A 72,089-nucleotide genomic window follows, 5' to 3' on the forward strand; every position below is an offset into this window, starting at 1 on the left:
TAAAAATAAGACAGGAACAAGCCTTGGGAATAGCCATAATCCCGTTCTGGCCAAAAAGGGCTTGGTTTGCTCAGCTCATACAAATGAGTCAGGGCATATATTGGAGGCTTCTCCCACTCCCAGACCTGGTAACCCAAGGAGAGCTGAGATGCCAGGATCTGAGGAGACTCAACCTGACAGCCTGGAGGTTGACCAGTCCCTATGGAGAAATAGAGGACTGTCACAAGCCGTCTTGAAGACCCTATCCAGCGCCAGAGCAGATTCGACTAACAGGAACTACTGTCGAATAGGTAACATCTTTAATGCCTTGTGTCTGCAGCATCAAGTGGACTCCACCGATCCCCCTACGGAGGCGATCCTGGACTTCCTTCAAGACGGACTAGACAGAGGTCTTGCTGCGGCCACACTCAAGGTACACGTAGCGGCCCTGTCCGCCTATCTGGGGAGGCGTTTGTCTCAGGATTCCTTAGTGAGCACCTTTATTAAAGGGGCAACTAGGCTGAGACCGGTGGTAAACACTCCTGTCCACCAATGGGACCTTATTCCGGTCCTGAACACCCTATGTGGCCAGCCATTTGAACCTCTGGAAGAGGTCTCCCTCAAGTCGCTAACCGGCAAAATGGCGCTGCTATTGGCAGTCACAACTGCTAAACGCGTTAGTGAACTACAAGCTTTGTCCGCTGAGGAGCCATATACCACCTTTTTCTCTGACTATGTAGAGCTTAGGTTCCTCCCTGGGTTTCGTCCCAAGGTGCCATCTGCTGTAAACAGGAACCAACTGATTTCCCTTCCAGTATTTTTTCCATTCCCTTCTTCTGCTGAAGAAGAAAGATGGCACAAGCTGGATGTGGTTAGATGCCTGCAGATCTACTTGCAGCGCACGCGCCCCTTTAGGTGGACTGAAAACCTGTTGGTCAGCTACACGGGGAAAAACAAGGGCGCCAAAGCCGCCAAAGCTACAATATCCCGGTGGGTTACCGAGACTATTAGAGTCGCCTATACCGCCCAAGGGCTGTCGGCTCCATCTTTCCTTCATGCCCATTCAACCAGGGCAGTGTCCACTTCACGGGCAGAAAGAAGTACTTTGTCTGTGGACCAAATATGCGCAGCTGCCTCGTGGGCATCTGAATCCACCTTCATTCGGCATTACCGCCTGAAGGACCAAGTGGCAGATTCCACTGCCTTTGCCCAGACCATTTTAAGTTCGGTCATGGGTTTGTCCCACCCATCTTGGGGACCTGCTTGCTATATCCCCACATTGTGCCGCTGGTACGGACGACAGGGAACAAGTGATTATGAAGATAATCTTGTTTCCCTTAGTCCTAACAGCGGCACAAGATTTCCCACCCTGGGAATCATATCTTATGTATAAAACTGTATATAAATGTTATGGAGGTACTTTTGTATTTACACGCAGAGGGGAGGTTCTTGTGCCCTCTTATAGGGCCTGCCACGCATTTGATTGGCTAATTAAATATCCGCCTGTCCTACCAGCACACAGGGGCAGAAATACCCCCCACATTGTGCCGCTGTTAGGACTAAGGGAAACAAGATTATCTTCATAATCACTTGTTACTCTTGGTCAATGACCTATATTAAAGAGGACCTTTCATCAGATTGGGCACAGGCAGTTCTATATACTGCTGGAAAGCCGAACTGAATTCAGCGCACTGTCGGCTTTCCCGATCTGTGAAAGCGCTATCGGTCCCGGTACCGTAGCGCTTTACAGTCAGAAGGGCGTTTCTGACAGTTAGCCAGGGACGCCCTTCTGCCCAGCAGCGCCTATCATGCTGTACAGTGTGAGCGGGGAGGAACGCCCCCTCCCCTCCTGATAATACTCGACTATGAACGAGCTGTGTGAGCAGAGGGAGGCGGCGCTGTTGGCTTTCCAGCAGTATATAGAACTGCCTATGTCGAATCTGATGAAAGGTCCTCTTTGAGTGATCAAGACTAGGGTTGAGCGATCGGGATAGGAAAAGATCGGATTCCGATCGGCAATTGAGAAAATTTCACGATCAAAATCGAAAATCTGATCCCGATCTTTTTGGGAGGGATCAAGTTCGGGGCTTATTTCCCACAATGCTTGGCTACTGGCCAAGCATTGTGGGAAAAGCTTAGCACCCATAGGAATGAATGAAAGCGGCCGGCCGCTTAACCCCCTGCGTGCCAGCTTCATCCATTCATTCCTATGGATTTACTACAGCCTGCCACTCTTCTGCTTTGTCGTTGTTTTACCGTATACTCAGCTGAATATACGGTAAAACAGGGACAAAGCACAGTGTACCTACTCGATCGAATACTACACACTCATCTCTACCAAAGACCTTAAGTGACCACATTATGCCCAGTTAAATGATGGCAAGCATGGTCATGATAGAGAAATACAAACTGGGGACAAGGATTGTTGGGCACCAGGAATGAGAGGAGGTGCCATGCTGATGATTATAGTAAAGGGGGTAGACATAATGGGGACCAACTTTTAGAGGGATGCCATTTTGGGACCAAAAATTAAAGAGACTTTTTGAACAAGAAAAAGATGGGGTCACCATGGAGATAAATACAGAATCTGAGAATTTTTTTTTTATCATTTTTTAATTCAATTCCACTTCATTTATCCTTAAATTAGATAGTTTATTCTTTGAGAAGACCAGAACAATAACAGATGATTTTTCTGTGCAAAGTTGAGTGTTCGGCTCAAAGAGATTTCACTTGAAACACAATAATTTGGAGGAATTTCTCAGCACATCCTCTAGTCAGCTTATGCTCCTGCACTGAAATCTAAGACAACTGATAGCTAGCATAGATCATAGAGCATCATTTATAGCAGTAATCTAAAGGGGTCAGTGTCCATGACCAAACCACACTACCTTTTAGGGCCCAAAGGTCTCTTAGTATTATAGATAGCATATCATAATTTTTGGCCCCATTACAAATTTTTGTATTGGTGTCCATAAACTTCAAGTCATGCCTTATATTTCCTTTTAAAATAGCTAAGTTTTTATCACCCCTTAGCCATGTGTCTTCTAATAACTAGAGATAAGCAAACAGTAAAATACTCGATATTCGATATTCGTTTCGAGTAGCCCCTCAATATTCGACTACTCGAATTGAATATCGAATCCTGTTATAGTCTATGTGGGGGGGGGGGGGGGGAATGCTCGTTTCAGGGGTAGGCAACGTTAAATCAAATTATACTTACCAAGTCCATGAGTGAGGGTCGGGCTGGATCCTCCGTGCAGTCTTCTCCGTGCAGGGTCCCCGCGGCATCTTCCGGCTCTGAATTCACTCTGCCAGGCATCGGGCCTGGGCAGAGCCGACTGCGCATGCCCGCACTACAAGAAAATGTAGTGTAGGCATGCGCAGTCAGCTCTGCCCAGGCCCGATGCCTGGCAGAGTGAATGAAGAGCCGGAAGACGCCGCAGGGAAGCTGCATGGAGAAGACTTCTAAAGGTAGGAGAAGAACCAGCGTTGATTGGCCGACTGTATAGCATTCGACCAATCAATGCTGGTTCTGCATTGAACTTTTCCATTTGAATAGCGTGTGGTACTCGATCGAGTACGAGTATTTCAAATACCGTTATATTCGATCGAATACCTACTCAATCGAGTACTACTCGCTCATCTCTACTAATAACCTTAATTTTGAATATCTATTTTGGTATGGTTCATAGATTCTATTTATTACTATAGCTGTTCCTCTCCAACTCTACTATGTCTATCTTGTGTTCTGGTGTCAGAAACTGTACCAACTATTCCATGTGCGGTCTTACAAGTGATTTGTTAAGTAGTAGAACTATGTTCTTATCAAGTGCATCCATGCCTTGTTTGATGCCCTCTACAATCTTACCTGCTTTAGCGGCAGCTGCCTGACACTACTTACTACTCTTTAATTTCAAAGTTCTAATTCATAGTAAAAGAATAAAGAATTGAAAATATGTTTTGTCGATCGATAAAACAGTTAACAATATATACATAATCATGCTAGAAAATCTAAAACATAGTCTTAAACATATTTTTAAAGGATTTTCTAACTTCTTTATTCCTTAGGGTGTAAATGATAGGATTTAATGATGGAGTGATGACTGTAGCTAATATAGCTGCGACTTTATCACTTTCAATGGAAGTTTCGGAGTCAGGGCCGAGATAGGTAAACATGGCTGTTCCATAGAACAACATGACTACGGTTAGGTGGGCAGAACAGGTGGAGAAAGCTTTGGTTCTCCCCTTGGAGGACTGATGAGTAAGAAGGTAACTGATGATGTAGAAGTAGGATAATACCGTCAGGATAAAGGTTCCCGTGCAAATGAATCCACTGAAGTAAGTAAGAGTCATTTGGTTGACGCTGATATCATTACAAGCCAGTTTTATGACCGGTTTCACATCACAATAGAAATGATGAACCCTGTTGGCATTACAAAATGGCAGCCGTGATGTCATCAGTGCGTTCACCAGTGATGTGGTGAGACCTGCAGCCCACGATATAAGGACAAGGTTGGTGCAAACAGGTGTTCTCATAATAATCTTATATCGAAGAGGGTGGCATATAGCAACATATCGGTCATAACCCATGGCAGAAAGTAGGACTCCTTCCGAAAAACCCAAAGAGTGGAAGAAATATATCTGCGCAATACAAGCTTCTATGGAAATCACATTCTGTGTCCAGAAACCCACCATCATTTTAGGTACTGCCACCGAAGAAAAGCAGATATCCAGAAATGAAAGATTGGCCAAAAAGAAATACATTGGGGAATAAAGGGAAGGATCTCGGATGGCCAAAATGATGATAAGGACATTGCCCATAATGTCAAGCTGATAGAAGAGGAGAACAAAAAGGAAGAGCATCTTCTGGAGCCAAGGCAGGTCTGTGAGGCCAACGAGGATGAAGTCAGATACTGATGTCCCGTTACTAGTATCCATCTTTTCAAGTATTGCATATTAATTTGTCTTATCTACTGTAAAGACCAAAGAACATCTTACTTGAGTTTATATCATAATTGCCCCCCCCAAAAAAAATTATATACATATCTATTTACAAACTTAAATAGACACTCACTGTATGAGAATATATGAAATTGTGAGAAGTATACAATGAGACAAAAAAGCCTCTTTCTAGACTTATAAGGCTAATTTCCTTTGTTCTCTCTTCTGAACTGACTTTCACTCTGAAGCCTCTGCTGAGTTAGGGCTCGTTCACATCTGCGTTGTGAACTCCGTAGTTCAGGTTTCCGTTTCCTGCCTAAAACAGAGGCAGGAGATGGAGACCTGCAGGGGTCTCTCTTACCCATTCATTTGAATGGGTGAGAGAGATGTCCGGCCGTGAGCGGCGGTGAGCTTTTTAGGCTCTCCGCCGCGAAACCAGGTTTTATAATCCGGACACAGAGTCGGACATGCAGTACTCTGTGTCCGGATAAAAAAATATGGTTTCGCAGCGGAGAGCATTTAAACGCTCACTGCCGCTCACGGCCGGACCCGGTCTGAGCTTTCCGACTTCTGGCATGCAGAAGACGGAAAGCTCAGAACGGACAGATGAACGCAGGTGTGAACCTAGCGTCACAGATACTGTAGAGAAAACTGCTAAAAAATGAAGAATAATAGTCATTGTCCAAATAGTGTTATTTGTCATGTACACAAATATGAACGCTTACCCTTAAATCTGAGTGGTTAGGTATAGAAGTATAACTTGGCAGATTTGGGTGGGGGGTACCTATTTTTTTGTTGGGGCACAACATCTGCTTAGGTATGATTTAAATCTCTGTTCATTCTATGTTTAGAAGTCCATCAACTGGATCTGCTCAGTAATGGTGGCCTTCCCGATATCAATGTTACGGACACATACTGAGAACAATGTGGATCCATTTTTGACTGAAGCCACATGGAAATTCCAAGTTTTGTATTTTTATGAACAAAGCCAATAGGAGGGATGGTTGGAGGATAAAAAGCACAGTATAGAATGTGCTCCTACTGGGACAGTAGAATTGAACATGCGGTTACCAGTCGAACCCTCCAATTTAGGGTGGAAATAACCACTTCCCAAAGTCCTGGGATATCCAAAACAATATGTGGATGTTGTTGTGTTGGTTAGGGTCGTAGACAACACTCGGTGTACCAACTGGCAAGCAAAGGCCGTATGGTGTTGGTAAATGGACACTGGTGCAGACACTGAAGATCAGTGATCACAAAAAAACAAGATAATGTGTCTTTACATCTGAGGAGTGCGCCACCCTGTTTTTTTTGTGATCACTGTTCTTCAGTGTCTGCACCAAGCCAATAGGAAGTCTTAAGGGATCTCTAATACTTCTCCCTTCTGCAAAATATACTCTTGCCACTGGTTCAAAATCTTAAACGTTGAACGCAGCCAAACTTGACTTTGCATGGAAATCATCAAAAAAATATAAAAAAATACATAAATAATATACTTTGCAGTTTCTATGTTATTATGCAGCACAGGCCATGCTGTCACCTGCAGTTACATCATTATGGCCATATATGTTTGGGTTTAGAAGCAGTTCCTCGCACATGCTGAACATAGTGAGAAAGAGATGTAGCAGAGTCTTATTACCTTATCCATAGACCCTATAGAAAACCAGCAGCACATGTGTCTACACGTGAAATTAGGAGAGGCTTAATCTATTCTTACCCAGTGGAGTGATCTGCGGAATTCATCTATCTGTACATGACTGTGTGAGTGTTGAATACAATAGGTTATATATATACAAGTCTTCCCCATGTTATGTAGAGTTCACTTGGGGAATTGGAGTGTGGGGACCGATTTACAATCCCAAAGTCACTAATTAAAACATGTCTTAAAATGCTTCAAAGTAATTAATTTACTGCACATTCTTATGAATACAATTATCTTATTTTAACCCCTTTCCGTAAACTTATAATGAGGGGAGGGGGGTTAGGCCTGGTTCACATATGCGTTTGGGTCATTCTGTTCCTGCAAGCATCACTTTTCTCTCTGCATGTTTCATGCAGAGACCGAGCGAAAACCACACGGACCCCATTATAATGATTATAGTTTATGGGGTCCACTGGTTTCATCAGGTAACCACATTTTTATGCCTATTCGGCTTCCATTTGGGGGGATCCCAAGCAGACTTCCTGAACGGAAACCCATGCGCAGATGTGAACTGGGCCGTAGAGGGAAAGAACACTTGATGGAACGCTTGTGATGCCATGATTGGTAAAAAGTAGAGATGAGCGAGTAGTACACGATCGAGTAGGTAATTCAATCGAATACTACGGTCTTCTAAATACTCGTACTTGATCGAGTACCACTCGCTGTTCGAATGTAAAAGTTCGATGCAGAACCAGCATTGATTGGCCGAATGCTATACAGTCGGCCAATCAACGCTGGTTCTTCTCCTACCTTTAGAAGTCTTCTCCGTGCAGCTTCCCCGCGGCGTCTTCCGGCTCTTCATTCACTCTGCCAGGCATCAGGCTTCTAGTGCGGGCATGCGCAGTAGGCTCTGCCCAGGCCCGATGCCTGGCAGAGTGAATGAACAGCCGGAAGACGCTGCGGGGACGCTGCAAGGAGAAGACTGCACGGAGGATCCAGCCCGACCCTCACTCGTGGACTTGGTAAGTATAATTTGATCGAACGTTGCCTACCCCTGAAACGAGCATTTTCCCCCCATAGACTATAATAGGGTTCGATATTCGATTTGAGTAGTCAAATATTGAGGGGCTACTCGAAACGAATATCGAACCTCGGACATTTTACTGTTCGCTCATCTCTAGTAAAAAGTTAAGGTTGAGTCCTCAACCAAAGTTTCTTTGTTGCACATTTTTTGAGCCAAAGCCAATGGCTACAAAAGGAATAAGAAATTCTTATACTTGTTATATCTTCTACTCAATCCACTTCTGACATTGGCTAAAAAAAAAAAATGCACAACGTGGGGGCCTCAGCTTTGAATCCAGATGGCGAAACACGTGTCAAGGCATATATAGTCTCGTGTTGTGGCCCCTGGGTTGGACTCCCTCTCTCCTCTTGTGACTATCATGGTTCATGATATGTAATCATTGGATATATCTCGACATTGTAACATTGTGATTCGAATGTGATTTGGTTTGGTTTGGGGGTTACCTCTAGATTGATATATTGTTAATCTTTATATATAGGGTTATTAGAGAGATGTATTGAATTTCTTAGATATCCATTCAATTTTAGGTTATTTGGTCATATATAGCATTGAGGAATTGAGCTGGGACTTCCCATGGGGTTCACATACAAGAGGGTTTGGTGCCATCTTTTGGGGTGTATTTTTAATCTTACACTTTTGATGCCTCTCACTATATGTATTTATATATTTTTATTGGTTGATATATGACATATTGTATAATAAAAAATGACTTTTATACATTTATATTTTGGATTACATCTCCTTATTTTTTGGTTTACTGTTATGTAAACTATATCAATGGGCTTGTAGTGGCTTTTGTTCCATTTTCTGATAAGATATCAAGCTTTACCAAGTTGTTGTGCTGAAGAAAGTCAAGTTAAACACTGCTATCTCTGTATTCCTATCTTCCACACAAATTTGATGTATCCAGTTAGCCCATATTTCTTTGTCCCTTTGCCCTCTACAAACATAAGGCAGTATATCAAGATGGACTAATTTATTTACTCCTTTTTCCATACTCCCACTCCTGATCAAATTTTCATTGAAGATTAAACCTTAGGATAGGTCATCACTAGGGTTGAGCCAATCTTGAGATTTTAGGATCGTTTTTAAAATCCGATTTCCGATCATTTTCCATTTGAACCCGATCCCATTTCTGATCTTAATGCAAGTCAATGGGATTTTTTAATGATTGAAGATCGGATTTTAAAAACAATCTTATTCACTACACAGCATGGAGTCAAAAAATTCAATGCTTCAATTTTTGGACTCCATGCTGTGTAGTGATTTAAAAATCCACTGGCTACTTAGTCCCCCCACTTACCTGCACAGAATCTCTGCCGCTCCTCGTTGTTCTTGGTCCACTTCTCTGTACTTCACATGCCTGCAGAGCGCTGTGGGCACCACCGCCTCCCAGGCTAGGGTTACTGATGCTGGGAGTAGGTGGGGCTTGTTGTGGCTTAGGAGAGTGTGGGAAGGTACAGGGCGGGGAGACGTGAGTGCACCCACAGTCTCCTAAGCCACAAGCCCCACCTTCTCCCGGCATCCATAACACTAACCTGGGAGGCGAGGGCAAGCACGGCGCTCTGCAGGCATGTGAAGTACAGAGAAGAGGACCGAGAACAACGGGGAGCAGCAGTGGCAGTGATTCTGTGCAGGTAAGTTGAGCAATCGGGATCGGAATTCTGTTCCCGATCTTTTTTTAGACGGGTTCAGTACCTGATCGCGATTGTGACATTTACTCGATCCTGATCGCTCAACCCTAGTCATCACCACTAATATGAGGGTATCGGACTCCACCATTCTGAGCAGCTGTGTTAAGTGGCAGTGGAGCTTTTTTGACTGCAGCTTTCAGTTCACAGGCCAGTGATGTCATATTTATTGGTCACATGGCCAGTTTTTAGCTTATTCAAGTGAATAAGACTGAGCTTTGATATCAAGAATATCCACTATACAATGCTGTTAGGGAGCCTTCACACAGAGTATATGCTCGCTCATTAGGAATGTAAAGCCCGTTCACAGTGAGCGGCGTAAAAAGCAGATCCAATTGACTGGAATGGGTTCCGGCATACGCACATATTACATTGAAAGCAATAGGTAAAAAAAAAAAAACAACCTCCCATTGATTTCAATGGGTAGCGCGCGTATGCCGGCACCCATTCAAGTCAATGGGATCTGTTTTTTACGCCGCTCACTCTGAACGAGTTTTACGTTCAGAATGAGCGAGCGTAAACTCCGTGTGAAGGTTCCCTTACAATGTTGCTGTTTTTTATGCTGAGAAGAGACCACAACACTCATTTGAGCACTGTTGGGGTTTTGGGCATCAGATCCCCTGTGATTTGTTACTGACGTCCCATTCTAGGGTAGTACCTGACTATCACACACACCATTTTATCACTCACTTATTATATGGTATCAAGCCATTCATTGAAAATACTTTATTTTTTTATTATCACGATATGGAATAGTCTGGTCCACTACACTATTCCATACCATTTCTTTTTGTGTACAGGCTAATAGTTTATTAGCCGCATGGGACCAGAAGAATACTCTTATTTCTGGTCATAGAAGGCTATGGACACATGTAGCATGTCTATCAGAAGATAAGGAGATATATCAGATCTATAAGGAACACACTTCCATGAAAGAGTTTGCTTTTCCATCAAGGAAAAATTATTTGCATGTTCCTTTACCAAAATTCCCAGCACACCATGCATGGTTGTGACCGGTAAGGGACATCTCTGTAAGGAGGCATAGTGCCCCTCCTGACCCATCTATGACCTTTCACCTAACCAACCAGTACCCTGCTTCACACTGATGACCCTAAATAACCCTAAAGCAGCTGTTTGTAGATGGGGTTCTCTTTCTTTTAGAGGAAATATTAGTTGTTGCCTTGAGAACGTCAGTAGGTTTCCTGAATGCCACTGATCTATAGGGAGATACCTTCCAATAGGTGATGTTAGGGTCCATTCACATGTTGGAAAATGGTGAGGAACTTGGTGTGGAATTTCAGCACTGAAAAAAGCCTCCCATTGATTTCAATGGGTTCCTTTTAAAGGAAGTCATTGAAGTCAATGGGAGGCTTTTTTTCAGCGCTGAAATTCCACACCAAATTCCTCACCATTTTTTTCCATGTGAATGGACCCTTAGAGGAAACCTTTTTGTTTTTTATTGTGGAAAACTTGCTTAGCTGCTAGTGGCGAAAGGTAAGATTTATTTCAGCCATGGATACTGGGTTACATACGGATAGGCAGTGGAAATCTTCTCTCTGGATGAAAGATTACTGTGTTCTCTCTCAAAGACATCTGTGCTCCTCTGCAGCTATGTAGAATATCGACTTGCATAGTGGCTGGAATAGTGGCAAAAATACTGGCTAAGGGATTGCTATAATACCGGCTAAGCTCCTGCCATCTTGTAGAATGCAGGGGACATTCAACACTTCTATTTACATCGATGATTTGGCGCAGTGTAAAACCAGAATAACAGAAGACTCATCAAAACACTGAAAAAATAGTACACACTTAAGTAAACACATGACTACAAGGAGTGTCTTATATTCTATACAGAGAAGGAGTCACATTCTAGTGAGTATGTTCTGTTACATTAGGCTGTGTGTCCTTATTCAGATGTTCAGATACATTGTTTAGGACTATGGGAAGAGTATGCAAATCTGTCTTCCATGATGTAATTAGGAAGTCAGATGCTGCCTCAGTATTGCAAACCAATAGAGGGCGCTCACTGGAATGTGCAAGCCTATCTTCCCTGATGTAGTTGGGAACACAGAATTCCAGTGAAATAACCCGATAAAGGTTGCTCCCTTTAGCATCATGCCCGACCTTCCAAGAGGCCTTTGTTTTGCAATGACGCTGGGATTATTACCAGGTATAGTCTCTCAATTGAGGACAGCTGTTTCAATGTCCTTGCATCTCTTCAGCCCGATGTAGAGAGGACTATAACCTGGTAGAGGTGAGAGGCTTAGACAGGGTTAAGGGGATATTGTCACTCCTTAGGGAGAGACCACCATATAGGTGTGTGGAGACTCATTAAGCCTTTAGCACTCCACTTGCAAAGGACTATGGGAAGAGTATGCAAATCTGTCTTCCATGATGTATTTAGGAAGTCAGATGCTTGCCTCAGTATTGCAAACCAATAGAGGGCGCTCACTGGAATGTGCAAGCCTATCTTCCCTGATGTAGTTGGGAAGACAGAATTCCAGTGAAATATCCCAATAAAGGTTGCTCCCTTTTGCGTCATGCCCGACCTTCCAAGAGGCCTTTGTTTTGCAATGACACTGGGATTATTACCAGGTATAGTCTCTCAATCGAGGACATTGTTTAGTAATAGCCACACAAGAGTCTTTGCAACCACTGTGCCTGTTGCCTCATGTAGACTGCTTAGAACTGCTAAGCTGTTTGTTCCTATTGATTAAAAATTGTTGGTTCAGTTCATCTACAGCAGTGATTCCCTAAGTGGTCCAGGTGGACTCCCAGGAGTCTCAGCTGTGACGCAAATTTTCTTAGTTAGATCTAATCTTCACATTTTTTGGCAAGTTTTGGGAATATGGTAGAAATGTAGCAGCAGGGAGTTCACCGAAACTAGTAAAATTTTGAAAGTGGTCTACGAGAAAAAAAGTTTGGGAACCTCTAATCTACAGCATCCAAGTCAGTTATTGCTCCCTCATTAAACCTGGGACCTCCAATCTGCCACTTAACAGCCCTGGTCGTTCTTAGAGATGAGAGAATTATTCAAAAATTCAATTCGGCAGCTTCACCAAATTTTCTGATACGATTCCATATGATTTAATTCATGGCGAATCGCGTTAAAAAACCCCAGCTATTTCATGGCTGCAAAGAGTCATGTTTGACCATGGCATCCAAGGGGTTACCCCCGACAATCAGAGCTGTGCTCCCGATGCTGTGGGCGGTCACAAAGGGGTTAAAGGGCTGTGACATCATGTGTTCCCAGAATTCCTTGCCCCATGTCCTAACATGCAGCAGACACTCTTAGAAAAAATGCGATTCGTTACCACGAAGCGTGAGGAAGTCTGGATTCGTCGTGAATCGAATATTTCCTGAAGTTTGGATCGAATTCTATTTTGGCAGCTTTGATTCGCTCATCTCTAGTCATTATAAAGGGGAAGATTTATGAAGTCTGGCATTATTAACGCCAGTCTTCAAGACCACATCAATGGAAGCGTGTGCGCCTCCTTAAAGACGAAGTGTACACCTTTTCATAAAAATGACGCACTCTCTGCCAAGCTATGCCGGTGTAGATTTCTTACATCATTTACGCCAGATTTCTTCTTGCCCTCGCCATGCCCTTATCTTTGGGAAAGTGACAAGGGTACTGCAAAAATGTAGAAGTCACATCCCAAATATTTGGTGCAATACTACAATTAGCACAAAAAATTTGCAAATTTCTATGCCTTCTACACCATAAACCTGGCATAACTGGGGTAATACATTTGCCACAAGTCATCATGATATAATTTTGTTTATTAGAACATTTATAGGTTTTGATTTGCTGCAATATAACTTTATTGCATTGCTGAAATTCTTAAAATAAAAAAAATGTTTTCAGAAATATTAAAACATTTAGTTGTTTTTTTTTTGTAATCAGTGACCGTGGGAATACAACAATCCCCAAGTAAAATCTTGGAGAACTCATGCACATGTCTCCATATGTATAGCCTGGAGTAAAGATACCTGGGTAGATACCTCATATCAAAATGATATACTTGCCAACTGATGCCAAATATTTTACAAGTCCAGGCATACCAAACATGAAAATGAAATCACAATCCATTCAACAGAAGTGTAGTTTGTGATGGTTTGGATGGTTGACATACATTCCTTTGAAGTCATGTTTTCCTTTATTCCATATAAATTTTAACCTGGCCGGCTTCCTGTCCCCCGCACATGATCATTTGGCTTCTTGATATTTAACTTCTAATAAGTCATCAACTTGGATCTAAGTCGGGGGTCTTCAAACTTTTTAAACAGTGGGCCGGAGGCAGAGCAGGTCGCACAGACATCAGGAGCGGTGCCCTCCAATAGGTAAAGTGAATTGCGCTCCATGGCCTGGCCCGAGCTCCCCAGGAGCTTCATTATAAATGCACGCCTGTCGGCGGGGCCAGACAGAAGTGCTTGGCGGGCCACATGTGGCCCGCGGGCCGCAGTTTGAGGACCCCTGATCTAAGTAATTATATAGTATATACTCGAGTATAAGCCAAATTTTTAAGCACAGTTTTTGTGCTGAAAAGGTCCCCCTCGGCTTATACTCGAGTCAAGCAAAAAAAAAAAATATATTTTTTTTTTGAAATTTTCCAGTAGCTGCTGCATTTCCCCCCCTAAGCTTATACTCGAGTCAATAAGTTTTCCCATTTTTTTGTGGTAAAATTAGGGGGGTCGGCTTATACTCGGGTCAGCTTATACTTGAGTGTATACGGTACCTGCATTTTAAAATGTGTAGTTCATATAATATAGGGATAGCTTGAATCCATCAGAGACTGAGCTAGTTATTCAGAGTTAGGCCGGGGTCACAGGGGGTTTTTTGGTCCAGAAACTGAGGCGACCTCTGTAGTGCACGGCATCCAGTCGCGCACTCCGCTTCGGATTAGGCCCAATGAATGAATTTTCCAGAAAAACAAACTGACTGGTTCCATTGATTTTGGCCTCAAAATCCTGACCAAAAAAACTACTTGTGAACTCGGCCTTGCTCTTCTTACTGCAAAGCTGATTAAATCTAGCCAAGGGGGTGTGACAATAAAACATCAAGACACACCATGTGTAGGCTGCACATTGAGAAGCGAGAAAAGACACTACCCGCTGCAGAGCCATGCTGGATATTGTGTCCACTGCTCCATAATAACTGAGGTGACCCTGACATTGACCCCTTCCTTTCACCACTATTACTGTATATGGTGTATTGTATAATTAATGACTGTATTATAGTAAATAGCTCATTATCCTTCAAAGTCTGGTTCGCCACAGAGCGTATGGCTTTAAGGGAACGCAGCATAGTCCTTAGGTAATAATATTCCCAGAGAATCCTATTAATTGGCTTACCAGGATATACAGAGCCCTATATATTACAGCTTCTAATGAGGTTGTGTCTGTGCCCCTCCTGCCATCGTATCTTCATGTTACTGGCATGCTGTATTCGTCATATGTATCTGGAGACATGGAATGTAATTTAAGATGCATTTGTAATGAGATACAATTCATTCCAGCTAGTTCTTCTAGGTATGGTAATACCCTGGTCTTTATTTGATATCAGTGCATGTGACATACACAACTATCCAACATATAAAGATGTATGTATATGTAATGTTTTAATTATTTTATATCGTATTCCTACTAAATGTACTATACCTACTGTACACATGTTTTATTAGTAAATGGACCCCTATACTATACAATGCAACCCCTTCCCCCGGGCCTAAGCCTTTAAAATGTTCTAGGATAGGTAGATAGAGTAATTTTATGAGTAAAAACAGACTTGGACGTGTGGGGAAGCACACAACCAAGATGGAGGCAGCAGGTTAAAGAGCTGGTAGAGCTGAACAGAGTGATATATAATTTTGGGGGTAAAGATTAAGTATAACCTGTCATCTGTCCAGTGAAATATCCGTTCTTCTATGTTGAAGCCAAGATGGTCCCATCAATGACTGACAGTGTTCTCTGTATGTATAGTGATAGAGGTGAGGCTACCACCAGACGGCACTGCATTGTCCATGTGGCAAGTTGCCTTTAAGCTTTTCTCTATCTGTATGTTTGTGGTATCTTGTTTCTTGCTTATAGTGGTTTTGCTTCTTGTTAGCTTAGGGCGGGTTCACACCTGCGCCCGGTTTCCGCTTTACAGGTTTCCATCTTCTGCCCGAGAAACTGGACAGAAGACGGAAAACGGCAGTCAGTTTTCAAACCCATTCATTTGAATGGTTTTGAAAAGTGTCCGCCTGTGAGCGCCTGTGAGCATCTTCTGGTCTCCACGGTGAAACAGTTTTTTTTAACCGGACACAAAGTCGGACATGCAGGACTTTGAATGTGGTAAAAAATAAAAATACTTTTACCGCGGAGACCAGAAGACGTTCATGAGTGCTCACGGGCGGATACTGACTGCTGGGTTTCCGTCTCCTCCTGTCCAGTTTCTCGGACAGAAGACGGAAACCCACAAAGTGGAAACCAGGCGCAGATGTGAACCCGCCCTTAGCATTGTTTTATGTGAATCCAATAAAGCCTTGTAGTTGGCCTTCTCCAGGTTTGTATTTTTCTTGCTTTGCTTCTAGCTCTTCTTTGCTTAGTTGGTTTTCTTGGTCTGGGTCCTAGTTCTGATTGTGTACGTGATAGGGCCAGTTGTCTGTTCATTTTCTTCCTGACTGTTACTGCCATCATCTGTGCCATCCATTGGCATCACCATGAGGTTCCAGCTATCTATTGGTGAGTACCCGTTTTTCTGCATTTTTTACCTACTATGTTGTTACATACTTCGATTCTGCTATCTATTGGCCAGCTGGACAATCTATCTATCTATCTATCTATCTATCTATCTATCTATCTATCTATCTATCTCCTATCTATCTATCTATCTATCTATCTATCTATCTATCTATCTATCTATCTATCTATCTACTGTATCTATCTATCTATCTACTGTATCTATCTATCTATCTATCTATCTACTGTATCTATCTATCTACTGTATCTATCTATCTATCTATCTATCTATCTATCTATCTATCTATCTATCTATAAACCATTGAAATGAATGGGGGACAGAAAAAAAATTGGAATCTAGAATACTCTGGTATATATAGGAATTCATAGACAAACTCAGTGACTACAAGTTGCCCATGTTCTGTGGCTGCAAAGGCTCAAATCCACCAAATATGGTGCTGTCCATCATGACTAAATTGTGCTATCATATGATTTGCAGAACTTTTACAAATAAGCCATACTTGTCCCAATATTTTTTCTACACGGTCATGAACTCGAACATTAAACATGCTATATGTGGAGTTGCTGAGGGTCTTGTTTTTTCCCACTATCTCTGAGCTTTGGAGTGAGATTGCTGGGACATCCACTCCTGTCCTCTTGTGAATAATCTATCTCACTGTGGAATGATGGACTTTGCATTGTTTGGAATTGGCCAGATTGATGGGAAGCAATGATTGCTTCTCTAAGATCATTGCTGATGTCTTTCTTCCATCGCTATTTGTTGAAGGAGTTTTAAAAATTTGAAGCTCTATACTTAAGAGAATCTGTTCTCAAGTGACATTTGGGTGACTAATATCTATTATATTTATTGTGTCTTTTAGCTTTGTTCTGCTTGTGAAGTAATGGCTGGGTGGAATGGCACATCACTTAACATGTTCATCTTGGTTGGTATAACCGATTTGCCTTGGCTTCAGAAGTTACTCTTCGTTCTAGTCCTCTTCTTTTATATCCTTGACGTTTTGGGAAACATCATTATTGTGTCCCTTGTGATGCGGGATATTTCTCTACATTCCCCAATGTACTTTCTACTGGCTAACCTTTCGTTCGTAGATATTTGCTTTTCGTCTATCACAGTTCCCAAGATGATGGTTGGATTCTTCATCAAGAACACTATAACTCTTCAAGGATGCCTTGCTCAAATGTATTTCTTTCACTTCTTGGGATGTACAGAAGGTATTCTGTTGGCAGCCATGGGGTATGACCGATATGTTGCCATCTGTCAACCACTACGATACGGTACCCTAATGCGAAACACTGTATGTATTCAGTTGGTGTTGGCTTCATGGTTGATCGGCCTCACCACCTCTCTCGTTCACGCGATAATGACATCGTATCTTCCTTTCTGCAACTCAAACAGGATCAAACACTTTTTCTGTGACGTGAAACCTGTGATAAAGTTGGCCTGTGCAGATATTCACCTCAATGAGGCCTTGCTGACTAATGTACTTGGCTTTCTAAGCACTAGCACCTTCTCCCTTACTATAGTATCTTACGTATATATTATTCTTAAACTTATGAAAATACGCTCTTCACAAGGAAGGTCGAAAGCCTTCTCAACATGTTCTTCACATCTGACTGTGGTCAGTCTGTTTTATGGTACAGCTATGTGCACATATCTTGGGCCTTCCTCGGAGAATTCCATAGAAAAAGACAGGATAGCCGCTGTTTTATTCACCGTTATTACTCCAGCAATGAATCCAGTAATCTACACATTGAGGAACCAGGAGGTTAAAAAATCATTGAAAAAACTCATAAAACATGAACATTTGTAAATTGTCATAACATTTATTACATGTAAAATGGTGGAAGTTGGTACTAAGCTGAGCATCTTCATAAATATGGATAAAGCCACTCTTAAAGGGGTTGTCTAGGGTCAGCTGGGATGAGTGTAAACCAAAGGCAAACTCCCCTATCCTTGGTGCTCTGTTGTCTGTTTCTGGTCCTCTTTCCCTCACATTTTGGGGAGTCGTTGAGGCCAAAAACCGCTGAAGCCACTGGGTTTACCAGTCATGTGAGCCTTTCAGCTTCTGGTGCAACAAGCCCTGGTATGTGATTTGAAAGGCAACTTGGAGCACCATGGATAGGTGAGTATGAATTTTTTTTTTGGTTTGTCTTACACCATCCCAGGCTTCCCCTGATGACCCCTTTAGCTTTACTTCAAAGTACTCAAGGACTCCAGTTCCTCGTAATTAGTAGAGATGAGCGAACAGTGTTCTATCGAACACATGTTCGATCGGATATCAGGGTGTTCGCCATGTTCGAATCGAATCGAACACCACGTGGTAAAGTGCGCCAAAATTCGATTCCCCTCCCACCTTCCCTGGCGCCTTTTTTGCACCAATAACAGCGCAGGGGAGGTGGGACAGGAACTACGACACTGGGGGCATTGAAAAAAATTGGAAAAAGTCATTGGCTGCCGAAATCAGGTGACCTCCATTTTAGACGAATAGTGGATTTCAAATCCGGGTCATATGAGAATGTGAACTTTGTGACTATGAGACAGGGATAGCTGTACAGGCAGGGATAGCTAGGGATAACCTTTATTTAGGGGGGAATGTTATTAAAAATAACTTTTTGGGGCTCTATCGGGTGTGTAATTGTGATTTTTGTGAGATAAACTTTTTCCCATAGGGATGCATTGGCCAGCGCTGATTGGCCGAATTCCGTACTCTGGCCAATCAGTGCTGGCCAATGCATTCTATTAGCTTGATGAAGCAGAGTGTGCACAAGGGTTCAAGCGCACCCTCGGCTCTGATGTAGCAGAGCCGAGGCTGCACAAGGGTTCAAGCGCACCCTCGGCTCTGATGTAGGAGAGCCGAGGGTGCACTTGAACCCTTGTGCACCCTCAGCTCTGCTACATCAGAGCCGAGGGTGCGCTTGAACCCTTGTGCACACTCTGCTTCATCAAGCTAATAGAATGCATTGGCCAGCGCTGATTGGCCAATGTATTCTATTAGCCTGATGAAGTAGAGCTGAATGTGTGTGCTAAGCACACACATTCAGCTCTACTTCATCGGGCTAATAGAATGCATTGGCCAGCGCTGATTGGCCAGAGTACGGAACTCGACCAATCAGCGCTGGCTCTGCTGGAGGAGGCGGAGTCTAAGATCGCTCCACACCAGTCTCCATTCAGGTCCGACCTTAGACTCCGCCTCCTCCGGCAGAGCCAGCGCTGATTGGCCGAAGGCTGGCCAATGCATTCCTATGCGAATGCAGAGACTTAGCAGTGCTGAGTCAGTTTTGCTCAACTACACATCTGATGCACACTCGGCACTGCTACATCAGATGTAGCAATCTGATGTAGCAGAGCCGAGGGTGCACTAGAACCCCTGTGCAAACTCAGTTCACGCTAATAGAATGCATTGGCCAGCGCTGATTGGCCAATGCATTCTATTAGCCCGATGAAGTAGAGCTGAATGTGTGTGCTAAGCACACACATTCAGCACTGCTTCATCACGCCAATACAATGCATTAGCCAGTGCTGATTGGCCAGAGTACGGAATTCGGCCAATCAGCGCTGGCTCTGCTGGAGGAGGCGGAGTCTAAGATCGCTCCACACCAGTCTCCATTCAGGTCCGACCTTAGACTCCGCCTCCTCCAGCAGAGCCAGCGCTGATTGGCCGAATTCCGTACTCTGGCCAATCAGCACTGGCTAATGCATTGTATTGGCTTGATGAAGCAGTGCTGAATGTGTGTGCTTAGCACACACATTCAGCTCTACTTCATCGGGCTAATAGAATGCATTGGCCAGCGCTGATTGGCCGAATTCCGTACTCTGGCCAATCAGCACTGGCTAATGCATTGTATTGGCTTGATGAAGCAGTGCTGAATGTGTGTGCTTAGCACACACATTCAGCTCTACTTCATCGGGCTAATAGAATGCATTGGCCAATCAGCGCTGGCCAATGCATTCTATTAGCGTGAACTGAGTTTGCACAGGGGTTCTAGTGCACCCTCGGCTCTGCTACATCAGATTGCTACATCTGATGTAGCAGTGCCGAGTGTGCATCAGATGTGTAGTTGAGCAAAACTGACTCAGCACTGCTAAGTCTGCATTCGCATAGGAATGCATTGGCCAGCCTTCGGCCAATCAGCGCTGGCTCTGCCGGAGGAGGCGGAGTCTAAGGTCGGACCTGAATGGAGACTGGTGTGGAGCTATCTTAGACTCCGCCTCCTCCAGTAGAGCCAGCGCTGATTGGTCGAGTTCCGTACTCTGGCCAATCAGCACTGGCCAATGCATTTCTATGGGGAAAAGTTAGCTTGCGAAAATCGCAAACTGACAGGGATTTCCATGAAATAAAGTGACTTTTATGCCCCCAGACATGCTTCCCCTGCTGTCCCAGTGTCATTCCAGGGTGTTGGTATCATTTCCTGGGGTGTCATAGTGGACTTGGTGACCCTCCAGACACGAATTTGGGTTTCCCCCTTAACGAGTTTATGTTCCCCATAGACTATAATGGGGTTCGAAACCCATTCGAACACTCGAACAGTGAGCGGCTGTTCGAATCGAATTTCGAACCTCGAACATTTTAGTGTTCGCTCATCTCTAGTAATTAGATATGGGCAAACTGATTCGATTCTGAGCCAGGGTCAACCCGAATATTTCAAATTGTTGGAATATTTGACAAATAATTGGCATTTCGTCGAACTAAAACTAAAATGGCTGCTGCAACATGCATTGCAGTAAAATAGTATACTCTCTTTATACCACAGAGTATCATAGGTGGAGACCCAGTGAAGATGTAAAAAATAAAAAAAACATGTATACTCACCTTCGCTCAGCGTGACCTTGGGCGTATGATGATGCCTCAAGGAGGCCCAAAAGAGATGAAGGGATAGGCTATAACTCAGATCACAACTATTGGGTTGCCAGACATAACCAAATATAAAATATACAGAAATGCTATTCCAACTTACGTTCATGGCTGGATATGCCCTTATAGACCCAAATAAGGGAAACCCATACACTAATGTGAACCTAACATAAGAATGGCTCTTTTTCTGGGGCTAATGTAACAGTATATTACTGGAACTCAAGATATGTATATTCCACCATCAGGAAATTTAAAAAACTATTTAGTTACAGACAGGGGGCGCGGAGTGCTTAGGTGCATAATGCATACAAGTCACCCTGCTCTGCTGCCTCAGTACCTGCACAGTCCAAACCTTCTCTGGCATTAACATCAGCATAAAAATGTTGCCCCTCCAAGAGTGTCATGCAGTGGCGTAACTAAAGTCTTGTGGGTCCCGATGAAATCTTAGTGTGGTTAGGGCAATTTGTGGGTCTTCTTGGCTTTTGGGCCAGATGGAATATCAATACTGATGCCGATGCTTATGGGCCCCCTTAGACTTCTGGGCCCCAGTGCGACTGCACCTTTGGCACCCATTTAAGTTGCACCCCTGGTGCTATGGCATGGGTTTCCATGGTCAAGCAGCAGCATGCACGCCTTACATCACCAAGCACAATGCCAAGTGCTGGAAGAAGTAAAAAACACAATGTCACCAATGGACTTGGGAACAGTGGAAACATGTTTGGTCGGGTAACAGTTTACGCTTCTCTATCTGGTAATCTGATATGTTTGGGTTTGGTGAATTCGAGGGGAATGGATTATTACCTACCTGACTGTATTGCATCTACTTTGAAGTTTGGTGGAGGAGGGATACTGAGATGTGGTTGTTCTTCAGAGACCCCTTAGATATAGTAAAGGGCAATCTTAATACTTCAGTGTAAGCCATTTTGGACAATTGTATGCTTCCAATTTAGCCATAACAGTTTGGGGAAGGCTCCTCTGGGGTGAGGTGGGGTGAATGGTCATAAACGGAGAACTGTCACACAATAATCAACTGTAAATGGGGATTCTTCATCAGAAATTCAACATGTCTGTGTAACAATCTCTAGAAAGTAGTCTGGAAATATTGGCAGAGGTACAGTAGCTGCATCCAAAAGATATACGTCACAAATGTCACGTAAAATTTTGACACCAATCTAACACGTCGCTCAGATATTATATACTTGTTATATACATACATTGCATACCTGCTTATAACATCACTTAACATCACTTATATGTTATAAAGTTATAGACTGTGTGTTACACACATCACTTTGACATTACATGTGTACTGAAGCTGATGGGTCAGAAAGGGTAAAGTCCACCTCAAATTCCTGATTACATTCCGCTAGGTGAACTTACCCCCTACACTAGCTAAGACTAAGAGGACAAGTTCCTCGAAACGCGCCAGGTGTTCTACTTCCTCCCATACTTCATTCTATTATTTTAATGGCATTCTCGTTGTTCGGACACAAGATGGAATAAAATCTAAGTTTTATTTACAAGACCTGGGATGCTGGATCGTTTACTTTTTTTGCCTGTGGATTGTTTGCCCTGACCGGAGGGGTTGACCCGTTACATCCATTGCAATGTCTTCACAAGAGCGACTAATAGCTATTGAAGATTGAGAACGTCAAAACATGAGTGGGCTGTATACAGTCCGTTGTATTTTGTCAGGTCTGATAGGCCTGACGCAGTGTTCACACCAGCGTCTGGACTCCATTATCAGGTTTCCGTCTTCTGCATGCAGAAGACGGAAACCTGTCATGCCGAGTCCGTCCGTGAGCGGATGGGTTTGAAAGATGTCGGCAGGTTTCCGTCTCCTGCCCTGTTTTGTGCAGGGAACAGAATCATGCAGAACGGAATCCCGGGTGCAGATTGTGAACGAGCCCTTAGATGCAATGTAATAAGTATGTTGTGTGGATCAGTGATTTTCAACCAGTGTGCCGCGGCACACTAGTGTGCCGTGACACATGGTCGGGTGTGCCGCGGGGAAAGTTCCCCAAACGCGTGCCAAGATTGGCACGGGAGACCTATTTTGCTGGCACAGCAGTCAGTCCCCGACGTTCGTGTACTTGTAAATGTAGACGGAGCGTCCCTTCAGTGCTCTGCTAGAGCTCAGGTGTAGGACACGCCCCCTTCTCTCCCTGTCCATCAATCAGAGATGAGCCTCTCACTCCACAGGATAAGGGCTCCTTGGACCTGCTGCTACACGTGAGGAGCTCCTGCCGTCTGCAGCCCTGAGGAGAGGAGGAGAGGAAGCTGAACAAAGTGAAAGTAAAAAAAACCCACCAGGTTAGTAACTATTCTTATGAATGTCAGCCATTTGGGGTTATTACTTTAGTTTTAGTAACTCCATGTGCCTCACATTAATAGCAATTAACCCCATAATGTCCCTCATATTAACCCCTGTGTGGCTCACATAAGAGTTAATAACATGTGTGACATATGGGGGTACTATATAATGAAGATATTTACTTAATTATTACCTCCATATGTCTCACATATCAGTGTCCCTTATGTAAAGCACACAGGGGGTTAATGTGAGGGATATGATGGGGTTAACTGCTATTAATATGAGGCACATTGAGTTGTAACCTGTAATATACATGACCAGACTTTTTATACACAACTGTGGATAAAAGTACAGACCTATACATTTCTAAGGACCCATATATACAGCCATTCTTTTTGTGGCTGTGTATCTGGGCCAAATTGAAGAGCTGAAAATTATAGAGCATGTCCTATATCTGTCCTATACGTACCCTATATCTGTCCTATACCTACCCTATATCTGTCCTATACCTACCCTATATCTGTCCTATACGTACCCTATATCTGTCCTATACGTACGCTATATCTGTCCTATACCTACCCTATATCTGTCCTATACGTACCCTATATCTGTCCTATACCTACCTTATATCTGTCCTATACCTACCCTATATCTGTCCTATACCTACCCTATATCTGTCCTATACGTACCCTATATCTGTCCTATACGTACGCTATATCTGTCCTATACCTACCCTATATCTGTCCTATACCTACCCTATATCTGTCCTATACGTACCCTATATCTGTCCTATACGTACGCTATATCTGTCCTATACCTACCCTATATCTGTCCTATATATACCCTATATCTGTCTGCATTTGTGGCCCTGTCAATTAATTTTTAATGTATATGTCAGTGAAAACCACATGCGTGGCACTTGTATGCAGGAGGCGTAAGGCTGAGGCCCCACGTTGCATAAACGCAGCGTTTTTGTTGTAGATTTTGCTGCAGTTTATTTCAACCAAAGAATCAACCATTTAGAATCTACAGTATATTATTAACTATATGTATAATATGTACTGTTTTAGTGTCATTTTGTGCCATTTTGGTTGGTGGTGTGCCCCTGGATTTTTTAAGTGTAAAAAGTGTGCCGCGGCTCAAAAAAGGTTGAAAATCACTGGTGTGGATGATCAAACAATCACGAGTTCTAGTCCACTTGTGGAACTAAAACAGTTTTAAAAATATAAAAATGAATAAATGATAAAAGTAAAAAAACAAAAAACTTTTTCCCATTTCCCATATAAATCAAATAACCCAAAAGCTATTTGATACTAAGTTGTTAAACTATAATGCTATTTAAAAAAGTGATCAAAAAGTCATAATCCTATTAATATTATAAATGTGAAAGTTTGTGAGTTTGGATGTTTGTGGGTTTGTGTGTATGGATGTTTGGATGTTTGTTCCTCAATCACACAAAACCCGCTCGACCGATTTGGCTGAAAGTTTCCACAAACATAGTTAATACACCCGATTGCGCAATAGGCTACTTTTCGTCACAATAGCACACATACGTTTGTGCCAGGACCCCCACAAAACCCAAACTCACACCACCATCTCTGCAATCTCACACACTTTGGACCATAGCAAGCCACAAAATTCATATTGCCCTCTACAGCCTCGCCCCTAACCCCACACAATCACATATACATATACTTTACCACTTTGCCCCTCACCTTAACGATACTCTAGGGGGCTCTCTTTAACGCTCCGGAGCAGTCATGTTTGCCGACCCGCACCGCTCTGACAATCCACGACACCGCCCATCCATGTCAATACCCCTATGCGGTCTAATAAATGCAAAAAAAAAAGTTTAAAAAAAAGTAAAAAAAAAAAAATAAAAACAAATAAAAAGGATTAAAAATTCAAATCACCCCCCTTTCCCTAGAACACATATAAAAGTAGTTAAAAACTGTGAAACACATACATGTAAGGTATCCCCGCATCCGAAATCGCTGGCTCTACAAAGCTATACAAATATTTTTCCTGTTCGGTAAACGCCGTAGCGGGAAAAATGGTCAAAAGTGCCAAACCGCCATTTTTTCACTGTTTTGATTCTGATAAAAATTTGAATAAAAAGTGATCAAAACAATAACATTTCCCAAAAATGGTAGAACTACAAAGTAAACCCGGTCCCGCAAAAAAAGACGCCCTATACATCCCCGTACACGGACATATAAAAAAGTTACGGCTGTCGGAATATGACAACTTTTCAAAAAAAAAAAAATTTTTAACACAGTTTTGGATTTTTTTAAGGGGTCAAAATGTAAATAAAACCATATAAATTTGGTATCCCCGGAATCGTAACGAAACACAGAATACAGGGGACATGTCATTTTGGTTGCACAGTGAACACTGTAAAAACAAAGCCCGTAAGAAAGTCGCAGAAATGCATTTTTTCTTCAAATCCACCCCATTCAGAATTTTTTCCTGCTTCCCAGTACATTATATACAATAAATAATGGCGGCATCATGAAGAAAAATTTGTCCCAGGAAAACTTAAGACCTCATATGGCTCTGGGAGCGGAGAAATAAAAAAGTTATGGGGTTTAGAAGGAGGGGCGTCAAAAACGAAAAACGAAAATCAAAAAATGCCATCGGCGGGAAAGGGCTACCTTCAAATACTTCTGTCCCAAAGTCACTATGTACAGTTTCTCACAACACCGTATAGCAGCTCAAATACAAATTAACTTCAACACAAAAGTCTCACGTATTCTCTGAATTACAGAAACAACAAGATACAAAGTTACATTTCATATCCCATCCCTTATACACAGTACGAAAACCTTACCCGCGCCTGTATATACCCACTTCTACAATCACCGCAGATGAAGTCGCGGGTACCAGCTAGTTTGTATATACCGAGAAGTAGCATGAATATTAAATATTGCTCTACACACAAAAGTCATGCCAGTTCTGTCATCCAAAAAATAAGAAAAAGTCATGGCTGTCACAATATGGTGAATTATGACTCATTTTTGTTTGTTAGGGTTTTATTTTGAAAACTAGTAAAAAAAATCACAAAACCACATAAAGTTAATAACATGTGAAACAATAATGTTATTTTTAATGCTGAGTGAACATCAAGCAGAACAATTGCATTTTTGAAACCTCCAAATTTTAATATTCTTTTCCATATGTATGATATATTTTAATGAATAAACAGAAAACATAATAATCAACAAGGGGACATCCTCTACGTCTGGAGAAGAGGACATTTCACCAGCAACATAGATGGGGATTCTTCACAGTAAGAACAGCGAGGCTTTGGAGCTCTCTGCCCCAGGAAGTGGTGATGGCGGATTCATTAAACAAGTTCAAAGAGGGCCTGGATGCCTTTATTAAAGAGAAAAATATAACAATAGTATGATTTCATGATGTTTTGTCACAAGATGTATATGCTTATTTAAAATTCCTTAAAGGGGTTTCTTGGAACTGTACAAATCCCAGAGGAATGTAGCGTAAAAATAAATCATAGTCATGTGTCTTCTGTGCTACGATATCTGGTTGTCCATATGGTCCATTCCATTCCTGCAGTGCAGGTGACCAGTGGCTATTCTGCTATAATCACCGTAACTCACTCACTTATGGCTTTGTCCTGTGTTAAGGTTCTTGCTCTAGAGGCTGTCATGAACAGATAATTTGTGCTTGGTCCATTGGTGCTTGGATCTACACTGATCTGACACTGATGACTAGAGATGAGCGAGTAGTATTCGATCGAGTAGGTATTCGATCAAATACTACAGTATTCAAAATACTCGTACTCGATCGAGTACCACTCGCAATTCGAATGGAAAAATTAGATGCAGAATCAACGTTGATTGGCCGAATGCTATACAGTCGGCCAATCAACGCTGGTTCTTCTCCTACCTTTAGAAGTCTTCTCCGCGCAGCGTCCCCACTGCGTCTTCTGGCTCTGAATTCACTCTGCTAGACATCGGGCCTGGGCAGAGCCGACTGCACATGCCCACGCTACAAGAAAATGGCCGCTTTGACTGTAAGCGGCCGTTTTCTTGTAGTGCGGGCATGCGCAGTCGGCTCTGCCCAGGCCCGATGCCTGGCAGAGTGAATTCAGAGCCGGAAGATGTCGCAGGGACGCTGCACGGAGAAGACTTTTTGGAGAATCCAGCCCGACTCTCACTCGTGGACTTGGTAAGTTCAATTTGATTGAATGTTGCCTACCCCTGAAACGAGCATTTTTCCCCCATAGACTATAATAGGATTCAATATTCGATTCGAGTAGTCGAATATTGAGGGGCTACTTGGAACGAATATCAAATATCGAATATTTAACTACTCGCTCATCTGTACTGATGACAAATCACAAGTATAGGTTATCACTAGCAAAACATCTCCCAGCCCAGAAAACTCTTTAAGGCTAACGCCCTGCAGCAATAAAGTGCTGTGGAAAAAAACGCAGCGGCAACACATTGCGGTTCTTCCCGTAGCGCTTTAAACAAAAAGATAGTGGGGCTTTCCTCTGTGTACTGTCTGTTACAATTATATCTATGGGAAACCGCCAGCATTTCCGTAGGTATAATTGACATGCTGCGATTTCCAAAACCACGCCAGTTTTGTAAATCGCGGCATGTCTGCACAGTGGTTTTTACCGCAAAGTGGACATGGGATTCACTTGAATCCTATCCACTTTGCCTGTACTGTAAAATGCCACTATTTTCCCGTGACGTTTCTGCCACGGGCAAATTGCATCGTTTCTGGTCCATGGGTCCCTGGCCTATGGCCAAGGCCAGTGGCGTAACTATGAATGGTGGGGCCACGTGGCAAACTTTTGACATGCCCCCCCCAACTAACACCAACGTCGAAGACCTCGACCAACCCCCTCCTACGCATTCCTGCGCTCTCTATTATCCCCCATAGTGGGCCCTGCACACAGTATTATCCCCCATAGTGGCCCCTGCACATAGTATTATTCCCCATAGTGGCCCCTGCACACAGTATTATCCCCCATAGTGGCTGCTGCACCCAGTATTATGTCTCACTGTGGACACCCATAAACAATTATCATACTCTGAGGTCTTTTCAGACACCAGAGTATAATAATCGGAGACCCGGGGGAATAAAAACATAAAAAACTACTGTTTCTTACCTGTCCCCCGGCTCCTACGCTGTTGGCCTCCGCTGCCGTCCTTCTGCAATGACGTCGGACGTCACATGACCCGGGACGCAGGCCGGGTTCATTTGACGTCAGACGTCAGACAAGTAGGAAGGAGGCCTGGCAGGATCGTGGAGAGGTAAGTAACAGTGTTTGTTATTTTTCTTACCTCTCCTGGTCCGCCAATCATTATACTCGGGGGTCCGAAAAGACCCCCAAGTATAATGATAGCAGCGGTAGCGGCTGTCACCGGGCCCCCAATGTCCCGGGCCATGTGGCAGCTGCCTCTGCTGCTATGACGGTAGTTACGCCACTGGCCAAGGCCGCACATTGCAGAAAAGCTGCTTTCTTTGAGCCAAAGCAAGCATTGGATTGAGCATCAGGGAGAAGTACAAGGTTTCCTTTATATTTCTCATTCCTTTTGTAGCCACTATGGCTCAAAAAATCGCAAGAAAACTTGAAACAAAATAAGCAGCTTTTCCACAATGTGGGGCCGTAGCCTTAAGGATCAAACTAGGCTGCTTCCCTAACAGGATTGTGCACGTCTTGCACGACATTATACATCTTGTGACAAAATATCATAAAATCATGTCTGTTTGAAATGCTAATAACTTTAGGCCACAGGTACACAACATATAGTTCTTTGAAGGGGGGACTATGCTAAAATTTTTAGATGTTTTGATAACATTAAACAAATATTCCTTTTATTAATTTAGGGGTGCTTTTTAGATCCTATTAATATTATAAATGTGAAAGTTTGTGAGTTTGGATGTTTGTGGGTTTGTGTGTTTGGATGTTTGGATGTTTGTTCCTCAATCATGCAAAACCCGCTCGACCGATTTGGCTGAAAGTTTCCACAAACATAGTTAATACACCCGATTGCGCAATAGGCTACTTTTCGTCACAATAGCGCACATACGTTTGTGCCAGGACCCCCACAAAACCCAAACTCACACCACCATCTCTGCAATCTCACACACTTTGGACCATAGCAAGCCACAAAATTCATATTGCCCTCTACAGCCTCGCCCCTAACCCCACACAATCTCATATACATATACTTTACCACTTTGCCCCTCACCTTAACGATACTCTAGGGGGCTCTCTTTAACGCTCCGGAACAGTCATGTTTGCCGACCCGCACCGCTCTGACAATCCACGACACCGCCCACCCATGTCAATACTCCTAGGAGGTCTAATAAATGCAAAAAAAAAAGTCTAAAAAAAAAGTAAAAAAAATATAAAAACAAATAAAAAGGATTAAAAATTCAAATCACCCCCCTTTCCCTAGAACACATATAAAAGTAGTTAAAAACTGTGAAACACATACAGTCCTATGAAAAAGTTTGGGCACCCCTATTAATCTTAATCATTTTTAGTTCTAAATATTTTGGTGTTTGCAACAGCCATTTCAGTTTGATATATCTAATAACTGATGGACACAGTAAAATTTCAGGATTGAAATGAGGTTTATTGTACTAACAGAAAATGCGCAATATGCATTAAACCAAAATTTGACCGGTACAAAAATATGGGCACCTCAACAGAAAAGTGACATTAATATTTAGTACATCCTCCTTTTGCAAATATAACAGCCTCTAGTCGCTTCCTGTAGCTTTTAATCAGTTCCTGGATCCTGGATGAAGGTATTTTGGACCATTCCTCTTTACAAAACAATTCAAGCTCAGTTAAGTTAGATGGTCGCCGAACATGGACAGCCCGCTCTCAAATGATCTGAAAACAAAGATTGTTCAACATAGTTGTTCAGGGGAAGGATACAAAACGTTGTCTCAGAGATTTAACCTGTCAGTTTCCACTGTGAGGAACATAGTAAGGAAATGGAAGACCACAGGGACAGTTCTTGTTAAGCCCAGAAGTGGCAGGCCAAGAAAAATATCAGAAAGGCAGAGAAGAAGAATGGTGAGAACAGTCAAGGACAATCCACAGACCACCTCCAAAGAGCTGCAGCATCATCTTGCTGCAGATGGTGTCACTGTGCATCGGTCAACTATACAGCGCACTTTGCACAAGGAGAAGCTGTATGGGAGAGTGATGAGAAAGAAGCCGTTTCTGCACGTACGCCACAAATAGAGTTGCCTGAGGTATGCAAAAGCACATTTGGAGAAGCCAATTTCATTTTGGAAACAAAGATTGAGTTGTTTGGTTATAAAAAAAGGCGTTATGCATGGCGTCCAAAAAGAAACAGCATTCCAAGAAAAACACTTGCTACCCACTGTAAAATTTGGTGGAGGTTCCATCATGCTTTGGGGCTGTGTGGCCAATGCCGGCACCGGGAATCTTGTTAAAGTTGAGGGCCGCATGGATTCCACTCAGTATCAGCAGATTCTTGAGAATAATGTTCAAGAATCAGTGACGAAGTTGAAGTTACGCCGGGGATGGATATTTCAGCAAGACAATGATCCAAAACACCGCTCCAAATCCTCAGGCATTCATGCAGAGGAACAATTACAATGTTCTGGAATGGCCATCCCAGTCCCCAGACCTGAATATCATTGAACATCTGTGGGATGATTTGAAGTGGGCTGTCCATGCTCGGCGACCATCTAACTTAACTGAACTTGAATTGTTTATCCAAAATACCTTTATCCAGGATCCAGGAACTGATTAAAAGCTACAGGAAGCGACTAGAGGCTGTTATCTTTGCAAAAGGAGGATGTACTAAATATTAATGTCACTTTTCTGTTGAGGTGCCCATACTTTTGCACCGGTCAAATTTTGGTTTAATGCATATTGCACATTTTCTGTTAGTACAATAAACCTCATTTCAATCCTGAAATATTACTGTGTCCATCAGTTATTAGATATATCAAACTGAAATGGCTGTTATAAACACCAAAATATTTAGAACTAAAAATGATTAAGATTAATAGGGGTGCCCAAACTTTTTCATAGAACTGTACATGTTAGGTATCCCCGCATCCGAAATCGCTGGCTCTACAAAGCTATACAAATATTTTTCCTGTTCGGTAAACACCGTAGCGGGAAAAATGGTCAAAAGTGCCAAACCGCCGTTTTTTCACTGTTTTGATTCTGATAAAAATTTGAATAAAAAGTGATCAAAACAATAACATTTCCCGAAAATGGTAGAACTACAAAGTACACCCGGTCCTGCAAAAAAAAGACGCCCTATACATTCCCGTACACGGACGTATAAAAAAGTTACGGCTGTCGGAATATGACAACTTTTAAAAAAAAATAAAAAAATTAACACAGTTTTGGATTTTTTTAAGGGGTCAAAATGTAAATAAAACCATATAAATTTGGTATCCCCGGAATCGTAACGAAACACAGAATACAGGGGACATGTCATTTTGGTTGCACAGTGAACGCTGTAAAAACAAAGCCCGTAAGAAATTCGCAGAAATGCATTTTTTCTTCAAATCCACCCCATTCAGAATTTTTTCCTGCTTCCCAGTACATTATATACAATAAATAATGGCGGCATCATGAAGAAAAATTTGTCCCAGGAAAACTTAAGACCTCATATGGCTCTGGGAGCGGAGAAATAAAAAAGTTATGGGGTTTAGAAGGAGGGGAGTCAAAAACGAAAAACGAAAATCAAAAAATGCCATCGGCGGGAAAGGGCTACCTTCAAATACTTCTGTCCCAAAGTCACTATGTAAAGTTTCTCACAACACCGTATAGCAGCTCAAATACAAATTAACTTCAACACAAAAGTCTCACGTATTCTCTGAATTATAGCAAAAACAAGATACAAAGTTACAATTTCATATCCCATACCTTATACACAGTACGAAAACCTTACCCGCACCTGTATATACCCACTGCTACAATCACCGCAGACGAAGTTGCGGGTACCAGCTAGTATTTAATATTTGATTAAATGATCTTAATCTCTACCCATGTCCAGGTTAGCTGAATACTTTGACTGCCATACATGAAGTCAATACAATTTTGCACAATGTTGTTTTTGAGCCAATAACCTTTCAACCGCCCTCCTAACATCTTTGTTCCTCAATGTATAAATAAGAGGATTTGCTGCCGGAGTAACAATAGTCACCAATATGGCACTTATTCGGTCTTGTTCTAGTGAGTTCTGTGTGGATGGACTCAGGTACATAAACATTGCTGTTCCAATATACAAAACGACAACAGTGATGTGAGACGTACAAGTAGAGAAGGCCTTCCATCTATCTCGACTGGACCGAATGTTCAGAAGATGCCTTCCAATGTACATATAGGACACAATGATCAGTGAAAACGTACTGACAGACACAAGAGCAAAAATACCCGATACCAGGAGCTCACCTTGCTTGGTATCTGCACAGGCAAGCTTCATAATAGGTTTTATGTCACAATAGAAATTTGTAACTTGCCTTTTGTTACAATAAGGCAACCTAAACGTTATAATTGTTTGACATACTGAATATAGAAATCCAATGAGCCAACAGCTGGAAGCCAACTGGATACAAGATGTTCTTCCCATAAGGACGTGGTATCTTAGAGGGTTACAAATGGCAACATATCTATCATAAGACATGGAAGTCAGAAGAAGAGCTTCAGTGCTCCCCAAAAAGTGGAAAAAGTGGAGCTGTGCTATACACCCAAAGATGGATATCATCTTGTCACCTATAAGTAAGCCAGATAGCATCTTGGGTACAGTGGTGGTTGAGTAGAAGATGTCCAGGAATGAAAGATTAGCCAAGAAGAAATACATTGGTTTGTAAAGAGATCGGTCAGTAACTATGAGAAGAACAATGCTGAGATTTCCTGATAAATTGAAAAGATAAAACATGAGAAAGATCACGAAGAGGAAGATCTGAAGATCCGGTTCATCGGTGATACCCAAAAGGATGAAACCTTCTATAAAGGTCACATTGTCTGTCTCCATTTCACTATATCTCTACGAACAACTGATGATTTCCAACCATATTCAGACATTGATCTTCAGTATTTATTGCAATATTTTATGTTAACCAGTTAATGTTCTTAGTCTTTATTGTACAACATCCATTTGCAAAAAATTATTGTTAGCAATTTGTTGGTTTTCTTCATTTACAAAAAATCACATGGTCATATAAAATAACAATTCTCTATGTAGTTGAAATTTTCCAAAATTCTAGTGCCATGAACGCCAATATTGTTAGAAAAGTAAGATTTTCATAAAAAAAGAAGGCAATTTTTGATATACTAGGGTACAAAGTCACACATACTGTCTCTACCTACATCTAAAGAATTTTCATCCAGAACTGGTCAAAATGACATTCTAGAATGCTCAAGTCGAAAGTCAAATGTTGACACTTCTTCTCCACGTTGGTTGATGTTGCCCACTAGTACCAGTTATCTAGCAGCAAAGAGAATCACAGACCTTTGGGATGTTTTAGTGTTTGCAGTAGATGGCCAATATAGATCAAAATGTGTACAGAGCTCTCCATACTCTCCAAAGTTGATGAATGACTCTTTATTCATAAGAACGTTGGACAGTCCACATGTCAATTAACAATTTTGGACCTTGGTCAAGCCATCTTGAAAATACATACATTTCACTATTCTATTCTTGTTAAGTACTGCTAAATAAGTATAACATGATATAATAAGTAGCAAAATCATCAACTAAAACGTTACCTTAGAAGTGAGTATCAATCAGTAAGGTCCACAGTACGGGGAAAGGGAACCCAAAGGGCAAAGGTCTGGTGATGGGTCCATTCAAGGTTATTGATGTTCATATACACAAGCAATACCTAATGATGTCTAAAAGGAACATACAAAGTATAATATTTACATTGGTTATGGAAGAGATAAGTATGATTCCAGCAGCCACTTTAGGTTACCACATACACATCCACCTGCCTTGAAGAGAAAACAATCGGATATTAATGGAGATTTCCCTAGGTGTATATTGACTGCTCTCCATGTTTCTGATGCCGTCACCTTCATATTCTCACGCTCTCAGTTTTACCATGATTTACTAACTGCTGTATTATTTCAGATATTGTAGTATATAAATCTTGGCCGGAAGGGGCACAGGACTTCTTCTGACATGCCGGTAACATAACGAAGATAAATAAAAAGGTAGGACTGTACTCCAGAAGGTTATGGTTCTTAACTAATTTATTAAATTGTATCGGGTGCTACTAAAACCCTTCGTCAGGCAACAAGAAAACAATAAAAAGGATCAATTATAGTGGAGTTCCTGTAAATGAGTCTCATGGGTTCCGCCTGCTGGCACAAAGACAAGCATTCTCAGCCGGAGAGGCAATAGTACATAATATGGCCAAGACAGCTTCGCATGGCTGGTTAGAAGTCAGAAGAATGTCCCAATGGTATGGGAATTTCAAGTAATTCGGTCTGTTATTGGACAGTCCTGTAAAGATGTGTAAGTTACCGGGGTCCATCGCCTGGCGGACCCGATGAGACTGATTTACAGGAACTCCACTTTAGTCGAAAGCCCGGGCCACATTCGATTGATCCTCTATATTGTTATCTTGTGCCTGACGAAGGGTTTAATAAATTTAATTACTATGAAAAAAAAAAATTATGAATAACCTTGCAGTTCTACCATTTTATTTAACTACTAATATATGGGGAGGTGGTCAGCCCCTCGTGGAATGTGCACCCTACTTGTAAATCCACAACCTGAGAGCTACCTGACCCCTAACCTTAATGACATGACTAAGGTCCTAAATCCAAACACATGAGAAGATTGACTGGGCATATTGTAATATGTGTATGTGTATCTGTAGGTGTGTGAACTATTAAAGGAGCTTTCAAGGCTAAACAATATTTACAACCGGTCCTTAGAATAAGTCCTCAATACTAGAACAGTCTAAACAAAGGACTAGATAATATTACCTTAAAATCCTGAACCTTCACACCAGAAGATGTTATTCCTCCTAATTTATTAGAAGATTCCTAGTCATTTATATAGAAGATGATTTTATCCTTGGAGACTAATTATATATATAATAAAGTCCCTTTGGAAATTATGTTGAAGCAACAAATAACATTAATGAAAATAAGGAGACTAATATGTATTTCATACAGAAGAAAGAGTGACGTTATTGTAAGAGTTATAAGAAAAGTATAAGAGCTACAGATACACTCATTGACCAACAAAATAATGCGCCAAGACTAGGGTTGAGCTGATCTTGACTTTTCAGCATCAATTTTAAAATCCGATTTCCAATCATTTTTCATTCGAACCCGATCTCGATCCCAATTCCGATCCCAATGCAAGTCAATGGGATTTTTTTATTAATCGGAGATCGGATTTTAAAAGCAATCCTACCCCCTAGTGTCCACTTACCTCCAGAGATGGCCGGTCCTGCGCCCCGTGCCTTCATTCTTCGCCTCGCTGCTGCTCCATGCTGCTTTTTTTCCTTCGCTGCCCCCTCCCTGCCAGGTTAGGAGAGTGTGGGTGGGTACTGGGAGAGGAGACGTCACTAACCTGTGAGGCGGGGCAGCAAGGCAAGAAGAAGGAGGGCACTGGAGCAGCCATCTCTAGAGGTAAGTAGCTGCTAGAGATTTAGTTTAGCCTTCCAGTCGAATGAATGAAGGCAGCCGGCGCGCAGGGGGTTAAGGCTGTGTGTCGGCTGCTTCCATTCATTCCTATGGAACTACAGCGGAGCCTTCACACTGAATATACAGCGCATACTCAGTGTTAAGGCTAAGCAAAGCATTGTGGGATAAATGACCAATCTCGATCCCACATAAAAAGATCGTGTTCGGAATTCCGATGGCGATCGTGAAATTTTCTCGATCGCCGATCGGAATCCGATCTTTTCCGAACACGATCGCTCAACCCTAGCCAAGACAGATTTGTAGTGGTCGAGTGAAACTTTCTATGGGTAACTGTAAATATGATATATGTAAGTGATTACAATATTAGAGCTGTACAACTGAAAGGGGGTTCTAGTAGCGTGTTGGGATGTCTATAACCTGGATGTAAGATAAAAGTCAGTTGGGTTTGTAGATCCTGCACACTCATAGGTCGACAAAGCTGTCAATCCCAGCTGGTCTCATACATGCTGGATTGATGATGATGATGATGATTATTATTATTATTATTATTATTATTTATAGAGCACCATGAATTCCATGGTGTTTTACATTTGAGGGTTTACAAAATACACAAACAAATATAATACTAATAGTGACCAACTGGCACAGTGGGATAGAGGGCCCTGCCCATGAGGGCTTACATTCTATGAGGGAAGAGGGATAGAGACAGAAGGTGAGGGGGGAGGCTGTACAGATGGCGGTGTAGTGACAGTAGTGTTATTGGAGGTTGTAGGCCTTCCTGAATAGGTGAGTCTTCAGGGCCTTCTTGAAGTCTGTGGTTGTGGGGGTCAGTCTTATGTGTCTTGGATATGGTTGTGTGAAGAGTGGATAAGAGCAAAGCGGAGTAGGAGGTCTTTGGAGGATCTGAGGTTATGTGTGGGCAGGTAGCGGGAGATTAGGTCAGGGATATATGGAGAGGACAGGTCTGGATGGCTTTGTATGTTAGTGTTAGTATTTTGAAATCTATTTGCTGGGAAATGGGTAGCTGTTAAATATTATGTTTACAATATTCTCTAGCAGACATGGGGTTAACACTCTACTGACATCATAGTCTTATATTCTGGGAACATGGGTGCGGTTAGAGTACACCATTTTAGAAATCTCCTTACATAGCTACAAGATGGAAGGTAACACCCCCTCTCATGAATATAAATGAGTAAGAAATACACATGTCTGGGTCTGTCTTTGGGGAAGACGAGGGGAAGACCAGGAGGTCTGTCTTTGGGAACACCAGGGTGGGTGGTCCAGGCAGATGGACATCCATGGACGTCGTAACCAGCCCAAGTCCACCAACCAGATGACAAGCATGAATCAAGCTGTAACTACAAGATATCCAGATGATTTAACTTCTCTGAAGATGTAAGCTATTGACAATTGACTGATATTTGTGTTATTTGGACACTTTCCCTGTTCCTGTGTTTTCCTTCAAGATATTAATAAACCCTTACACTGATTTATAACAAGCTGACTCCTTCCTATCGTGGATAAGGCCTACAACACGTGGCACAACTATCTCCCCCAACTTCAAGGATATTTAACAGTAGCCATTAACAGTAGCTGAGGGAGAGGTGTATTAAGCGAGCAGCACAGTTTAAAGTAGACTGGAGAAGGGTGAGAGTATTCGCTCGGGGGCCATGGAGAAGGGTGTTACTATAATCTAAATGGGAGATTATGAGGGCATGGACTAGCATCTTTGTAGTTTCAGGTGTAAATAATGGGAATTGGGATCGAGATTGGGTTCGAATGAAAAATGATCGGAAATCGGATTTTAAAATCGATCCTGAAAAGTCAGGATCGGCTCAACCCTAGTGGAGAGCTTTTAATCAGTGATGGTAGAGAAACAAGATGAAGCGCACAAAGCAGTTGAGTAGAGTGGTTGTTGGGGTTATAGGGTGAAACTGTCTCTGATAGTGTTAATTTTGCTTTTGAAATAACAGGAAAAGTCATCAACTGAGATAAGTGATGTCTGAGAGGGCACAGGGGACACAGAAGGGAGTAGAAGGTGGTGAATAGCTGTTTGGGGTTGCAGGATAGGGCAGATATGAGTGTGGTGAAGAAGATCTGCTTTGCAAATGTGAGTGCACTCTTGAAAGTGAGAACTACCTCTCTATACCTGTTAAAGTCCTCCTGTGAGTGTTTTTTCTTCCAGAGGTGTTCTGCAACCCGCAAGGTACGTCTCAGTTTTTTTAGTCAGGCCAGTGTGCCAGGCATGCATATTGATTGGTCAGGCTCTGAATTTTGTGAAGGGGGGCACAAAGTCAAGGACTGAGGTAATGGTGGTATTACAGAAGGCAGCAGTGGCAACTGCGTCCCGGAGTGAGGATATGTCAACGACTAATATGTAATTTATTTATTATTTATTTATTATGCTTACTTATATAGTGTCATCATATTCCGCAGCGCTTTACAGACATTGACCGTCACTGTCCCATATAGGGCTCACAATCTACATTCCCTATCAGTGTGCCTTTGGTGTACTGCCTTGTGATCATGCTTACAGCACCTTATATAGTATATATGACATCAGCATATGTCATATTGGCTGAGAGACTGTCAGCTGATGTCAGGTAGTACCTTCAGTCACCCACCACCTGCACTGGGTCTACATGGGTGATTGAGAAGGATCCCGGATGAGCCCCCTGAACTTATGGAGCAGGCAAGGTATACTAAGGTCTCTGGGGCATAATTATAGTGATAATAGCTAGAGAGTGATAGAAGCACACTTGGAGATGTTCATTGTATTTGTACTTATGTATACATTATGTGTATTTCACTGTACAGGGCCATACTGGTGAGTTTTTGTGCAATTGTGCTATGTTGTTTATAAGTTATGGCTAACGATCTATTATCTTAATTTATCATTTCACATAAAACTAATAAATGTGTAAAGAAAACTTATAAATACATTGAAAAAAAACCCCTCAGAGTAGCATCATTACATCAAGGGATTTAGTGTTTCTTAGGCAACAGTTTATTGCTACATTGAATCTGATGTTCTGCCCTTCCTCAGGGTTCTTTCAACGATTGAAGGTTTCATTTGGTTGATTTCAGCTGTTACTTTTTTTCTTATTAATATTTTTGGAGATTATAGTTTCCGAGCCATTAGCCTTTGGGCCGCCCTCTTAATCTCCTTGTTTCTCAGTGTATAAATAAGAGGATTTAATACAGGAGTAATAACTGTGACTAATATGGCTGTTATTCTGTCTTGATCTATGGAGTTCTGTGAGGTTGGACCAAGGTACATACACATTGCTGTACCAATATACAAAGAAACAACAGTAATGTGAGACGTACAAGTGAAAAAGGCCTTACGTCTTTCCTGATGACACCGAATATTCAGAAGATGCCTACCAATGTACATATAAGATGCAAGGATCAATGAAAATGTACTGCCAGCTACAATACCTAAGTTGCCCAATGCTAAAAGCTCACTAGACTTGGTATCTGCACAGGCAAGCTTCATAACAGGTTTTACATCACAGTAGAAAAGTGTAACTTGCCTCCTGTTACAATAAGGCAACCGGAATGTGATAATTGTTTGCACTATGGCGTGTACAAAGCCAAGAAGCCAACAGCTGGAAGCCAACTGGATGCACAATGTTCTTCCCATAAGGACATGATATCGTAGAGGGTTACATATAGCAACATATCTATCGTAAGACATTGCAGTCAAAATAAAAGCCTCGGTGCCCCCCAAAAAGTGGGTGAAGTGGAGTTGTGCTACACAACCAAAGAAAGATATCGTCTTGTCACCTATAAGTAAGCCAGATAGCATCTTGGGTACAGCGGTGGTTGAGGAGAAGATGTCCAAAAATGAAAGATTAGCCAAGAAGAAATACATTGGCTGGTAAAGAGACTGGACAATAACAATGAGAAGAACAATGGTGAGATTTCCTGATAAGATGAATAGATAAAACACGAGAAATATCACGAAGAAGAAGACCTGAAGATTTGGATCATCAGTGATACCCAAAAGGATGAAACCTTCTATAGATGTCATGTTCTCTATTTTCTCCGGCATGCCTCTCATAATGACCGAGAGGTCACCAGAGCTCCTTTATTACCCAAGAAGAAACACATTGGTTTATAAAGAGACCGATCAGTAACAATGAGATTTCCTGTTAAGACGAAGATATAAAATATGAGAAATGTCACAAAGAGAAAGTTCCAAAGCTTTGGTTCATCAGTGATACCCAAAAGGTTGAAACTCTCTATTGATGTCAAATTGTCTATTATAATTTTCACATGATTTAAAGATCACCTAAGAACCTTAAGTGGCAAAGCAAGCTCTAGAAATATCGAATCTCAGACACCGGGAAGATACAACGTGGAAAAATTATAGGACTTTAAATACATTTTTGGCGAATCCCCCAATATTAGCCAGGTATGAAAGCCCTTGACGAGACTTACCGTATGTAATATCAGATTGCCTGGTATTATATGATGAGTATGTTGGATATATTGCTTTTATAGTCTTACATTTATGTTCCAGAATTTATATTATCACTTTGTAATACAAAATGATAATGAATACACTCTACGAACTACCAATAAACCTTAAAAGACTGTTTTATAGAACCGAGTAAAAAGCTAACAAATCCAACAAAAATACCAGCGTTCTTGATATCTTGAAAAACTGGAAAATTTTGGTCTTGAAAAATTGATAAATGCTTTGATCCAATAAATTGCAAGATGGTTGTAGCAGTGGAAGTGTGGGCTGTGGCTTATATTATATAGAGACTATAGAGTACTCTACACATTAGATTTGTATCAGAAAATCGCCTGATTTTGAGAAGTTCAGTCAAGCATCTAAAATGTATGGCCATCAGCTGTTCCCCCACATCTTGCAAAAGACATAGTAGCACTGTAATTAATATTAAATATGAATTAAAAAAAAAAACATACTTTCCTCTATCCCTGGCTCTTTCATATACTCCGTGCTTGGGGCTTGCTCCTGCTCAATATCTTGTTGCACATGACCATTAATGCCAGTCAGCAGCCTAAAGAAAGGACCCAGGATGTCTCTCACATACATCACCTGTGACGTCCTGGTTCCTTTCCTTAGGCCACCACATGGGGTGAGCACTACTGTACGGTACTGTAGATCAAAATGAGCAAAGCCAAGTGTAAAAATTTGTATTGGACAAACCCCCATTGATTTTGAAGAGTTTGAGCATGTAAGGTGTTTAGGTCCTCCAGAATATTTCTCACATCTCATGAAATATATACTAAAATTCAGAGGGTTGATTTTACTTGCCTAGTCCTTTTTGCCTGGGGAAGATAAGCTACTTACCGGGGAATCCATCAGTGAATTTCTTCCTTACTACATATTGCATTCACTAACTGAGCACAAAAACAATATACGAGTATATGTGGCAACAGGTTTCCTACCAATGACTAATAAAACTAGTCACAATATTTATTATTAATAATAATCCAAAAAGTTTGCACATTCATTATTTGTACATTTCTTTAACCCCTTCCCGACATGCGCCGTAATAGTATGGCGCATGTCGGGTCTGTAACTATGGCGACCGCCCGGGAGCCGGGCGGCCGCCATAAACGCCGGGTGTCTACTGCTTTAAGCAGTAGACAACCGGCTCTCATGCCTCCGATTGGTCCCCGGACCGATTGGAGGCATTAACCCCTCCGGCGCTGCTGTCAAAGGCGCCAGAGGCGCCATTTTCCCGGCGGCGCATGGGCGCCGCCATTTTGGCCGGGATCGCCGGCTCCTGGAGCATGCTCCAGGGCTGACGTCCCGTTGCCATGACAGCCGGGAGCCTTGTACAGGCTCCCAGGCTTGTCTGCAAATCCTCTCTTTTGCAGGCTGGTCTATACAGCCTGCAAAAGAAAGGATGCTTTTTTGCAATGCATTGCTATGCATTAACATTGTAATGCATTGCATTAGTGATCAGACCCCCTAGGGTTCAACACCCCTAGGGGGTCTAATAAATGCAAAAAAAAAAAAAAAAAAAGTTAAAAAAAATTATAAAAACTATAAAAAGAATTAAAAGTTCAAATCACCCCCCTTTCCCTAGAACACATATAAAAGTAGTTAAAAACTGTGAAACATATACATGTTAGGTATCCCCGCGTCCGAAATCGCCCGCTCTACAAATCTATAAAAATATTTTTCCTGTTCGGTAAACGCCGTAGCGGGAAAAATAGTCGAAAGTGCCAAACCGCCGTTTTTTCACTGTTTTGATTCTGATAAAAATTTGAATAAAAAGTGATCAAAGCAATAACATTTCCCAAAAATGGTAGAACTAAAAAGTACACCCGGCCCCGCAAAAAAAGACGCCCTATGCATCCCCGGACACTTACGTATAAAAAAGTTACGGCCATCGGAATATGGCAACTTTTAGAAAAAAAATTTTTTTAACACAGTTTTGGAATTTTTTTTAGGGGTCAAAATGTAAATAAAACCATATAAATTTGGTATCCCTGGAACCGTACCGAAACACAGAATATAGGCGACCCCATTCTGAATTTTTTTCCTGCTTCCCAGTACATTATATAGAATAATTAATGGCAGCATCATGAAGAAAAATTTGTCCCGCAAAAATTAAGACCTCATATGGCTCTGGGAGCGGAGAAAAGTTTAGAAGGAGGGGAGTCAAAAATGAAAAACGAAAATCAAAAAATTCCATCGGCGGGAAGGGGTTAAAAACAAAAAAAATCTATTCTATCATATGGAAAGCTAACTGGGTTTTTTCCAGGATTTTCATATTGATGGTCTTTCCAGTCAACTGTTCCCAACAACCAAAAATGGAGAAAAATACAATGAGCATGCTTGTAGGTGGAATGCAGGCAGAGGTCAAAGATGGCAGCAGACAAGAAGATGCCACCGACAAACAAGCCAGGTCAACACCAAACAGAAGAGGAACACACACCTTTTTAGAAACAGGAAGAAACAAGGAACAAGCCATAAGAAGGCTACTACACTTGGCCAAATTTTTGGCCTTGGAGGTGATTACCTTCCATTGAACCTTTAAAAAATAAGGAGGTGGTCATAGATTTTAATCCATGGTCAAAGTAATGTAATGTTGTAGTCAAGAAAAAAGTCCTTAGCCATCCAGAGAGGTGAGTGGGTCAATTGTGTCATTGAGTTAAAAATAATATTGTGTTCAGAATTTATGGGTAGGGATTTATATAAATGAAGGCTTGGATGTAAAAAAAAAAAAAAAAGTAAAAAAAATCACAGCTGATAAGTGATAAGCACAGAGACCTCCGTTATCGCAGGTTTTGTAGAAAAGTGAAAAGAATTTCTCTCTCTATTATTTGGGGAGATTATGTATTTGTGTAAGTATATAAATGGCCCATACAAAGATTGTGGTAATGGTGGAGGATGGTAGATGCAATATTTAACTCTCTTAAAACCCTGTTAAAAAATTCATCCTATTACTGAATGTAAATGTCAGCTAAGGGGTTTTAAAAGGAAGGCATTATTGAATAATAATAATTAAAATTAAAAAAAAAACATATATACTTACCAGGAAAAATTAGGAAGAGCTCAAAGAAAATATTGTCCACAGTACATGCGCATATACAGTGTTTGGGACTTTGCTTCGGCATAAAGACTGGTTCTTTTCGCATCCACAAATTTATGTTACATGTTGGACACACAAAGGAATTACACAGTACCCTAAAGGACCAACTAAGGAATTACACAGTACCCCTAGAGGACCAACTAAGGAATTGCACAGTAGCCCTAAAGGATCAACAGGTCCCATAATAGCTAATATTTTGTGGGTTCTCTAGATAATTTGTATACAGGTTCTCCATTAACATATTTTCTGAGTATGTTGAGTATTAAACTTTTATCACATTGACCTACTATAAAATAGGTACTGTATCGTATATGATACTAGTAGTATAGAAGTGAGTAAACTGTTAATGGGTGATAGATTTCTAGCAATTTTGGGCTGTTAAAGTGGTAAGATGGTATAACATATGTAAGAAATCCTATTATAAATTCTTGCAGTTGTTGTCACTCTACATGCAGTAGATCGATGGTTTTTACCATGTGGTACAGACTGAAGCTCATTCAGCACAGGCACATGTCAGTTGTATTCTAGGGCCTCCATAACAGTATAAAACATATACGACACAACAATACATGGAGGTATAGTGCAGGGAGCAAGACAAGTAGGGTCCCAATTAAAGATTATTAGAGATGAGCGAGTAGTATTTGTGCTACAAGAAAATGGCCGCTTTGACTGTAAGCGGCCATTTTCTTGTAGCACGGGCATGCGCAGTCGGCTCTGCCCAGGCCCAATGCCTGGCAGAGTGAATTCAGAGCCGGAAGACGCCGCGGGGACGCTGCACGGAGAAGACTTCTTGGAGAATCCAGCCCGACCCTCACTCATGGACTTGGTAAGTTCTATTCAATTCGAGTAGTCGAATATTGAGGGGCTACTCGAAACGAATATTGAATCTCGAATATTTCACTACTCGCTCATCTCTAAAGATTATGCATTGAGACCCAGGAACTCCCAGTTATGCCTATATATGTAGCAATTGTCAGACAAACTGTCCCTGCACAAAATGAGCCTTCACCTCACACTTCGGGACACTATAGAGCTTTGCATGGGATTTGCCTGGCATAGCCTGTGCACGGTTTGGCGGATTCTGCCAGGGATAGTCTATAAAAAGGAGGACTCCTAGATGACTTCCTAGATTATAAAATTTTTGGAATCTTTGGAATCTTCAATGCCTCTTATTAACGTCAGTAACCTCAGTTACAGCATACAGTTATAGTATTGATTTCTCTCATTCAATCTCACATTACCCTTACACAGTGGTTACATATGTATTAGATACTGTATATAAGTAATGGTGTTAAAGGAAGCAATATTCCAACCACATCTTACTGTGACACATGGTGCCCACACAGTTCCCAACAGCTTGTCACAAAGTAAAAAGTCTTGGATTAATATAAAATTATGTGGATACAATATAAGATGTTATACGGCTAGACTACAGCTGTGTAATAGAATTTTTGTCCAGGTGACAGGTGTTGAGAGTCAAATTATGTGTATTGGGTATAGTATATTCAGAGTCACATCTGCCATGAGGTAATAGGAGCATTTCACCTCAGGCAGCAGATCACAGAGTTTCTAAGGGTATAGAGCCAGGAAGAGGGTTAAAAGCAAACAGTGTTCTGGCACACAAGATGTGTGCATCTTCCATTCTCCTCACTGGTCTGAAAGGTACAATATAGTAGGAGTCATGGTTCTAGGAGTAGAATAGAAGTTGCACACATTCTGTCAGGTCCTGGGCATTGTATTAGGGATCTGTAAGTACAATATAATTATACAGATCTGAGCAGACTGAACAGTTTGTGGGGAGAGGACTATCACCTGAGGGTGGCATTATTAGGCCATTATTACCATAATAATGCTCCCCAGGTAATAGCATCACTTATATGGGGAACACTATTACTTTAATAGATCAGGGCATGAGGGGAATCCCGGACGAGCCCCCATGAACTGTTGGAGGAGACATCGTACCACAACTGAAGTCTATGACTGTCAATGATAGTGATAATAGAATAAATGCACATATAGAGATTTCACAAAAGTACTGAGGGTTGAATCCTTAGTCTTATTTTATTTATGCTAATGAGTACATTAGGTCAGATCCTTTAAATCAGAAAAGCATTTACTTATATCAAGACCATTCTACAATGGATTTACTATAATTATAGCTAAGATATGGATAAATATCTTATGCGAACATTTTGTGCTCCTTTTATCAGTCTCTTTATCAATGATGTATCTGAACAGCCCCATATTTAAAAATGTACGCAACATTATAAGTAAAGATGGTGGATTCAATTCAAATATTCTAAAAGTTTGAGGTTTGCCCTGAACCTGAAACTTTGGGGGTGGGGATTTCGTCACCCATGAACTGAAATTAAAATTTTTATACACTGGGGTCAATTCAGACTCCAAGGCAGGTATAAATTTTGACATCTTCCCTAGGTCGCCACCTATTATACTCTGGAGTCTAAAGAGACCCCAGAATGTATTAATTTCAATTCTGCTTTTACCAAAATTTATTCCACCCGAAACAAATCTTTGGGCTGAACAATCCAAACCTGAAACGAAACAGGAGTGTAGAAATTTTATTTTCTTCTAATTAACATTGTCTATTCCTTAAGTAATGTAAACAGACAAAAACATGGTACTAGGATATTTTGTGGCCAACAGTAGGTTAAAGTACAACTACTAAAGTCAAAATAAGCACTATGCTCGCCACACTACATGTAATCCAAATAGGAGCAATTGGAATAATAGAACTAATAAAACATAACCTTTAATAAGTCGGTTAAAATACTAAGATAGCATGAATACATAGAAATACCCACATAAGACAATAAGTCCAACTCAATCACCACATATCTGGACACGGCGGTCCCAAAATGAAATTAAACCAATTGGTGACTCACCTCTTTGTAGTGGATGACCTGGAACTACTTTAAAAACAATCCAGGGAAGAAGTCTCCGTCCTGATGAAAGTGTTTGAGACAATAAAGAAAAGAAAAATGTCCCTAGACTATAAGACAGGGAGGGAGCTGTATACCCCTAAGCCTAACACGGGGTCACCTCCCTAAATGGCCAGTGCCCCGACCGGAACCTTGCCCTGGTATTAGGATGTCCCTATACACGCCCTCCTGGACAGAGATTTGAAAAAATGTGCTATAAAGAGTTAATTACAACTAAAGATGACATACCCAACATGCATGTTTCGTGGTGCATAAGTGGCAGTAACACACACACTCATCAGGGGTAAATAACAAGGTTGCTAATAAACCGCACACATAAACATATGGGCATATGTATATATTAGCCCATCAGGGGAACAGACAGTCACTAAGGCTAGTGACTCAGTCACATTCATACCACACTAATAACAAGTGGTTAGATAGGCAGGACAGTGAAACTAAAGTTCAGTCCTCAGAACACTACGGAGTGCCGAACAGTGTACGTCCAAACCCTTCCCCTCGGGAGAGACGCGCCAAATGCGGGCATTTAAAGGAAACAGAAATGCGCATGCGCGGCAAGTAAAACAGTCGCGCATGCCCAGATTTCACTGCCTTCGTACTCTAAATCGGGCGCATGCGCATTACATTGTCTGAGCGCCGCATATCCCGATCATAGAAACGAAGCCAAACTCAGGTAAATTTTGGCATCTAGGACAGCCTCAATGTTCTAACAGCTGGCCAAACATGAAAACAGGCTCATACAACTGACCCATATCAATAAGGGGCAGAAAATATGCCTGAGCGCAAAAAGGGACAATCCCCTATGCATAAAAAGTACAAAAACGCACCATCCGTATTGTTACTAACCAGACAGTACCAATTTCAAAGGAATATTTAAACTGGTTAAAAGATTCAGGAACAGCTACAAGATAGCATACCAAGTGGTCGAATTACTACACATATAGTGCCAAATATTATATGAATGAAGCAAAGCTGAGTTGTTCATTAAGACCCCTAGGGTGTGTGGTCTGTAACCTAAAGATCCACTTTGTCTCTGTCTGTGTGACCAATCTATCCCAGTCGCCTTTGCGTGCTGGAAATTTAACGACATCAATGCCCGTGAATCTTAAACCGGTGAAATTTCCTGCATGCACGTCACGGATGTGTCGCGCAATAGGGGTATCTCGTGAATGTCGTATATCACCTAAGTGTTCACCTACACGTCTACGAAATTCCCTGATAGTTTTGCCAATGTACTCAAGGCCACATTGACAGATGGCCCTATAGATCACACCTTTAGTACGGCAATTGATAAAATGTTGGATAGTGTACTTTGCTCCTGTAACCTGACTCGTAAACTGTTTGCCACAGGCGATATATGGGCAAGCCACACACCCACTACACCTGTAGCAACCTTTTGTCTTGACTGGTAGCCAACTCTGGGGTGCTGATTGACCCACAAAGTGACTACTAACAACACGATCCCTAATGTTACGCCCTCTCCGATATGTGATCTGTGGTCTAGATCCTACCACTGGAGCGATGTCAGGATCCATCAACAGGATCCCCCAGTGCTTGTTAATAATATCTCTCACTGGCCCGGAGGCTCCATCAAATGTGGCTATGAGCCTTATCAGGCCCTCATCAGGGTTTTTTTGCTTCGGAATAAGGAGCTGAGTATGATCACTTTTGAGTGCAAATTGATAAGCTTTCCGTAAAACGGAATCAGGGTATCCCCTGGCCAAGAATCTAATACGGAGATCATCCGTTTGGGTCTTGAAATCCTGGATGGAAGTACAATTACGTCGCAGCCGTAAAAATTGGCCCTTGGGGATCCCCCTCTTCAGAGACGACGGGTGGTGACTATCCCACCTCAATAAAGAATTGGTGGCTGTAGTTTTACGAAAAATTGTAGTATTTATGTCACCACCCGACGCTCTGAAGATCCTCACATCCAAAAAGGGTAAACTAACGGGATCAATTTCAAAAGTAAACCGCAGGCCAATGTGGTTGTCATTCAAGGACCCAACAAAAGTTTCAAAATCACTTCTGGATCCTTCCCACACGACGAAAATATCGTCGATATAACGAGCCCACACGTGAACCCGCCCCAACCAGTCGCCCTCCCCCTCACCCGGACCCAGCGAATGCTCCCACCAGCCCAGGAACAAATTAGCGTACGATGGCGCACAAGGACTGCCCATCGCACAGCCCCTGAGCTGGTGGAAGATCCGCTGGTCAAAGATGAAAAAATTCCGGGTGAGGGAAAACTCGAGCAACCTCAGGACGAATTCCGTGTGGGCCCAACAGTACCAACAGTAGGTTATCATAAATGAGTAAGGGACAGAAATCTATATTAGAAAGTCTAACACAATCCATAAACATTAGATGTGCATCAGATGGATTCACTGTTTTATGTCTGATGTGCATGAGGGTTCCTCCTGCCGTTCTCCTAATGGTAAATCTGTTTGTTCTTGGTGACGGTGATGGTGTTCTTGGATATTTTGTGGCCAACAGTAGGTGATTATAAATGAGTAAGGTACAGAAATCTATATTAGAAAGTCTAACACAATCCATAAACATTAGATGTGTATTGGGTGAACACACTGTTATGACTTAAGTGTATGAGGGTTCCTCCTGATTTTCTCCTAATGGCAAATCTACACTCACCGGCCACTTTATTAGGTACACCTGTCCAACTGCTCGTTAACACTTAATTTCTAATCAGCCAATCACATGGCGGCAACTCAGTGCATTTAGGCATGTAGACATGGTCAAGACAATCTCCTGCAGTTCAAACCGAGCATCAGTATGGGGAAGAAAGGTGATTTGAGTGCCTTTGAACGTGGCATGGTTGTTGGTGCCAGAAGGGCTGGTCTGAGTATTTCAGAAACTGCTGATCTACTGGGATTTTCACGCACAACCATCTCTAGGGTTTACAGAGAATGGTCCGAAAAAGAAAAAACATCCAGTGAGCGGCAGTTCTGTGGGCGGAAATGCGTTGTTGATGCCAGAGGTCAGAGGAGAATGGCCAGACTGGTTCGAGCTGATAGAAAGGCAACAGTGACTCAAATAGCCACCCATTACAACCAAGGTAGCCAGAAGAGCATCTCTGAACGCACAGTACGTCCAACTTTGAGGCAGATGGGCTACAGCAGCAGAAGACCACACCGGGTGCCACTCCTTTCAGCTAAGAACAGGAAACTGAGGCTACAATTTGCACAAGCTCATCGAAATTGGACAATTGAAGATTGGAAAAACGTTGCCTGGTCTGATGAGTCTCGATTTCTGCTGCGACATTCGGATGGTAGGGTCAGAATTTGGCGTCAACAACATGAAAGCATGGATCCATCCTGCCTTGTATCAACGGTTCAGGCTGGTGGTGGTGGTGTCATGGTGTGGGGAATATTTTCTTGGCACTCTTTGGGCCCCTTGGTACCAATTGAGCATTGTTGCAACGCCAAAGCCTATCTGAGTATTGTTGCTGACCATGTCCATCCCTTTATGACCACAATGTACCCAACATCTGATGGCTACTTTCAGCAGGATAATGCACCATGTCATAAAGCTGGAATCATCTCAGACTGGTTTCTTGAACATGACAATGAGTTCACTGTACTCCAATGGCCTCCACAGTCACCAGATCTCAATCCAATAGAGCATCTTTGGGATGTGGTGGAACGGGAGATTCGCATCATGGATGTGCAGCCGACAAATCTGCGGCAACTGTGTGATGCCATCATGTCAATATGGACCAAAATCTCTGAGGAATGCTTCCAGCACCTTGTTGTATCTATGCCACGAAGAATTGAGGCAGTTCTGAAGGCAAAAGGGGGTCCAACCCGTTACTAGCATGGTGTACCTAATAAAGTGGCCGGTGAGTGTATTTGCTCTTGCCAGAAGGTTCTGTTATTGACTATCTCCCCAGAAAAATAAAAAAAAAAAATATCCCATTGCTTCTGGCCTTAACCAATAAGGGAAACCTTATAGGCTGCCCGCAGGGACAAAGACTGTTCAATAAGTACCAGTTCCCACTAAGACCATTCCTTGGCCTTGTAGGGAATGGATACCGAATGCAATAGGAACATGTCGGTCTTGCATGATGTACTTTAAGGTCAAATGCATGGAAGATTTCGGCTTACTCCAGAGTAGATAGAATGCTTCAATAGCTGTAAAAAGCATATAAGTGAAAAACTCATAAATGAAGTAGAAAACACAACGGGATAGATTCATTAAAGAGGATCTGTCACCAAGTACAAGTTACTAAAGTATATATATCGTTTCTCACTGTGCCCCCGAGCAATGGCCCATGGAAGATATAGCTCTGATTCTCCAAGTGGGGCTTTTCTCAGAGAAAATAAAAAGATTTCTGCCCACTTGGAATGGGTGGATGAATTTTTGAAAGAAAAACACCAAACTGTTCAGAGAAACAGCAAAAATCAAATTATATATATTATGTAGCATTTTATACTTGGTGACGGGTAAAGAAACAAAGAACAGCACCGAGCTGCATATGGTGAAATACCGTTGGAACAATTGGAGGGTGAGTGTAAAAGCTCCTCACCTTTAGTGGTTGAAATTACAACCATTCAATGTGCCTGTGGACCATTTCATAGGGGGGGTCCTACCCCAAGTAGTACAGCTGCAGGATCCGTGCCACCCTTGGTGTCAGTAAACGTCAAAAGAGGACCGGAGAAAACAGAGATGATCACCGCGCTTCAGTCCAACGTAAACAACAAGTATTCTTTATTGATATCGAAAGAAACACTTGGTGACGGGTCTTCTACAAAGAATCAATGCTATTTTTTTACAAAAAAATAAAAAATAACCGGTGGTTTGTGACTTTTTTATGATGTGACTTTTTTGGTATAAAAGACGTCAGAAGTTTATGCCAACAATATGTCGGTATAAGGATTCCCTGAAAATGCATAGGCCATGTGCCTCGTAATGAATTTAACAAATCCTCTGCTATTACAGGGGTTATCAAGATTGTGTACAATACGATGGTCACGATGAATTCCCCGCCGAAGTGCATCAATTGTTTCAGAAGGGTCATTGCTTTTCTTAGGCAATAATTTATCATTATATTGAATCTGTTGTTCTGTCCTTCTTCAGGGTCATTTCAATATCTACCATACAAAGTATTGAAGTTTAGCTCTGGTTCATTTCAACTCCTCATGTGTTTTATTGTGAATAATTTTGGAAACTGATTTTTTTTTTAACCCTTTGAACCCAATACCCTTTGAACCGCCCTCTTTATCTCCTTGTTTCTCAGTGTGTAAATAAGAGGATTTAATACAGGAGTTATAATTGTGACTAATATGGCAGTTATTCTGTCTTGATCTAATGAGACCTGTGTGTTTGGACCCAGGTACATACACATTGATGATACAAAATACAAAAACACAACAGTGATATGAGACGTGCAAGTGAAAAAAGCCTTCTGTCTTTCCTGGCCACAGCGAATGTTAAGAAGATGTCTTCCAATGAACATATAAGATACAATGATCAATAAAAACGTACCGCCAGCTGCAACAACTAAGTTTCCAAACACTATCATCTCGCTAACCGTGGTATCTGCACAGGCAAGCTTCATAACAGGTTTTACATCACAGTAGAAATGTGCAATTTCCTTCCTGTTACAATATGGCAACCTGAACGTTCCAAATGTTTGCACTATGGCATGTACAAAGCCAAGAAGCCAACAGCTGGAAGCCAAATGGATGCAAGATGTTCTTCCCATAAGAGCATGATATCTCAGAGGGTTACAAATGGCAACATATCTATCGTAAGACATGGCAGCTAGAAGAAAGGCCTCAGTACCGGCTAAAAAATGGAAAATGTGGAGTTGTGTTATACAGCCCAAGAAAGATATGCTCTTGTAACCTATCAGTAAGCCAGATAGCATCTTGGGAACAGTGGTGGTTGAGTAGAAGATGTCCAGAAATGAAAGATTAGCCAAGAAGAAATACATTGGTTTGTGAAGAAACCGGACAATAGTAATGAGAAGAAAAATGCCAAGATTTCCTGATAAGATGAAGAGATAAAAGACAAGAAATATCACAAAGAGGAAGATCTGAAGATCTGGTTCATCAGTGATACCCAAGAAGATGAAACCCTCTAAAGCTGTCACATTGCCCATTTCTTCATGCCTCGCAGAATGAATTCTGATCACCAAAGCAATCTCCAGTAATATGGCATCTCAGACACTGGGAAGATACAACGTGGCGAAAATATTCATGTATTACACTTGTGAGGGGGTTGTTATGGAATACTCTCTTGTTATCCCGTTATTAATAACCTTGGAGACGTCTACTGTATGTAATATCAGATATCCAGAAACTTGAGAACCTGTGAAGAGGAATATAGTGTCTTTATAATTGTACATTTATGTTCCAGAATTTTACCATAATAATGATAATGAATATAATCTATATAATGCCAATAAACCTTAACAATCTATATAAGGGAACCGAGTGCAAAGCTCAAATAAAAATATCAACATTCTTGATAACTCAAAAAATGGAGGATTTTGGTCTTGAAAAATTTGATCCAATGGAGGGCTGTGGCTTATACAGTATAGTGTACTGGTCATTTACAGTACAATACTTTAGAACAGAATGTGTAGAGTCCATACACCTTAGACTTGTACCACCTGATTTCGAGGAGTCTAGCCAAGCATCTATGGTGTATGGTTTCTCCAGAGTCTCCAACACATATCACCAAAGACACACTTAGGCTAGGGCAGTGCCCGATCCCCTTCTTGTGGTGGATATAAGCCACTTCCAGAAGGGTCTTGCGATGACTTTATCTATGTTATATACTACATAGTATGGCTGAGTATGAAGACTGCATGGAGATGTCTATCAGTAGGTGTCAAGCTTATTCTCTCCATCTGCTATGACTCTCTCACTCTCGTGTAAGCGTGCTAGTCTTTTACTAGTAAGTATCTGACTATTAGCATATGTTCAGAAGAAATGGAACTTGATGCGGTCTTCCATCTCAAATTCCTTTCCACATTTCCCCCCTCTAGCTGCCATGGCTTTGACATTCCACAGTGGCTTTCACTCATTAACTAGCCCCAGATAAATGGGCCACTCAGTGGAGTGGCTTGTGCCAAAGATTCTGTGGCTTAACCAGCTGAGGAATCCGTAGAAAAGATTATTTTTTCTGTATCCTGCTTCCTTGAAAGCAATGTCAGGAATCCACCTCAAAATCAGCACCATATTCTGCCGTGTGAACATACCCTAATTCAAAGTTTTCAGGAGTAATATATTAGCTCTATTGTGGTCCCAGGCCTGAAGCTCAGCACTTTTCTCTCTCTCTCTTCTATGTCTGTAACATCTGCTCTGCAACGTCTACTTGGTCTAACTTTTACTGGTGGCAAAATGTTTTTTATTATCAGAAGTCATGAGGACCCAGTGTAAAACTCATGGCACCTGCTGGCAGAAGCTCAAGTTCTGTAGCGGTTGCACAGTAATATCCAATATTAGGTATTTATAGGAATTTATAGGTGATTCTTTCCATTGGACTCAACATACATCCAGTGTCTCCTCCAAGACCTTTGGACCTCACCTCACTTAGTAATGTGTCTTTCCCATTTTTATTACAAGCAGTACACATAATAAAATGCATAAAATTAAAGTTGTGATGATCAGCTAGTAACTTATTGGCCCGTAGTCCCAAAAAATATAGGGGCAAATGTGAGTGCAAAGACAAGATGGTGCACAGCATGTCATAGTAACACATAACATGTCATAGTTATATATAGCAATATGAAGGATTTAGTGAAAATCACCTTAGCAGAGAGGTCCTTTAGAGTAGAGTTCTTACGTTTGGTACATTTCATATAATTGAATGCAAATATAAGCTGAAGGTCTTCTAGAGATAAAAACAGTACTTGGTACATTGGAGTTATAAATAATAATGTCTGTACGTACCAGAAAATAAAAAACAAGAGATCAATGAAAATATTGTTCACACACAAACTATATTTTGTCTTCACATTGGAACAAGCGCTGGGACTCCTTACACCTGAAATTTATACTACATTACAGACACACAAAGGAATTATACACTACCCTAAAGGACCAGCTAAGGAATGACTCAGTACTCTAGAGGACCTACAGGTCCCAATACAATTAATGTTTAGTGGGTTCTCTAGATATTTTGTATCCATGTTGTTTTAACAGTAACACAATGTTTAATATTTCAATGTCCTACTAAACAATAGCCAAAATATATTTTATTAGTAGATATACCAATTATTCCCATTGAGTGAACAGTTGTGATGTAACAACAGCTGATATACAGTCCTCAGCACTGTGACAGTAACATTATGTCGCTGAACGTGGCCGGCATTGCGCTCTACTACAGACCAGACCCACGTGGAGCCACAACCCAAATGCTGCCCCCTGCAGGTCACCTGCACTCTTTTATCAGTGAAGAAAATACATATGTCATACTCACACTGTGGTTTTCTCTTTACTGCACATATGTTGTAATGTGGCAGGTCTTCAACAACATTGACACAGTGTGGTGGTAGAGTAACCTCCATGATCATACACTTCCACTGGGGATGTCTTCCAGTATTCTTATTTAACAAGTGTATGCTTGAGGTAAGTTGGTTTACTGAGTCAGGTGATATCTTGATAGGTGTGTCCATAAGGTACAGTTCTTGCCCGTTTACTCTTTACACTGTACACTGCTGACTTTAGGAGCAACTCATCCAGCTGTTACTTACAGAAGTATTCTGATGACTCTGTAATAGTAGGCCTCATCACTGACATAGATGACAGGGGGTACAGAGTCTTAAACCTGGACTTTGTGGAATGGTGTCAGTGGAGCCACCTCAGAATGAATGCTGGGAAGACCAAGGAGATGATGGTGGACTTTAGTGAGCACAGGAATGCCCCAAATCCAGTGGACATCCAGGGGGCAGGCATTGAGATAGTCAAGATAGTCAAGTATCTGGGTGTGCTCCTCAATAATAAGCTGGACTGGGCTGATCACCTGGAGGCGCTTCTCAGAAAGGGTCACAGCAGGCTCTACCTGCTCAGGAGGCTGAGGGCCTGTGGAGTCCAGGAGGCATTTCTACTATTGTATTATCCATGCTGCCCATAACACACTGAATTTCACTGTGGTGGGACTATTAAAGGATTATCTTATCTTATCTCTCCTCCCCAAGGTTTCTAACTCACCTGGTCTCCATTCAAGTGGAGACTATTGCAGCCCTCAAATGAGAGAAAGTAGACCTTGAACCTAGCAATAAAGCTACAGCCCTGATACAGGGAAGAACTGCTGTCACCCCCCATAAATAAAAGAAATGGGTGAGAGAGGCTGAAATTTCCAGAACCTCCCAGTCAGGATCCACTCACCTCCAGATATCTGAGATGCCAGGACTTCATTTACTTCACCCGCAATAGTCATAATAGGAGAGGTAGAGACTATATATTATTGGAGTGGAGTAAACGCACCATACTACCACCGCAATTCTGGGCATCTCTCATTGCAAGTCTGTGATCAGCCACCACAGAGGAACTCCATTATTACTACTACACCAATCCAGAAGCTACATGTGTTACTACTGAACACAGTAAAGTTACATCTTGGTTCTACTGCATTGCTGCTTCCTGTATCATTCCTGCAGTTATCATCATGGACCTCTGAGCAAAGCCACACAGCTCAGGGTAAGGTAGGCCCTTCTTCAAATCATTGTGCTTTGGGGAAAATTACCACCACCATCAGGTACTTCACAAACCCCCTTAGTTCTATTCCCGTCTAGAAGGTGGGCTGGAGGAGTCTAGTGGTCCTTGGCCTACTCCTGACATCACATCTACAACTACTACTCCCATCCTTCAGTTTCCTCCATTGGGTTGCGGCAGCCTTACTAGATGTATTTCCCTACTAGCTGTCCTCCAGTAGTGAAGTTTGGGAAAAGCCTTTAAATATTGTCCCATCTCCCACCCTGTGGGTCTCCCCACAGATACATATATAAATATATACTCAGACAGGGAATAATAAATTTATACAGGAACTTAGCTAGCAAAGACTCAGCGCCATAGCATACTTTTGACTTGGGTCTCCCCGTGGCATAGCGCCTCCTTTCCTGGCCACCACACCATGTAACACCCCATTTGAAGAGGACCTTTCATGTCCTCGGGCACATGCGGTTTTATATACCACTAGAATGGAACAACAAAAACTGAATTTAGCGCACTGCCAGCTTTCCCGTTATGTGCCCTGGGGCTGGTGATATCGGTGCCGTTACTGATTTCTGCCCACTGTCAGAAGGGCGTTCCTGACAGTCTAGCCGGACTGTGAGGAGCAACCCCCCGGAAAATACTCATCCATAGCCCTGTACTGTCAGAAGTAGGTTACAGTAAAAAAAATTGCGAGAAAAGTAATTTGAGAGAAAAAATGAAATAAATGAAGCAGAAAAAATAATGGCCATGGAGAAATAGTGAAGCCTGGCTCTGGTTCCAAAAACAGGGGTTCTGAAGTTAATTTTCCATCCACCATATTCTTATTACCCTGGACCCTAAGCATGTTTCCTAAGAGGCCTAGCCACTTTTTCTAATTCAACCAAACCTGTACATGCTCTATAGCACAAATAAATAAACAACAGAAGGAATCCTGCAATACTCTCCGCCAACCCCACGATGTCCCACGTGTCCCAAACTGCACTCTTCATTGGGCCCCCAAATGGCTCACATTTAGAGATGAGCGAACAGTAAAATGTTTGCGGTTCGATATTCGTTTTGAGTAGCCCCTCAATATTCGACTACTCGAATCGAATATCGAACCCTGTTATAGTGTATGGGGGGAAAATGCTCGTTTCAGGGGTAGGTAACGTTCGATCAAATTATACTTACCAAGTCCACGAGTGAGGGTTGGGCTGGATCCTCCGAGCAGTCTTCTCTGTGCAGCGTCTCTGCGGCGTCTTCCGGCTCTGAATTCACTCTGCCAGGCATCGGGCCTGGGCAGAGCCGACTGCGCATGCCCTCACTACAAACGGACATGCGCAGTCGGCTCTGCCCAGGCCCGATGCCTAGCAGAGTGAATGAAGAGCCGGAAGACGCCGCGGGGAAGCTGCACGGAGAAGACTTCTAAAGGTAGGAGAAGAACCAGCGTTGATTGGCCAACTGTATAGCATTCGGCCAATCAATGCTGGTTCTGCATCGAACTTTTACATTCGAACAGCGAGTGGTACTCGATCGATTACGAGTATTTTGAATACCATAGTATTCGATCGAATACCTACTTGATCGAGTACTACTCGCTCATCTCTACTCACATTGTGTTCAAGGTTTTTTTTTTTCAGGATATAGTTATTTTGTATGTGATACCATGGCCAACCCTTTGTCCACTCTACTGGGGTAGTATAACAGTTAACATCCATATAAGGCTAGCTAAATATAATCAATCCCTTTTCTGCATTACTAAGAACCTGATAACTTATTTATTCCACAATCCACCCCGTATTCCTATGGTGTAACACAGAAGAGTATAGCAGAGATCCTATCCACACAATCTGGACAAATTTATACGCTGCCACTTCACTCATTTCCCTGCGTAGATACTAAAATCTCTCCTTACCATGATGCCAATAGTGCCCAAAAGTTAGACAGATCAAGCCAGCGGAATGTCCCTAGGTTGGTCTTTGCAACACAGCATGAAGGATCATCCCAATACCTCAGTTTTGTCTTATCTTGATCACTCACAGACTCACACACCTAAAGACAACCAAGTGTAAATATAGCTGTAAAGAAATAACACAAGGAGTTTCAGAGAACCACAGAAACCTCCATTATTGACCTCCCTGATCTGAACTGGGTTGTTCCTGTAAAGAGAAGAAAAGCAGTATTAAGTTGCCTACTTACGCTAGGTTGATACCTGCATTCAGATTTCTGTGCTTTGGGTCCGCTTGGGGCATTTTTTAAGCAGATTTGGGGATGGAAATCCCAAACGTAGAAAAGGTGCAAGTGTGAACCTAGCTTTCCTGCTCTGATTAATATCTCTTTCCTGTGGACAGTCCCATTATCATCAGATCAGCTCAAGGGGAACAAGGGCCAATGAACTACTGGAACAAGCACATTACTCCAACTGATGGGCTCAATTATACTGGCCTAAGTATGAGAAACACACATGGAGGTTTCAATATAGCTTTGACGGTTCGACCCTCCTGCTCATTTTATTTATGATTACATGTATATTAGGCATGATCACTTACATCAGAAAAGTCATATATGTGATGTAGAATGATGTAAACAGGGTACAAGAATATTTTTGGCTGACAGTAGGTGACCATAAATAAGTAAGCACAGAAAGGCTTGTTACCAGGCAGATGTCTGAGTACTGTACTGTGACTATAAAGAGACGAGTAGCTGTGTGTCCATCACCTGATCATGGATGGTATATTACATACCATGGACTGATTTTTATTAGAGATGAGCGAACAGGCCATTCAAGGTATTCGATTCCAATCGAATACCACAAGGCAAATGCAGTAAAAATTTGTATCTCCTCCCACCTTACCTGGCGCCTATTTTGCACCAATAACTGCGCAGGGGAGGTGGGACAAGAACTACGACAACGGAGGCATTGAAAAAAAAATTGAAAAAAGGAATTGGTGGCCGAAATCAGGTGACCTCCAATTTAGACGAATGGTGAGTTTAACATTCGATTAATTTGAGAATGTGAACTATGTGACTGTGAGACAGGGACAGATGTACTGGCAGGGTTAGCTAGGGATTACCTTTATTTAGGGGGGAATGTTCTGAAATTTCCCCAATGTGGGACTATTAAAGGATTATCTTATCTTATCTTATCTTACTCACCTAGCTCTTTGGGGCTCTATCTGGTCGGGATCCCTGTCAGCTTGCGATGTGCGCAAGCTGACTTTTTCCCATAGGAATGCATTGACCAGTGTTGATTGGCGGAATGCCAATGCTACAGCATTCGGCCAATCAACGCTGGTTCTGCCGGCAGAGGCGGAGTCTAAGATCCGTCCACAGCAGTTTCCATTGTGGTCCGATCTCAGATGTAGCATTGCTGACACAGCACTGCTTATACGGAGAAGCAGCAGAGCTCACCACACACAAAGATGCAGCAGAGCTGAGTGTGCAGCATGGTTCAGCGCACACTCAGCAGTGCTACATCAGATGCAGCAGAGCTGAGTGTGCACCAGGTTCAGCTGAACCCTGCTGCACACTCAGCTCTGCTCTATTGGACTGCTACATCGGACACTGCTACATCGGCCAGCACTGCTACATCGGGCCGTGCGCTCAGCTTGGCTACTCTGGAGTAGCTGAGCTTAGCCAACGTCCAGCTCTGCTTCATCTCCAATGTAGCATTGCTGGGCGTGCACTCTGCTCAGCTGCATCTCCAGAGTAGCCTGGTTGAGCGCACGGCCCAATGTAGCAGTGCTGGCCAATGTAGCACTGTCCGATGTAGCAGTCCAATGCAGCAGAGCTGAGTGTGCAGCAGGGTTCAGCACACACTCAGCTCTGCTAAATCTCCAGTGTAGCAGTGCTGTAGCACTGCTACATCTCGGCATAGGAATGCCTTGACCAGCGTTGATTGGCCGAACGCTGGTTCTGCCGGTGGTTCTGAAGTCTAAGAGCGGTCCACAGCAGTCTCAATTCTGGTCTGATCTTAGACTCCTCCTCCTCCTGAGCGCACGGCAATGTAGCAGTGCTGGCCGATGTAGCAGTGTCCGATGTAGCAGAGCTGAGTATGCAGCAGGGTTCAGCTGAACCTGCTGCACACTCAGCTCTGCTACATCGGACTGCTACATCAGACACTGTTACATCAGGCTGTGCGCTAGCTTGCCTACTCCGGAGTAGCCAAGCTCAGCTCTGTTTCATCTCCAATGTAGCAGTACTGGGCGTGCGTCTCCGGAGTAGCCCAGCTGAGCACACGGCGTGATGTAGCAGTGTCCGATGTAGCAGTCCGATACAGCAGAGCTGAGTGTGCAGCAGGGTTCAGTGCACACTCAGCTTTGCTAAATCTCTGGTGTAGCAGTGTCAGCACTGCTACATCTCGGCATAGGAATACATTGACCAACGTTGATTGGTCGAATGCTATAGCATTCGGCCAATCAACGTGGGTTCTGCTGGTGGAGTCAGTGTCTAAGAGTGGTCCACAGCAGTCTCCATTCTGGTCCGATCTTAGACTCCACCTCCTCCTGAGCGCACAGCCGATGTAGCAGTGTCCAATGTAGCAGAGCTGAGTGTGCAGCAGGGTTCAGTTGAACCTGCTGAACACTCAGCTCTGCTTCATTGGACTGCTACATTGGACACTGCTACATCAGGCCGCGGGCTCAACTTGACTACTCCAGAGTATTCGAGCTCAGCCAACGGACATCTCTGCTTCATCTCCGATGTAGCAGTGCTGGGTGTGCACTCTGCTTGGCTGCATCTCCAGAGTAGACGAGCTGAGCGCACGGCCTGATGTAGCAGTGCTGGACAATGTAGCAGTGTTCCATGTAGCAGTCTAATGCAGCAGAGCTGAGTGTGCAGCAGGTTCAGCTGAACCCTGTTGCACACTCAGCTCTGCTACATCAGACACTGCTACATCGGCCAGCACTGCTACATCGGGCCGTGCGCTCAGCTTGGCTACTCCGGAGTAGCCAAGCTCAGCCAATGGCCAGCTCTGCTTAATCTCCGATGTAGCAGTGCTGGGCATGCGCTCTGCTTGGCTGCATCTCCGGAGTAGCCGAGCTGAGCACACGGCCCGATCAGGGGTGAACCTACCTTTTTTGCCGCCCGAGGCGGACGACAGAAAGCCCCCCACCCCCACCCCCGGGAGGAGGTGGCGCAGCGGAGGGGGCGGGGTGGAGCAGAGCGAAGGGGTGTGTGGCAGAGCGGCTTTAGCAGGCAGAGAGCAGACAGGGAGAGGACCTGCTCTCTGCCGGAGCGTGAGGGGCGGCCGCTGGAGCAGTGCTGCGTCCACAGGGCCTCCCCAATCCACCTCTCGCTTCCTGTGCTGGGCTGCCGAGATGGTGACGCTATGCCAGTCCAGTACAGCTTGTCCTGGACTGGCTTAGGTAAGCAAAAATGCCGCCCCTTCCCCTCGGGGCCCTGGCATAGCGCCGCTTGAAGCAGTCGCTTCAGGTCGCCTCATGGGAGGTGCGGCACTGGGCCCGATGTAGCAGTGCTGGCTGATGTAGCAGTATCCGATATATCAGTCCGATGCAGCAGAGCTGAGTGTGCAGCAGGGTTCAGCGCACACTCAGCCCTGCTAAATCTGTGGTGTAGTAGTGCCAGCATTGGTACATCTCGGTATAGAAATTCATTGACCAGCGTTGATTGGCTGAATGCTATAGCATTTGGCCAATCAAAGCAAGTTCTGCCATTAGAGGCAAAGTCTAAGAGCGGTCCACAGCAGTCTCCATTCTGATCCGATCTTAGACTCCGCCTCCTCACAGACGAGCCTCTGGCAGAACCAGCGTTGATTGGCCGAATGCCGTATTCTGTATGGCATTCGGCCAATCAACGCTGGGCAATGCATTCCTATGGGAAAAAGTCAGCTTGCGCATATCGCAATATTGTAAGCTGACATAATAAAGTGATCCCGACATAATAAAGTAGTTTAAAGATAAAAACCAAAGAACAGCACCGAGCTGCATATGGTGAAGTACCGTATGGATAAATGAACAGGAAAGTGAAAAAAGCTTCTCACCTTTAGGAGGTTGTATGTACAACCATTGTATATAGCTTTGAACCACTTCAAAATGGGGGGGGGGGGTCCGCCCCGAGTCAAGAAACAGCAGGATCCGTGCCACCTTTGGTGTCAAATGATATCACGAGGGACCGGGAATTACAGAGGATCACCGGTCCCTCGTGATATGACGACATAATAAAGTGACTTGGGCTTGTTAGATGCCCCCAGACATGCTTCCCCTGCTGTCCCAGTTACATTCCAGGCTGTTGGCATCATTTCCTGTGGTGTGATAGTTGACTTGGTGACTCTTCTGAGTCGAATGGTGGGATCCACTGAAATTAAGCCTTTTTCCCCATAGACTATAATGGGGTTCGATATTCGTTTGAATAGTCGAATATTGAGTGGCTATTCGAAATGAATATCGAATATTTTACTGTTCGCTCATCTCTAATTTTTATCCATTGGAGAGGCCAATAACTACAGGACTGCCAGTGCATGGGAACATGCTCTGGCAGTCCTGTTGTTATTGGTCTGATGAAGACACCAGGCCGGTGTCGAAATGCGTAGCCGTTTTACTGTAATCGGAACCAATAAAAGTTACCATTTACCTAACTTCTTTCTGGCAATCCTTCCTTCCCCATTAGCGCTCTGTAGTCTCCTGATTTTTTTTTTTTTCTCTTTCAATTTATGTCATTGTAATTTATGTTCTTGTGAATATTTTAGGACATTGTTGTTTTTTTTACCCCAATACTCTTTGAACCGCCCTCTTTACTTCTTTGTTTCTTAGTGTATAAATAAGAGGATTTAATACAGGAGTAATAACTGTGACCAATAAGGCTGTTATTCTGTCTTGATCTAATGAGATTTGTGTGGTTGGACCCAGGTACATACACAATGATGTTAAAAAATACAAAGAAACAACGGTGATGTGAGATGAACAAGTGAAAAAGGCCTTCCGTCTTTCTTGTCTGCACCGAATGTTCAGAAGATGCCTACCAATATACATATAAGATACAATGACCAATACAAATGTACTGCCAGCTACAATAGCTAGGTTTCCCAACACTATCATCTCGCTAACCTTGGTATCTGCACAGGCAAGCTTCATAACAGGTTTTACATCACAGTAGAAATGTGTAACTTGTCTCCTGTTACAATAAGGCAACCGGAACGTTACAGTTGTTTGCACTATGGCGTGTACAAAGCCAAGAAGCCAACAGTTGGAAGCCAAATGGATGCACAATGTTCTTCCCATGAGGACATGATATCTCAGAGAGTTACAAATGGCAACATATCTATCATAAGACATGGCAGACAGAAGAAAGGCCTCTGTGCCCCCCAAAAAGTGGAAAAAGTGGAGCTGTGCTGCACAACCAAAGAACGATATCCTCTTGTCACCTATAAGTAAGCCAGATAGTATCTTGGGAACAGTGATGGTTGAATAAAAGATGTCCAGAAACGAAAGATTAGCCAAGAAGAAATACATTGGTTTGTGAAGAGGCTGGACAATAATAATGAGAAGAAAAATGCCAAGATTTCCTGATAAGATGAAGAGATAAAACAAGAGAAATATTACAAAGAGGAAAATCCGAAGATTTGGTTCATCGGTGATGCCCAAAAGGATGAAGCCGTCTATTGATGTCAAATTTTCTATTTTCATTTCCGTATTTCTCTCCTAATGACTAAAAGATCGCACAAGAACCTTTAGTGACAAAGCGTGCCACCGAAATATGGGATCTCAGACACTGGGAAGATAAAAAGTGAAAAGTTAGCCATGGGCTACTGTTAGGATTGGGTCCCGCAGGTTGCTATCATAAAGCACAGCGCCACCTGCGGGTCAGTCTAACCATCCAGCTTTCACCTTACTGAGCATGCTCAGACATATTGGAGCGGCTCACAAGCTAAGTGCCATTTCTCCCCTACTGAGCATGAGCGGTAAGGTCATGGCCACCACCCCTATTGGGCGGAGACTTCCCTTTTAAATAGTGTGAGCCGACGCCCACCGGGTGCTCACACTTTGACTAAAATCACTTCAAAGTCCACGGAGTGAATGACAGTAGTTTACAGGGATAGGCTCCAGTACTCAGGCAGGTTTCAGACTAGGCCTCTGTGTGAGGTTTCTCTGCTTCTACTGGGTGCTGTTAGGTAGAACCTGTAAACCCTGAACCATTAGATCTACACCAGGGCTAGGAGCGGTAGACGCTGTTCCAGCTTGTAGATCTGCGACAGGTATGGTCTCTGAGATAGCCTATGTGTTACTGTCTGACTTCATGTATGGCTCCTAGCTGTGTGTGGGAGCATGGGTGTTTGTTGGCTCCCAGCTGTGTGCCGGACCATGCAAACTCCCCTGGTAACTCCAAGCTGTGTGCAGGAGAATGTTCTAAACTTCCGTGGTGGCCCCTAGCTGTCGCAGGGGTAAGTGTGTGTGTTTGCTGGCCTGGGCTGAGTGTTAACCCTTGGCAGCCGTGTGTGTTTCACTTGTACTGGTGCACCTGGCCAGTGAGCTAAACTGGCAGGATTTTAGTTGCACCTTGTTCACATGGCGTGTTGCACAGTATACACTGTTCACATTGAGTTCAGGCTGTAGTGTCTTTGCAGTAGTTTACATTTCAGTTCAGACATACAGCCGCCCACCATTGGGCTTGTGGACCTCTCTGTAATGTTCTACAGACTAGAGGTTCTGTAGTTTAAAAAATTATATATATATATATATATATATATATATATATATATATATATATATATATATATATATACAGAACCATAACAGATACACTTTAACATGCATATCAATGACTTGCTTGAAGTTGCTGTGGAATACTCTCATAGTAACCAGTTATAAATGTCTATGGTGAGGTTTACTGTATGCAATATAAGGTTGTCTGACACTTGACAATTTGTGATGAGGAATACAGAGCTTTCACAGAATTTCCCTTCTTCGGGTGCATTCACACAGAGTAACATACCGCGTGACCTGGCACGTATACGCCATTTGAGATTTTGAGCGCCGTATAAGCTCCCATTGATTTCAATGGGAGTTAGTCTCGTATACGCCGCTTTATTTTGTGGCCTTGATTTTGCGGCCGCTCCAGGCTCCCATTGAAATCAATGGGAGCGTATACAGCGCTCAAAATCTCACACGGCGTATACGTGCCAGGTCACGCAGCACGTTACTCCGTGTGAATGCACCCTTACATTGTAATACAAAATGGTAATGAGTATATTCTATAATACTATCAGTAAACCTTAACAAACCATTATAGACAACCAAGTACAATATACACAACTAACGGCAGATATCAATAAATACAAAAATATCGATTAAAGTGTGCCACCATCATGAAGTACAATGTGTCACGAAAAAACAATCTCAAAATCACTTGTGTAAGTTAAAGCTTCTCCAAATTACTGCCATATAAAGTGACACGTCAGTTTTGAAAAAAAGAGGCCTGGTCGTAAAGGCACTTTTATTTTAAATATGATTTTTATTGAAAAGAAGAAAGCTTTTACAAAAGAATAAAAAAAGCAACTACGAACAAAAGAAGAATCGGCATAAGTCCAAATAATTCTTTAGGAATCGTAAGCTGGGACGTCGGGCTGCAATCAAAAAACAAGAATGACACAAACAGGACCAGACATACAAAGACCAAAGGTCCAGCTATACAAACGCTACAAAGACACCAATTCTACGAGAAGACAAGAAAGGGATGAAAGGGGGAAAACAACCAAAAGGGAGCAGGAAAGAAACAAGAAAAAGAGAAATAGGGGAGACGGGATAGGAACAACGAGGGACGGAAAAAGAAAAAACCAAACAGTAACGTAAACAACAAAACCACATACCTGAATATGGTACCAAGGAAACACAAAATACATCCAAAAACAAAATAGAATAAAATAAAAGAAGATAAAGCCACCTGGGGTAAAAACATAGTAGGTAAATAGAAATCAAGGGGTCCCCATGGGGGCGGCCTGAGGCCGAGGAGAAAGAACACCCTTATTAGACTCCACATACGAAATCCAGAGAGACCACTGGGATCGAAACTTGGTGTAAGTATGGTTTTTGCTAGACAACAAACGTTCCAAGGTACATGCCAAGTTCACATGGTGAAATAGTTCAGCTAAGGTCAAACAGGGAGCGGACTTCCACTGACGAGCGATCATGGCCCGAGCTGCGAGCACAATCTGCCCCAGCACGACCTGCAAATCCGAGGGAAAGCTACCGATATCTAAGAAACAAAGGGCGAGACCAGGAGAAGGACTGATATCTAAACCAGCAATGGCGGACATAAAACGAAATACCGCTATCCAGAAGGTTTGTACTGGTGGACAGTCCCACCACAAGTGCAAGAATGAACCCACTTGGCCGCAGCCTCTCCAGCAGAGTCTGGAACAAGAAGGATCAATATGCGTCATTTGGACCGGAGTTCTATACCACCTCAGCATGATTTTCAAAGCCGTTTCCCAATGTGCTGCCCCCTTAGATACACGTTTAACAAACCCAGCTGCCGTATACCAATCCGGCAGAGAGATGGTTCTGGCAAGATCCGCTTCCCAACGGAGCAGGTGAAGAGGTTTGACCCGCTCCGGGGGGACAGAGAAAAAGCCATAAAACACAGACAACCCACCTGTAACAGGCGAGGACCTGTTCCACAGTTTTAAGGCTAGCCTGGGAAAAGTCAATCTAGAGGGCTCATAGGATTGAAAAAAATGACGTAGCTGCAAATATTTAAAGAAATCTGTCTTAGGGAGCTGGAATTCTTCCTGCAACATGGAGAACGACTTAAGCCCGTCCTCAGTATACAGATGGGCAACTTTGTAGAGACCCCTAGAGACCCATCCACGGAGTCGCAGCTGGGGGAGAAAAGAGGTTAAATATAGTACGGGTAGCTTAGATAAAGGGACCAGATCTTCTCTGGAGGTATATGACAAAAAATAACGCCAAGCAGACACTGTGGCCCTAATACTCAGTAAGGAAGGGGAAGTAATGGGCGGACTTGAATCCTTAGGGCGTAAAATACTCATAAGCGGGGCATCCAGAAGGTATTCCTCAATTTCGGCCCAGCGCCATTTAGAAGTCTCATCCCACCCGACCTTAAGTTGATCTAGGACAGACGCCATATAGTATTTTTTAACATCCGGGACACCCGCACCCCCATGGGACCAAGGGCGCGTCATCACCTTAAGTCGGACTCTGGATCTCTTACCCTCCCAAATATAGTTGGAAAGAATAGACTGAAGCTTGGTAAAATAGGAGTCAGGGAGGGGGATAACGACTGTACGGAATACATACAAGATTAAAGGTAACACCATCATTTTGACAATAGCAATTCTGCTAGCCCAAGACAACATCGGCTGTGAAAAAGAGGCAAGAAGAGAAGTAACTTTAGTCAGAAGGGGAGTGTAATTGGCAGAGAACAGGTCAGAACTAGGGGCCGTCAGGGAGATGCCAAGATAAGTCATACGGGAGTCATTCCATTGGTAGGGGAATTGAGAACTGAGATCCCGTCTCAACGAGGGGGAGATGAGAACAGGCAATATCTGTGATTTAGAGGAATTTACCTTATAATAAGAAACTTTACCAAATCCCTCTAGGACCGCCGTAGCAGCACTCAAGGAGGAACCAGGAGAAGTCAGGGCCAATATGACATCGTCAGCATATAAACCGATTTTATGCTGCTGGCGACCCACAGTAATACCCTCAATATTTCCCGCCGACCGAATGGACTCCGCCAGAGGCTCCATCACAAGCGCAAAGATAATAGGGGAAAGAGGGCAACCCTGGCGGGTACCATTCGAGATCCGAAAGGAGTCAGACAGGAAGCCCGATGAGAGCACACGAGCCGACCCCATACCAAACTTATCCAAAAGGCAGTCTAAGTAACCCCAGTGAACCCTATCAAAAGCCTTCTCAGCATTCAAAGCCAGAAGCAAAGAAGGCGTACCATCCCTTTCGGCTTTCTGAACAAGGTCTATGAACCTCCGTGTGCCGTCAGGAGCCTGCCTACCAAACACAAAACCTACCTGGTCAGGACTAACTAACTGGGGGAGTAGGAGGAGCAACCGCTCAGCAAGGATTTTAGCGTACAGTTTGATATCCGTGTTCAGGAGGGAAATAGGTCTAAAATTAGCCGGGACAGTGGGAGATTTGCCGGGTTTAGGGATGGTCACTATAGTGGCTGACAACATTTCCTCCGGGAAGCATTGCTCCTCCGCCGCCTTTCTGAACACAGCTAAAAGATAAGGGGACAAAATATCTGCGTATTTCTTGTAGTAAATCCCTGAGAAGCCGTCAGGACCAGGAGATTTTAGCGGTTTCAATGAGGCTATAGCCTCCGTAACTTCAAATAAAGTGATAGGCGAGGCTAAGGAGGCAGACTGCGCAGGGGAAAGGCGGGGCAGGGCCACAGAATCTAAGAACCTATCAATTTCTTCCTTAGATGGTTGGTACGTCTGGGGATCATCCCTAAGATTGTATAACGACTTATAATATAAACGAAACTGCTCTGCAATGAGGCGGGGGTCAATTACTTTAGTACCCGAGTCATCTACAAGGTGAGCAATACGGGTTTTGGGGCGCGACTGTTTGATTTTTCTGGCCAAAAAGGCACTAGCCCTACTATTGTGCACATAGGCCTGACACTGAAAACGCTTAAAAGCTAAGTCCTGTTGGCAAGCCAGAAGGCCCTGCAATCGAAGTTGACATTGCCTAATCTCCGCAGAGACAGTGGGAGTAGGGTTAAGTTTATTAATCGCGGAGAGGGAGGATAGGGAGCGAAGTGCGGCATCTATGTCTTTAGACCGTTCCTTTTTGGCCCTCGCGCACGCCTGAATAAGTATCCCTCGCATATATGCCTTATGGGCATTCCAGAGCACATGAGGGTCTGACACGGAGGGGGAGTTGAGGGAAAAATATTCCCTCAAGGCCTCACGGAGGTGCTCACCATAGGAGGGGTGATCTAGGATATACTCATTCAAACGCCACTGGGTAGGCATAGCAGTGGAAAACTTCTCATGCAGAGAGAGGGCCACCGGAGCATGATCAGTCCAGGTGATCAGCCCAATATCCGTAGATTCCGCCTGCATCAACCCGACTTTATCTGTAAGAAAAAAGTCAATACGGGAGTAAGAGGAGGACGAAGAAGAAAAATAACTATAATCTCGTTCCCCGCCATGTTGACAACGCCAGACGTCATAAAGGCCCTGATCAATCAAAGAGGAAGACAATATAGGGGAGCATCTCTTGGGGTTGGAGGAGTCTAGAGAATTATCAACTAAACAGTTAAAATCCCCCCCGATGATCAACATACCAGTAGCAAAAGTCCGAATCTTGGAGAGCACAGATTTCCAATACTGCGTCTGCGAACGATTCGGGAGATAAACAGTCACTAAAGTATACTTAACATTGTTAATAAGGCAATTAAGCCCCAAAAACCGACCCCCGGGATCAACTAAAGTGGATTCAAGGGAAAAAGCCACTGTATCCCGCACAGCAATAAGAACACCCTTACGCTTAGCATTGCAAGAAGCCTGATATATATGAGGGAAAGAGGGATTAGAAAACTTAGGACTTTTACCAACACAAAAATGAGTCTCCTGGAGAAAGAGCACATCACAGCGAAGGCGACGGGCCTCCCTCCAGACAGAACTCCGTTTACAGGGGCTATTCAAACCCCTAACATTAAGCGAAGAGATACGGAGTACCATAGTGTCAAATTAAAGAAAAATGGCGGAAGACCCAGGTGGCTACACAGGAAAACTAGGATGCATAAAGTATGTGTGAACAGGCATGATAAGCATACAACATTCCAGGCATGAAACAAGAACAAAGAATGCAAACAAAATAGCATAGTGTCAAAAAACACCGAATAACCAAAAATAATCAGCTGGGGGGGGGGGAGAAAAACAGGTCGGTAACACTCAGCGAGAGTGAGTATTAGAAAGGCACACAGGTCACCTAAAACAAAGGATAAAGTCATAACATTAGGCAAGGCGAGTCAGTCCGCCGAGGCGGCCAACAGATTCACTTACGACCGCCCACCACAGTCCATTCCTTAGTAAGATGAGAAGGCCGCACTGAGGGTTCGGGCACAGATGAGTGAGAGTCAGCAGGTGCAAGCTTCCACTTACGGAGGAGGGACATACCCGCCTCCACATCAGGGATGGAATGGAAAACCCCATTACAGGGAATCAACAGTTTGGTAGGAAAGCCCCAACGATACCGTATGCCCCGGTTTGTGAGGATCTTGGTGATGGGAGCCAGTTCACGTCTAGCCTGCATAGTAGCTGCGGATAAATCGGGGAACAGGGAAATAGATGCAAACGGAGCTGGTAAGGTGCCACATTTCCTGGCTTCCGCTAGAATCGAGTCCTTGACTTGATAGAAGTGGACCCTCGTTAACACATCCCTCGGGACATCCACAGGAGCAGAGTTCGCTTTAGGAATACGATGGGTTCGATCCAGGGTGAGCTCCAGCTCAGTAAGGTGTGGGAGGATTTTCTTAAAGAGACGTTGAACATAGGCCATCAAGTCCTCCGATGCCACATCCTCGGGGACACCACGGATCTTAATATTGTTGCGTCTAGACCGATCCTCAGCGTCAGCAGCTTTAATCTTCAGCCATCTGACCTCCGCTTCCAGGGTGTTGTGAGCGTCAACCAAATCATTATGAGCAGTCGAAAATTCCTCCATTTTATTCTCAAGATGGTCAGTCCGCTCACCCAAAGCATCAATAACCTGTCGCAATTTGCCCACCGCAGAGGAGACAGTCTTGTTAATCCCCGCCTGTAGAAGAACAATCATCCCTTTCAAGGTATCACACGTTACAGGGTCTGAGGAGGTCGGGAAATCAGAAATGTCCGGATGAACAAGATCAGAAGTAGCAACAGAAGCAGGTAGGGCATCAGCGACCCGTTTACACACCAGCTCCTTGCCGGACGGAGAACCCTGAGGAGACACAACAAAACTTCTCTTACCGCCATCAGCCAGCAGGGGGAGACGATCAGCTGAGAGAGAGCCCCCTTCAGGCAATGAGTTCACCAGTTCAGACCGTGGAGGCGACTTCGCCGGAGAGCGGGAACCTGTTGGTGAAGACGGCAGCGAATGCGACATGGTGCTCGAGAAGAAGTCAGAGAGCTTCCTGGGAGTTTTGGAGGAGGATGGTTTCTTCCGAGGCATAGTAGAAACAACAGGAAAGATCAGGGATGGGACCAAAGCTGGTAAGGCAGGAGGGCAAGTCCATACGACAGGGACAAGGTTCGCGGAGCAGTGTAGGAGGTCAGACAGCAACAAAATCCAACAGGGCGGTAGGGGTCATATAACAAGAAGCCTAACAGTCAGCTGAGAGCCGCCAGAGGTGACACTGTGAACGATTTAATCCAACATGGTGAGATAAGTGGCCAGCAGTGGGGACACACAGGCAATTGGAAGTCTACGGGAGCCCAATGTGAGGAGCCCCCCCTGGTGGTGGAGTAGGGGCTCTGCACTCACAGAGGGCTCAACCAGAATATGCAGGGAGCAGGCCAAGTAATATATAAAGTCCAGTCCAGGTGGCAGGTGAGGAGCCCCCCCTGATGGTGGTGTAGGGGCTCAGCACTCACCCAAAGAAACAACACTCAGGCAGGAAAGCAGGAAACAATGTCCAGAAAAGTCCAGGGGGAAGGAGAGGAGCCCCCCTGATGGTAGTGTAGGGGCTCACCACTCTCCCAACCCCCCTGAAGCTGCAGAGTACTAGCGCTTCACAAAATGGCCGCCGCCACTGCCAGTCCCAATGAAGCAATGTTCAGGCCGCACAGCAGGTTCCACACAGGCTAGGAGCAGACACCGGAGGTATCACACAGAGGGCCAGAAGGAGTACCGCTCACCTCCACACAGCAGCCGTTGCCAAAGCGCAGGGAATAAGGACTGAAGCTGGCCGCCACGATCAACAGGAGGGGACCGGAAGTGGAGATGGCGCCGCGGGACAGGCCGGTGAGTAGGCCGCAGGGCCTCCGAG

The 72,089-nt window shown here is 43.1% G+C and overlaps 5 protein-coding genes across 5 annotated transcripts; 1 reads left to right on the forward strand and 4 right to left on the reverse strand.

Annotated features, from left to right (window-relative positions):
* Positions 1–3,990: 3,990 nt before the first annotated feature.
* On the reverse strand, positions 3,991–4,917 carry LOC142214507 (olfactory receptor 12D1-like). Its single transcript, XM_075283453.1, has one exon. It carries the CDS (start codon positions 4,915–4,917, stop codon positions 3,991–3,993), a length of 927 nt encoding a protein of 308 aa, XP_075139554.1.
* A 12,075-nt stretch (positions 4,918–16,992) lies between these two features.
* LOC142214508 (olfactory receptor 12D1-like) lies at positions 16,993–17,892 on the forward strand. The gene has a single exon (XM_075283454.1). It carries the CDS (start codon positions 16,993–16,995, stop codon positions 17,890–17,892), a length of 900 nt encoding a protein of 299 aa, XP_075139555.1.
* Positions 17,893–32,325: 14,433 nt separating this feature from the next.
* On the reverse strand, positions 32,326–33,273 carry LOC142214509 (olfactory receptor 12D1-like). The gene has a single exon (XM_075283456.1). It carries the CDS (start codon positions 33,271–33,273, stop codon positions 32,326–32,328), a length of 948 nt encoding a protein of 315 aa, XP_075139557.1.
* Positions 33,274–51,317: 18,044 nt separating this feature from the next.
* Positions 51,318–55,860, reverse strand: LOC142213334 (olfactory receptor 10G4-like). Its single transcript, XM_075281648.1, has 4 exons — positions 55,809–55,860; positions 52,680–52,782; positions 51,671–52,598; positions 51,318–51,494 (listed from the first exon to the last, which is right to left on the reverse strand). Exons 1-4 carry the CDS (start codon positions 55,858–55,860, stop codon positions 51,318–51,320), a joined length of 1,260 nt encoding a protein of 419 aa, XP_075137749.1.
* Positions 55,861–62,836: 6,976 nt separating this feature from the next.
* On the reverse strand, positions 62,837–63,757 carry LOC142213335 (olfactory receptor 12D1-like). Its single transcript, XM_075281649.1, has one exon. The coding sequence runs from the start codon at positions 63,755–63,757 to the stop codon at positions 62,837–62,839; it is 921 nt and encodes a 306-aa protein (XP_075137750.1).
* Positions 63,758–72,089: the final 8,332 nt, after the last annotated feature.

Source organism: Leptodactylus fuscus, chromosome 7 (genome assembly GCF_031893055.1).
Source record: "Leptodactylus fuscus isolate aLepFus1 chromosome 7, aLepFus1.hap2, whole genome shotgun sequence".
Classification (NCBI taxonomy): domain Eukaryota; kingdom Metazoa; phylum Chordata; class Amphibia; order Anura; family Leptodactylidae; genus Leptodactylus; species Leptodactylus fuscus.

Excerpts from the sequence above, each read along its gene's own strand:
- LOC142213334 (XM_075281648.1), bottom strand. The coding sequence starts at position 55,860 with ATGACTATTGCGGGTGAAGTAAATGAAGTCCTGGCATCTCAGATATCT. Across the intron at positions 52,599-52,679 it reads ATAACAACCCCCTCACAAGT|AATTCATTCTGCGAGGCATG; the intron begins GTAATACATGAA and ends TTTGGTGATCAG. Across the intron at positions 51,495-51,670 it reads TAAAGAGGGCGGTTCAAAGG|AAAAGCAATGACCCTTCTGA; the intron begins GTATTGGGTTCA and ends TTATTGCCTAAG.
- LOC142214508 (XM_075283454.1), top strand. The coding sequence starts at position 16,993 with ATGTTCATCTTGGTTGGTATAACCGATTTGCCTTGGCTTCAGAAGTTA.
- LOC142214509 (XM_075283456.1), bottom strand. The coding sequence starts at position 33,273 with ATGGAGACAGACAATGTGACCTTTATAGAAGGTTTCATCCTTTTGGGT.
- LOC142214507 (XM_075283453.1), bottom strand. The coding sequence starts at position 4,917 with ATGGATACTAGTAACGGGACATCAGTATCTGACTTCATCCTCGTTGGC.
- LOC142213335 (XM_075281649.1), bottom strand. The coding sequence starts at position 63,757 with ATGAAAATAGAAAATTTGACATCAATAGACGGCTTCATCCTTTTGGGC.